The sequence below is a fragment of the Phoxinus phoxinus genome, assembly GCF_949152265.1.
Source record: "Phoxinus phoxinus genome assembly, chromosome: 6".
Lineage (NCBI taxonomy): Eukaryota > Metazoa > Chordata > Actinopteri > Cypriniformes > Leuciscidae > Phoxinus > Phoxinus phoxinus.
In genome coordinates this window covers 10606965-10668036 of record NC_136881.1, presented here as the reverse complement: position 1 = coordinate 10668036, position 61072 = coordinate 10606965, and the positions used below count along the sequence as shown (strand labels likewise).

Below are 61072 nucleotides of genomic sequence, written 5' to 3'. Positions count from 1 at the left end.
TTTTATTTCAGCTAGTTGCCAAGGCAACATTTCTTATTTAATTTAACTTGATGTTCTAAAATAACTAAAAACTATATAACCACATTTAAACAACAGCAAAATAACATCAAAACACAACAAAATTGCTTAAACTTTAAAATGTAAAATAGAAAAAAGGCATTCAAAATATTACTAAAAATAGTCTAAACTAAAATAACATTTGGTTTTCTGCAGTGCCCTTTAAAGGTGTAATAATGCTTGACTCTATAAAATGTGATAGTTTAACTGTCTGCAATTGATCATGTAGAGTAGAGTAGACTGGTGAATTAATTTTGAGGATGTTGCATAAAGGAAATAATTTATTAATAAGGCTTCCCTCACTTATACATGAGTGTGAATGATACACAATGTTTTTACTAAAGCGAGTTTATGCAGCATTTGACAGCTTCCCAAACATACTTTATTAACCGTTTTTGAAGAAAACCCCCCACCACAATGCAATAGTCATGTTATTACCAATAATAAGACCCAAAAAATGTTGCAGGATGATTTGAGTCACATATTCAGAAAAAAAACAAAAAAACATTTAGCTTTTAAACCTACACCCTGAAGTTAAAAGCATACAAATCTAAAAGAATAAAGGTATGTTTACACGACACCAATGTACTAAAACGGAAAAGTTTTTTCTTTGCGTTTTTCGCGTACAGACGCGAACATTATCAAAATGATCCCCGTTCACACGAATCCGTGAAAACGCAAAAAAAAAAGCTGTATTCCAGGCCAGTAGTTGGCGATGCTCATAAACTACACGCATATAGACTGAATAGACACAGTTTTCGCAAATTCACGGTTTTGTAGTTTAAGCGGTATCGTTTTCAAAAACATGCACTTTGAAACCTGTTTTCAAAAGTTTGCGTTTTTAGTCCCCCAAAATGCCGTTGTTGTGTTAAAAAATGGGCCAAAACACATAAAAAGTTTTCCGTTTTAAGTTGAAAACGCTGTCGTGTAAACAGCCTCTAAATCATACAAAAATGAAAATTCTGTCATAATTTGCAGAATCCCCCCCCCCATGTGGAATACAAAAGGAGATATTTCACTTAATGTCCAGCTGCTCTTGTCCATACAATAAAACGGATGCCAATTTACAGCACCATAAAAATAGTAATATTCAAGCCTTCTGAAGCCATACTATAGCTTTGTGTGAGGAACAATGATATTAAGTTCATTCTTGAACCCCTTTCCCCATTATAGCTCTTAAATCTCATAAAAACATTACATTTCACCAATAACATTTGCAGTCACTAATGTCTAACCGGCGCACCACTTTAGAATGCATGTTTGATTTAAAAAAAGCAACATTGGAAGATTTCACACAAAGCTATTGTATTGTATGGACAAAATGACTACTTTTACGATGAAGTTTTTTGCTTTAAGAATTTATTGTGCTGTATTGTCTCAGCAAATGAAAACAAATCTCCTTTAATGTTCCACACCACAGTACAAGAAAATCATACATTGAACGAAATTAAATTTTTTTTTTTGTTGTTGTTGTATGAACTATCCCTTTAAGGATGTACTGGCTGAAGTGTTAATTATTCATGAACAGCAATCAAAATATGTAGGAATACTGTGCCAGCACAAGTCTCGACTTGTGTAATATCTTGCGAAATAAGTCTGTAATTACTGGGAAACAAGCGTGGGATCCTTGAAGCTGAAGTCACAGACGAGGGAGAGGTGATCTGAAGGGTAATTATAGGAAGGAAGCCTATTGGGTCCAATTTGTTCGGCTGTAGGAAAGTCCAGAACCGCATTAACATCAAACGCTCTGTGCGAATACCACACGTAATCCAGCGTGTGGCAGCACTCGCCACTGGGCCGGATCTTCCACGTTGTGTAAGGTGGCTCGGTTTTCCCGTCCGTACTCAAATGCTTATACGCACTGTCCAGTCCCAGACTAGATGTTGCGAAATTCCTATAGACGTCTTCTGACGGCTCGGCATTAAAATCGCCGCATACTATCAGAGGAACGTCTGCATCTGCTTTTTCTTTGGTCTCGATTCTCTGTGCAACGTTCCCCAGGTTGCGCAGTAGATCCGAACCCTGTGTGCTGCGTAGGACCTCCCAACCGCTCCGTGCCTTCAGATGGGTCACCGCCACACAGAACACCCGACCTGTGTCTCGGCAGCGTAGAGCGGCGATGATGGCCACCTGATTGGTCTTCAACATCATGGCGGACAGCCGCAGGTGTGTTGTGTTTAGTGACTGGAAGCGTTTGTGATTGAAGAACAGAGCACAGCCATCAGGGCCGTTGTTGTTCTCCACATTCAGACATGGAGACCATGGTTTGGGGCAGAAACTGCTCTGGTAGCCCAAACTTGCCAGGACGGGCTGAAACATGTCAAAGTAGTGATCCACTTCCTGTAGGCATAGGATGTCGGGTCTGTAGGTTAGGATCTCCTCCAGGATCAAATACTTCCTTTCAGCCCAGTTCAGAGCATCCACGGGGCACTGCACAAAACTGTCCATGCCTTCACCTAATGCTGCAATGGGACAGAGAGAAGTTGGATGGATTGTTTTGATAACCCTGGAAGTAATCTCTGTAAATCATCCTAGCTACAACTTTATAAAGTTATAAGATTCCTTTTCATCTTCATCTTCATCAAATGTCATCTTGCGGCAGTGTAATTTCAGTATCATTGAGATCCTTTTATTAATATTTTGAATTGGTTTTTACTTTTTGGTCATTTTAAGATAAAGTTTAGTCATTTTGTCATTATTCTTTTTCTTATTTTTAAATATGTCTATGTTTTTATTAACCCTTAAACGCATACTTCGGGTCTTTATCGACACAGAACATCATTTACTATCCTCCCCCTCATTCGTTTTTTAAAGTTACGGTACTGATCCACTTGTCTGACACGACTGTCGCGTGGTGTCGCGACGCCTCCCCACATTTGTACTTTGATGGGCGTTCCTCTAGTTTACCGCTATGGGAGTGGTTTTGAGCCAGCGGCCAGTCTAGAACAAAGGACCCGCGAGAGACTTCCCCCCGTCTCCATGTGCTTGCTTCTATTGGATAGCCGCATCGCGTTCAACATAATTAATTTGCATAAAGATGGGCATCAGCCAGCTTTTTGACGCACTGCATTTTTTCAAATGAAGCGCCGCCTTCCCGCATTGCTTTGCAGGCGCGTCAAAGTCGCTTGACGTCACCCATAGGAATAAAGTGGAGTGCGGCGCGACAAAAGTGTTGCACGGACAAGTGGATCAGCGCCGTTAGACATCAACCTTCTTAGTATTACTCAATTCATTCATTATACACTGCCACTTTAAAGAATAAATGTGAATTGCACTTATTAAGTCATCAGATATTCAGTAATTTTTGAAAAAAAAAAAAAAACCATTTACTTTTTACAAAAAAAATAATTATTAGAAAATACGCATTCTTTATTATTTTACTTTTTTATATTGTGTTAATTACCACAGGCATAAAACAAAATAATATTATGGAAGCTTGTTTCGGCCACTAAATATAAAATAAAAATGGTATTTTTATCTCGCAATTTTTTCTCAGCATTGTGTGTTTTAAACTCACAATTACAAGTTATAAAGTCACAATTGTGAGATATAAACTTTAGTTTTATACTAATGTGGCAGTTAGAGAGCCATCCGTGTTACATATAAATCTGGGTCACTAAAGACCCCAATATGTAATAATGATTAGCGAAACAATCATTATTAATACAATTTAACTAGTTTAGTACATCAAGTTAAAATAAACAAAAAGAAATCTTGCCTTGGCATAGCTGAAAAAAAAGGTTAAATTTTTTAATATTTTATTTTAGTCAATATTTAATAAAATACTTAAAAAAAAAAAGGTTTTAGTTAACTATAATAACCACCATAAACCTCACCACTCTAGTGTCACCACCATGACACTAGAGTGTTGTTATGCATTGCTAAGATTTCCTAAGGGGTTTTTAGCGAGTTGCTACGTGGTTGCTAGTGTGTTCTTGGTGGTTAGTATTATTACTAGTTAGATTTCATTATTACTACTTGCCTATTTTATTCCTGATCCTGAAACTTTTGTGTCAGTAAGATTTTGTTTTAAACAAAATTACATTTATTCAGCAAGGACACAATATATGAATCAAATGACAGTAAAGACTTTTACATTATTACAAAACAAATAAATTTGAAATAAATTAGATTAATCAAATAATCCTGAATAAAGTATCAGAATTTCCACAAAACTATTAAGCAGAACAACAGTTGTCAACATTGATATTAATATTTTTTTCTTCTATTTTTCTTGAACAGCAAATCAGCATATGAGAATGATTTCTGAAGTATCATGTGACAATGAAGACTGCTGAAAAGTCAGCTTTGTCATCACAGGAACAAATTAGGGCTACATTTTATATTCAAATAGAAAACTTTTTTTTTATTGTAATAGTTCACGAAACATGATTCATGATTTATTTTTGATCAAATAAATGCAGTCTTGGTGGCCATAAGAGGCTCTTACATATATCCCCAACATGTTTTAGTGTATATAATGTTAAACACAAGTAAAATGTCGTTCAGTGTCCCCTCTTAAAGGTAGGGTAGGTCAGAATTGTCTAAAAAAAACTTTTATTCAAATTTGTTTAAACTGTCTTTATATACCAATGCATAATTAAAATGTAAGTACTCTGATAAAAAGAGTATACAAATCGAGTGACTCTAGACCGTTTAATCTTCATTAAACACAGCTCATTAATTCCATTCACTCCCACCTAAAAACGGGTGCGCGACTGCGCGCACGTGGGCAGAGCCAGTAATAACGGCGGTAGTCATGGCGACGGAGAGTGACAGTCGCGCAAGCCAATCCTGTGATTCGTCCCGAATGGAAATAATGAGCTGTGTTTAATGAAGATTAAACGGTCTAGAGTCACTCGATTTTTATACTCTTTTTATCAGAGTACTTACATTTTAATTATGCATTGATATATATAGAAAGTTTAATCAAATTTGGTAAAAAGTTTTTATATAAATCCTACCTACCCTACCTTTAATGCTGATGAATAGGGTTTAGGTTTGTACCTTGTGCTAGTACATTCCACTGCATAACTCTGATCGTCTGCCTGGAGTCCCCATGCCCCGTCTGAATGAGAGCTCTCTGCAGTTGGGCAGGCCGGTTTCTCAAAACCTCTCTACATTCCTGCAACAGCTCCAAAGGGTCCGCCAGGTTTTGATCCAGATTGTATGTGGAGTCCCGAGGGTGAGGGAGAGGAGGTCTGCTGACAGTCTTAGCCAGGGCACTGTAGAGACTAGAACTGCTGCCCATGGAACATGCTAAGAGAAACAAAACAGACATCACATGATGATCTTTCCTGGAATTTCATCACCTGCTCCCTTTTTAAAGGAATAAAAAAAGACCTACACCTGGTCGCGGTGTTGCTGCAAATAGCTGTCAGTGTGAACACACCTTTACACCGAGCAGTTGTGCTGAACTAAACCAGGCTTTGCCATCTATTTCCACTTTAATTCATTCTATCCTGTATCTTCTTCAAATAGGACAAGCAAACACATGGTTAATCCATTTATACTGAGAGCAGCAAGTAGCACCAGTTGTTAAGACACGTCGCACACACCCAGAGCTTAGAGGCGTTCATGCATGTAATGGCTCCATTGATCTCCAAGTTTCAGCAACACGCAAGTTCACAGGTGTTCAATCCAAAGGAATGTCCTGGTTGGCTACACTAGAGCTTTATGTTGGTTATAGGTCCCTGGTAATCCATCTTGGCCTTAATCAACTAAACATGCCTTGATTAACGCCTGGTTAGCTTTTAACTCAATTGCCTCTGAGCTCTCAGTGAGGCTTTATGAAGCTCACTGTTGCGAGCTGAGTTAAAGCAGAGTTCATTTAACAATATCATATCATCATATATTAATCTTCAGCAATAAAAACGGCAAATTCAATAACTGCAATTACAATGCGTGACTAAATGAAATGACTCAAATAAATTAAAATAATTGATTTAAAATTAAATAAATTGAAACAAAAATAAATACATCTTAATTATAAAATATTATAATGATTCATGGTTTTCTCCCCATTAAAGTCAATCAGTAATTATTTTGTACTGACACCTAGCAAGCAATTGTGCCATCTGTTACTGATGCCATTGCATAAATGAGCTATCATGTGATATCAACATGATAGCCCTGCCCTCATAATGCAACCGGCTCCAAGTAAAATAAAACTGCTTTTATTAGGCTAATAATATGACTGGTCTTGTTAGTTTGCACAACATACACTTCCAGTCAAAAGCTTGGAGTCTGTAAGATATGAAAAAATAAAAATAAACAAGTAAAACTTTTTTTCAGCCAGCATTGCATAAATTGATCAAAAGTGACAGTGACACTTTTAAATTGTTACCAAAAATAAATGCTGTTATTTTGAACTTTGTATTAATTAAAGAATCCACAAGAAATGTTCCACAAACATATTAAGCAGCACAACGACTTCCTTCATAAACATTTATAAATATTTTGAACAGTGACCAGATGAGATTTTGAGCGAGCCATGGTAGTGTTATCTGATTCTGACACCATCACTGTACACCATTGCATTTTTTGCTACACACAGAACACCACATAAATAGACTCTGTTGTGTTAATTTTCTAATCAACTAAAACAACATTCACTTTTTGTCTCAGAACGGTCCACTTATGGACCTCACTTATAAAAAGTCAAATACAAAATAATTAGTGCTAAAAAAGTGGCATAAAAATCAAACAACCATTAAAATTGCATTTTTCATTAGAATTAAAGGAGTTAACTGAATTTGTTTATCTTACCAACAACCTCCATGATATCAGGACTGGATTTTGAGTTTGTCCTACAGCGGAGTGTGTGTGTTGTGATGTTGTGTGAGCGATGTTCGGCATAAATGCACCACTGGCTGTGTGTGTTAAACTGCTTCTGACAGAATGAGATTACAGACTTGAGACGTCAGGAGACCATATGGACGCACACACGCAATCTGAGTGCACAGGTCAGTAGGCTGTTCTAGGGAACATAATGCAACCATGAAACCACATGATTTTATGGATGTTACATTATATCCGTTTCGTCACAAGGAAAAATACTAATTTTTACAAAATACACTCTTGTACTGGACGAAAGACAGAGCTCAACACGCTGCAACTGAAGAAAACGCATGCGAAAAGAAAAAAACATCATCAGTTTGACAACACATTTGCGGCAAATACTCACAACGCAACCAAATACAGAAACTCGCTGCAAATACTCACAACACAACCAAATACAGAAACTTGCTGCAAATACTCACAACACAACCAAATACAGAAACTCGCTGCAAATACTCACAACACAACCAAATATAGAAACTCGCTGCAAATACTCACAACACAACCAAATATAGAAACTCGCTGCAAATACACACAACACAACCAAATATAGAAACGAGCTGCAAATACACACAACCAAATACAGAAACGAGCTGCAAATACACACAATACAACCAAATACAGAAATGCGCTGCAAATACTCATAACACAACCAAATACAGAAACTCACCGCAAATACTCACAACACAACCAAATATAGAAACTCGCTGCAAATATTCACTACACAACCAAATAGCCTCCAGAAACTTGCTGCAAATACTCACAACACAACCAAATATAGAAACTCACTGCAAATACACACAACACAACCAAATACAGAAACTCACTGCAAATACTCACAACACAACCAAATACAGAAACTCACTGCAAATACTCACAACACAACCAAATAGCCTCCAGAAACTTGCTGCAAATACTCACAACACAACCAAATATAGAAACTCACTGCAAATACACACAACACAACCAAATACAGAAACTCACTGCAAATACTCACAACACAACCAAATACAGAAACTCGCTGCAAATACTCACAACACAACCAAATACAGAAACTCGCTGCAAATACTCACAACACAACCAAATACAGAAACTTGCTGCAAATACTCACAACACAACCAAATACAGAAATGCGCTGCAAATACTCACAACACAACCAAATACAGAAACTCACTGCAAATACACACAATACAACCAAATACAGAAACTCACTGCAAATACACACAACACAACCAAATACAGAAACTCACTGCAAATACTCACAACACAACCAAATATAGAAACTCACTGCAAATACACACAACACAACCAAATACAGAAACTCACTGCAAATACTCACAACACAACCAAATACAGAAACTCACTGCAAATACACACAACACAACCAAATACAGAAACTCACTGCAAATACTCACAACACAACCAAATACAGAAACTCGCTGCAAATACTCACAACACAACCAAATACAGAAACTTGCTGCAAATACTCACAACACAACCAAATACAGAAACTTGCTGCAAATACTCACAACACACCCAAATACAGAAACTTGCTGCAAATACTCACAACACAACCAAATACAGAAACTTGCTGCAAATACTCACAACACAACCAAATACAGAAACTCGCTGCAAATACTCACAACACAACCAAATACAGAAACTCGCTGCAAATACTCACAACACAACCAAATACAGAAACTTGCTGCAAATACTCACAACACAACCAAATACAGAAACTTGCTGCAAATACTCACAACACAACCAAATACAGAAACTCGCTGCAAATACTCACAACACAACCAAATACAGAAACTCGCTGCAAATACTCACAACACAACCAAATACAGAAACTCGCTGCAAATACTCACAACACAACCAAATACAGAAACTTGCTGCAAATACTCACAACACAACCAAATACAGAAACTTGCTGCAAATACTCACAACACAACCAAATACAGAAACTCGCTGCAAATACTCACAACACAACCAAATACAGAAACTCGCTGCAAATACTCACAACACAACCAAATACAGAAACTTGCTGCAAATACTCACAACACGACCAAATACAGAAACTTGCTGCAAATACTCACAATACAACCAAATACAAAAAATCGCTGCAAATACTCACAACACAACCAAATACAGAGACTCACTGCAAATACTCACAACACAAACAAATACAGAAACTCGCTGCAAATACTCACAACACAACCAAGTACAGAAACTCGCTGCAAATACTCACAACACAACCAAATACAGAAACTTGCTGCAAATACTCACAACACAACCAAATACAGAAACTCGCTGCAAATACTCACAACACAACCAAGTACAGAAACTCGCTGCAAATACTCACAACACAACCAAATACAGAAACTTGCTGCAAATACTCACAACACAACCAAATACAGAAACTCGCTGCAAATACTCACAACACAACCAAATACAGAAACGAGCTGCAAATACTCACAACCAGTGGCGTAAGTTTGATTTTAAAATTGGTGGGGACGGAGACATATATTTTAAGGTTTGATCGAAATTATTGCTAGGGATATATCAGTGTCACTGGATATTGGTAGGGACACGTCCCTAGCATCCCTACTAAATTCTACGCCCCTGCAACACAACCAGATATAGAAACTCGCTGCAAATATTCACTACACAACCAAATACAGAAACTCACTGCAAATATTCACTACACAACTAAATACAGAAACTCACTGCAAATACACACAACACAACCAAATACAGAAACTCACTGCAAATACACACAATACAACCAAATACAGAAACTCACTGCAAATACACGCGATATTACGATTTTTGATCGTGGACGATTAAAATGTCTCCACGATCTGCTTTTGAAGAAATATCGTAGGATCGTGCATTTTATCAGTTTGCATTTCTGGTGCCTCCGTCTCAACATACTGTACAGCGCGACGTATATCCACATGAAATGCAGAGGAACGGGACACTGTAGTTCATAAAAATGTATTATTTGCATGTGCTTTAAAGCCTTGCCGGTTAAACATGTCATTCGCTGCTGGTGCGCTGTTCTAACGGGCGCTTTTCTGAGCGCTATACACCCGACACGCGCATGCACTAAAAGCCTGTCTAACTGACAGCGTCTGATTACTGGACTAAGTTATCTTTCGAGTCTTATTGTGCTAATACTGTCAAATAAACACAAGGTTTACATAAACAAAGTTGGTTATGTCTAAAGTGAAAGAACAATAGAAAAAATGAAGAAAAAATCTGCTTGTCAAATGCGTGTATATTAGACTCGTTGCGCGCAGATCTTAAAGTGACAGTAGCCCTAATAGTAAACATGCTGCCGCTTGTCCTTAAAGGGACAGTTACCCCCCCAAAAAAATTCTGTCATTATTTACTCACTCTCTAATGTTGTTCCAAACCTGTATTCATTTATTTCTTGTGCTGAACACAAAAGAAGATATTTTGAGGAGTGTGGCTAACCGGGCGGTTGCTGGTCCCCATTGACTACCATAGTGGGAAAAAAACTATTATGGAAGTCTCTGGGGTACATCAACTGTTTGTGTACCCACATTCCTCCAAATAACTTTTATTTTCAACAGAAGAGGGAGACTTATTCGGGTTTAAAGCGGCTGGAGAGAATTTAAATTTTTGGGAGAACTATCCCTGTTAATAAAACAACAAAATACAAAGAGCATCTCACTCACTCTTGACTGAGAACTTTAATAGTAGCTTTAATAAGAATCAATGTAAAATTTATACAGTAAAGTCTATGTTGTGTTTTATTTTCATATTTGTTAATTTAATTACTTTCTTCAATGCTGTTAAATACACCTGTAGCTGAAAAAATAAAGCACTGTTTATTTGATTTGTATATAAAGTTGTGTATGTGTATCTTTGTTCTTAATTTTTAATAACAAAGACAATGACAAATATTTTTTATCTTCGCCATTTTGGCCTAAATGTCTGCCATTCTTTTTTATTTTATATTTTGTTACCTAAGGCTTTGTTTTTAAAATAGGGACATTAGTTTGGCTGTGATGCTCAGTCACTTGCAAAATAGTAAAACCAACATGAAAAGGAATCGTGATAAAATCGTGAATCGTGATTTTCCTGAAAAAAATCGTGATATGATATTATTGCCATATCGCCCACCCCTACCAACACAACCAAATACAGAAACTCACTGCAAATACACACAATACAACCAAATACAGAAACACACTGCAAATACACACAATACAACCAAATACAGAAACTCACTGCAAATACTCACAACACAACCAAATACAGAAACTTGCTGCAAATACTCAAAACACAACCAAATACAGAAACTTGCTGCAAATACTCACAACACAACCAGATAGCCTATAGAAACTCACTGCAAATACTCACAACACAACCAAATACAGAAACTTGCTGCAAATACTCACAACACAACCAAATACAGAAACTCGCTGCAAATACTCCCAACACAACCAAATACAGAAACTTGCTGCAAATACTCACAACACAACCAAATACAGAAACTTGCTGCAAATACTCACAACACAACCAGATATAGAAACTCACTGCAAATACTCACAACACAACCAAATACAGAAACTCGCTCCAAATACTCACAACACAACCAGATATAGAAACTCACTGCAAATACTCAACACAATCAAATAGCCTACAGAAACTTGCTGCAAATATTTACAACACAACCAAATACAGAAACTCACTGCAAATACACACAACACAACCAAATACAGAAACTCACTGCAAATACTCACAACACAACCAAATACAGAAACTCGCTGCAAATACTCACAACACAACCAAATACAGAAACTTGCTGCAAATACTCACAACACAACCAAATACAGAAACTCGCTGCAAATACTCACAACACAACCATATACAGAAACTTGCTGCAAATACTCACAACACAACCAGATATAGAAACTCACTGCAAATACTCACAACACAATCAAATAGCCTACAGAAACTTGCTGCAAATATTTACAACACAACCAAATACAGAAACTCACTGCAAATACACACAACACAACCAAATACAGAAACTCACTGCAAATACACACAATACAACCGAATACAGAAACTCACTGCAAATGCACACAATACAACCAAATACAGAAACTCACTGCAAATACACACAACACAACCAAATACAGAAACGAGCTGCAAATACACACAATACAACCAAATACAGAAACTCACTGCAAATACACACAACACAACCAAATACAGAAACGAGCTGCAAATGCACACAATACAACCAAATACAGAAATGCGCTGCAAATACTTACAACACAACCAAATACAGAAACTCACTGCAAATACTCACAACACAACCAAATACAGAAACGAGCTGCAAATACACACAATACAACCAAATACAGAAATGCGCTGCAAATACTCACAACACAACCAAATACAGAAATGCGCTGCAAATACTCACAACACAACCAAATACAGAAATGCGCTGCAAAAACTTGCAACGCACATACGAATAGGATGTTACAATTAACAAAAAAACTCACCTTTCAGATCATCGACAACACTGACGCGTAGACACTGAACAATAAGCGGTCCCAGACAGGCTCGTCACTTTTTGGGGTCCCCTTGAAACCTTTCCGAGTTATTTGCAGCGTGTTTCTGCGTTGTGAGTATTTGCAGCACATGTTGTCAAACGGATGGAGATGTTTTCTTAGGTGTTTTTTCATGTTTTCTTCAGTTGCATATTTGCAGCACGTTTCTTTATTTAGTTGTGTTGTGAGAGTATTTGCAGTGCGTTTCTGTATTTAGTTGTGTTGTGAGAGTATTTGCAGTGTGTTTCTGTATTTGACTGAATTGTGAGTTTTTGCAGAGCGCCTCTGTATTTGGTTGCATTGTGAGTATTTGCAGCATGTTTCTGTATATGGTTGTGTTGTGAGTATGTGCAGAGTTTCTATATTTGACTGCATTGTGAGTATTTGCAGAGCATTTCTGTATTTGGTTGCGTTGTGAGTATTTACAGTGTGTTTCTGTATTTGGTTGCGTTGTGCAGTGCGTTTCTGTATTTGGTTGTGTTGTGAGTATTTGCAGAGTATTTCTGTATTTGGTTGCGTTGTGAGTATTTGCAGAGCATTTCTGTATTTGTGATGCGATCTGGGAAAACCCACCACATGGTACAATTTGACATATTACAGGTTTTGATCCCATATTAAAGCTGTTTTCAAGCCCTTTCCAAATCTGTTTTATTTATTTTATCGTTTGTCTGTAACAAAAGTTATGGTCATCTGAAGTCGGCTGATCGCTATGATTTTCAGAAACGGAATTTTGAGAAAAACAGATTTAATTAACGGTCACGTCCTGCTAGCGGGACGACTGGCGCTCTTTTTTTATTGCCTTTTTTCATATTACATATTTTAGTAATGAACATAGATTAGGTATCATTCGAAAACGTATAAACTCAAAATTCATCCTGTGAAAACCGTTTTGAAATTGGACGATTGAGAGGCGAGCAAGATCTTTTAAACAAGCAGCTACTTCAGACTCCGTTGTTCTCTTGTGCTCTGCTCCGCATCACACAATGACGTTGGATAAAAATAAATAAATAAAAACTTGCTTGCCCTTGTAGTTTACACAGGACTGGCCGGACCTTTCTGGTATGTGGTTTATTTTGATAGGTGAACTGTCTTTGTAGTGTTAAGAGAAGGAGAGCTGTGCGCGATTAAGTTTTTTTTTGCACCTCCGCTCTGCCGTGCGTGCAGTTCTTAAAGAGAAAGACACAGTCTTTTCAGCTTGCCACTATAAATCGCCATTTTTCTGCACTAAACTAGCAAATTTTCCTAAGATATATTCAGAGATGATAGACAAGATGTTATAGAATAATAATTTAATGAAAACCCAATTTTGACAAAAAACTGACATTCGATCTATTTTTAGACCTTACTGAAAACGTGCCAGCGCGACATCGGACGGGTTTTCCCAGATCGCATCACATTTGGTTGTGTTGTGAGTATTTGCAGAGCATTTCTGTATTTGGTTGCATTGTGAGTATTTGCAGAGCATTTCTGTATTTGGTTGCATTGTGAGTATTTGCAGAGCATTTCTGTATTTGGTTGCATTGTGAGTATTTGCAGAGCATTTCTGTATTTGGTTGTGTTGTGCGTTTCTGTATTTGATTGCGTTGTGCAGTGCGTTTCTGTATTTGGTTGCATTGTGAGTATTTGCAGAGCATTTCTGTATTTGGTTGCGTTGTGTGTTTCTGTATTTGATTGCGTTGTGAGTATTTGCAGTGTGTTTCTGTATTTGGTTGCGTTGTGCAGTGCGTTTCTGTATTTAGTTGCATTGTGAGTATTTGCAGTGTGTTTCTGTATTTGGTTGCGTTGTGCAGTGCGTTTCTGTATTTGGTTGCGTTGTGCAGTGCGTTTCTGTATTTGGTTGCATTGTGAGTATTTGCAGAGCATTTCTGTATTTGGTTGCGTTGTGCGATTCTATATTTGACTGCATTGTGAGTTTTTGCAGAACGTTTCTGTATTTGGTTGCGCTGTAAGTTTCTGCGTTGTGAGGTTTTTTTTAATTCACATGTCCTCATAATAACTTCCCCTCCCTCTTGCAACGACATCTCTTCTCTGATGACTTACAAGACAGATTACCAATTACAGGACAACCTGTCTCTCATATGAGGTCACAGCAATAGAAAAAGATAACAATTCAACAATCCAATCAATTCAGAATACACAAAATCAAGTCCCACCCTACATTTCTTGTTTGAGAACCTGTTTCTCTCAAATATACGTCAATAGGAAAGAAAAGACTATTGCAACTTCCGTTTCGTGCGACTTTAATAGTAAATCTCTAACGGTTGGACTTGTCATTCAGGAAGCTAGGCAAGGTTACAACATAAGTGGTTTGTACATTCACAGTACAGTAGCAACAGTCACTTTTTGGCACACATTTGATATTACAAAATCAGCATGTGATCACGATATGCTCCAAAACAACCTCTGTTCAACAATCCTAACATATATTTTTTCAACTATGTCTTACATTATGAATTACTAAAAAGGATAGGCCTAATATTACAATCTCAAACAAACCATGTACCATGGTTTTGGGGTCAGAAAGATTGAAAAGAAATACATTTTTAAAGAGATTAATACTTTTATTTAGAAAGGACACATTAAATTGATAAAAAGTGACAGTATAGACTTTTACAATCTACCATGGTAATGCCATAGTGCATTTAGGAAGGAAATGTAAGCGAGTAATATCATATCTTTCAGGATAATATTGTGCTAATATACCTCAGTGCCACTCATTTTGAATTTTAAGGTCATGATTAAAAGTCACAGATCAAAATAGCATCATTAACACAAACAGAATGAGGGAAAGTACAGCAACATCATTATTAGAGGTGCAGATCAAAATGACTCTACTAAGGGGTCAACATGGGAAGCTACTGTATGAATGGGATCCTTCATATTGGCTGTTAGGCGTGTTTTAACAAATTAAGATATTGGCTCTTATCTCGTTCTTGCTTTATTCATCATAACAAGACAATCAGATCTCCTACAGTTTGCCTCCTAGTTAGCCAGCTTATCTGTGCCATAAAGGAAGCTGTTACTTGTGAGTGACAAATTAAAATGTCATGGAAATTTCTAGAAGATATAATGAGTTTTGTGTGTCAGTACATGAAAGTCATGTTTACACTTGGCCACATAATGCATTTTCAGTCATTTGATAGCAATTTAATCATATAAACACCATGCCTGCATCCAAATATGCATCTTAGTGAAGACTTCAGATGCAAAACCCTCCAAGTAAGTGCCATCTGAATTTTTCATCTAGAATGATCATAATTATCAAGCTTGTATGTTTATGTTTAGTTATTTCACTTTAATGGCAATGACAATTACCTATTAATTGTCATTTAAGTGAAATTACTGAACTTTCATATACGAGCTTGATAAAGATGCTCAGTTTAGAAGAAAATTTCAGATGGCACTTAGAGGCTTTTGCATCTAAAGTCTTCATATATTGTCTATATATTAGTCATAAAATAGTATGTGAAAAGAGTTGAGTCCAAATTTATAATATTCATAAAACAGTGGGCAAAAAGTACTTGGAACTAGGCTACTTCAAAGGCAGTATTCCAAAATGCGCTTTACTATCCAATGAGGCCATGGGAGAGGAGTTTGGAATGACAGTGAAGCAACACAACTAGGCCACATGACAATGACAACACAACTAATCTAGTATGTCTGAATTACATTTATACTACACACATTCATACTATAAAAGAACATAGTGTGGAATGTGATATAATGGAATGTGTCAACTCAATTGACAAGCAATCCAATCACTCAAGATGAATAAGGTAACTAATTTTAAATACTTTCAAAAGTTGTTATGATCTAAATCAGTGTCCTTTACTTAAGCAATAACACATTTTCAAGTGTATTACTGCTTTCATAAAGCAGTTATTATCAAGTAGACTGAACTTATGTTTCAGATAAATATTGGACTGTTTGTATATTTCGTTTCTATGAAAGGAACTAGCTCTAAAAGAAGAAAAGCATGTGTGTGTCACCATGCAAATGTGCAGAGCAAACAGCAATCTGGAACAGAGCATGAGAGGAGTAAAGCGTAAAGTGTTTTATTAAACACTCCGCTCCAGGTTTTCCATTTTACACTCCACCTCACTACTAGTGAATTAAACCTACTCTAAAGGATTTAAAGATCAGCACCCCTTGAACAAACAACACTTTCCAATCAAATTTGAAGAGAACCGCAATATTTATTAATAAAATGTACAGATATCAGATAAGGCCCATTCACAGTGACACCAAGGACTATTAACTATAAAGAAAACTATTCTAGGCTACTATAATAAAGTTCTAATTCTATGAGAATAGGGAGGTCCCCACCACAGCTGTGATGAATGAGAATCACTTTCAGAACTATTTTTTTCCAGCTGATGAACTTTAAAAACTTTGACAGACAATCAAAACTAAAAATGTAAAGTGCTTGAGAATTTAAAGTGGCAGACAACATAGTTATCATTGCAAATTGACACCAAGAATGATAACTATAAAGATGACTATAACGATAACTACATTAGCGGCCGGCCACACTAGCAGGATGTTAGCGTTCTGTTTATTCTAAATTATATCTTAATTGTTAGTTATTGTTCTTGGTGTGAACTGGCCTTTAGTCCCAGGCTCAATTCTTCAATATGTTTCTTAGAAAAAAGTAAATCATGCAGGGGAACAACGTTCATCGCGTTGGGTGAAAGTTTTTGAGCGGGGTTACATCCCTACGCCAGTAGGTGGCGAAATCTGAGCGAGTCATTGAATCATTAATGCGGTTCGTTGATTTTTTTATTTATAATTTGGGACGAAATCACACTGTTGTCCGTTGCTCGGACACTCTTAACTATATCCTGCTTTGACATCGTATCGAACTGGCAGTATTGTGACTAAATGTAAGTTACTCAATATTATATTCATTGTGTTATATCATTCACTCTCACAGTAGTGATGTAACCTAAACCTGCAGCCTCGTGCTTACGAGTGATCATCCATTCATGTAATTCTTGCTCGTGTGATATGGTGTAATTGTCCACGAATGATTACGCATAGTTATATAATAATAATAATATCTTAGCATCACTGATGGTAATCGATTGATTATTTGTAGTAGGCTCAAATTTAAATGGATGTGTTTCTTGAATAACTTTACCCTTATGATTTTGCCCTTTGTGAATTATATGTTTATCAACAAGTGGACTGAGTTGAACGCATTCGAGTACCTTGAGACCATCATCACACGAGCTAGCTAGTGGAGGACACGCAACACTGATTTGTTCTGAACTTCTCCTAGGTTACGATTCATTACATGGAGGTATAGTTGGAGAACAGTCTGATTCTATAACATGCGCCGCACCGATGAAACTGAAACACAAATGCATAGAAGACATAAAGGACGACAGCGCATACATTAAAGGTAAAGTGTTTATGCCTTGTCGATTTTGTTACTCACCAGATTGGCTTCAAATACTGAATATTCCTCTTGCAGATCGTTTATTGCGTGTGTCGATGCTATCTGCGTCCGTTTAGAAACATAAGTGACCTCCTCAAGCATACACACGCCACAAAAACAGCTGTAAACCAAAGCAAGGTCATAGGACTGGTGGTGATTCCTGATCCACGGAGTTGCACTGCCATCTGCTGGGTATAGGCTGTATTGCTACAAATAAAGGATCCCCTCCTCAAGGGGGCGCCTGCATTCATAACTGGAGTTTGTGTGTGTCTGTACAGCCGTGGCCAAAAGTATGGGCAGATACATGTGTTTTGCAAAGTTTGCTGCTTCAATATTTTCTTTTTTTGTATGTTTCTATGGTATACTGGAAAACAATGATAAGCATTTCATAAGGTTTAAAGGCTTTTATTGGCAAAAACTTTCAATTTATGCAAAGAGTCAATATTTACAGTGTCTATCCTTCTTATGACTGACCATTCTTGGCTTATTAGTGCTTGGAGTTTATTACAATTTGTGGGCTTCTGCTTGTCCTTTTGAGGACTGACCACAATTTTTCCGGGATTAAGATCCAGGGAGTTGCCTGGCCACGGATCAAAAATTTCAATGTAATGATCTACGAGCCACTTTATTATCAGATTTGTGACATGGTGGTCCATCAATAATGCTAGAAAATGCACGGATCATCACCAAATTGCTCCTGGATAGTTAGGAGAAGATGCTCTTGCAGGACGTTTTGATACCATTCTTTATTCATGGGAGGTTTGGGAGCAGAATTGTGAGAGATGGATGAAATCTCGCTCCCATGGATGAAAAGTAACCCTACACATGGATGGTCTCAGGATGTTTCACTGCTGGCACGACACAGGACTCATGGTCGCGTTAACCTTTAGTTCTCCACACAACCGATTTTCAAAATGATTCAAACTGTCAGAAAGGGGCTTCAACTTTAACTTTGCACCAGTCTTTTGCTGGGCCTTTCCGTGTCAACTTAACCAGAGAGATAACACAGGATCCCATTTACCCAGGGTTTAGAATTACAAGATACATTTAGTTTCAACATAATTTGTTCTTCAGACATTCCTCTTAAAAAAAAAAAAAAAAAATCAGTTGTATGTAAAGTGACCGACATTTGGTTTTTGACCATTGAAAATGTGTAATTTAACTATTTATTCTTGGAGCCACATTGAAATGCCCATATCTGGAATTAAATGAAGACACTAATTTTTTTTTAAAAAGGATAAGATGACTTTAATACTTCTTGAGTTGCAGGAAGGCACATTTTGGGGGAAAAAACCTTGAAAACGGCCTTTGAACTGTCACCATTGGCATAAAATTCAACAAACACTGCTAACATGAACAGATTTTACTAACAGACCTACCAATCTCTGTGCAAAATTAAAATAATGATTACTTTTTGAAAGTAATTTTCTCCACCCTTTAGTGTGGCTCCAAATAACAATTGTCATTTTGACCCCCATCTACAAAATAGTGGATAACTCAATAAATATTCATCCATGACATTTAATATTTTGGCTTTCATCACTTTTTATGTTTGTCTTTCACCAGAAAAAAATATGAACAAAATCAAACATGTGAGCTGGGGAAGTTTCTGAAATTTGGTTGATTTGATTTGGTACCACATGTTCCTGGATCAACATCTTTGTTGATCCTGGAACAACTTTCCAATCAACCAATCAGATTTGAGGGACACATTTACAGTTTATGTCAGTGTTATTCACCTATCATTTCCCTCTGATTTTAGGGAAAAGTTATGGGTAGGGAACTAGGGATAGGTTTAGGGGTAGGGATAGGGTAAGGACTAAATTTTGGGACAGGAATGTTATTATAGGATCAACAAAATATGTTGATCCAGGAACATATCTTACTTGGCAAAATCACGGTGACCTGATTTGACACGGACAGCTGTCCAATCCTGGTTCTTCATGCAGAATTTCAGTATGTTCTTCATGTTTTTCTTGGAGAGAAGTGGCTTCCTTGCTGCCCTTTTTGACACCAGGCCACCATTATCCCAAAGCTTGGCCTTGCTGTGTGTGCAGAATAGCCGACTTCTCAGGAGGAGACTGTCCTATAGCGCTGGCTGGACACTCTGGGGCGTCCTGAAGCCTTCCTCACTGCAGTTGAACCTCTCTCCTTGAAGTTCTTGATGCTCCGGTCGTTCAGGTGCAATATTCTTCGTAGCAATTTCCTTCCATGTGAGGCCATTCTGATGCAAAGCGATGATGTCTGCACGTCTTTCTTTGGAGGTCACCATTGCTAACACAAGAACACAATGATTGGAAGCACGTCTTCCCTCCTTTTATAGCAATCAGTCTGCTCTTAAAATCCAATCAGAATCAGCAATCTCTTATTAAATAACCTTTATTAAACCTGTTCAACTGAACAAAATTACATTATCATTGTTAAACACAAACTAAAAGCATCCAAGCACGTACAAAGATAGATAAATATAAAACGAAACCATATTAAATTAACTTTTTGGTAACACTTTACTTGAAGGGTGTGTGCATAAGACTGACATGACACCTTCATAATCATGACATGACATATGTCATGAATATGAAGGAGGTTTTAATGCATGTTTATGACAACTGTCATTAAGTGTCATTCGCTCAATTATGACATTTTTAATGCAAATATGACATTGTTTGAGATGTCTTTGTTATGGCAACTTGACATAAACCAATACATCATAACCTGTCAGTGTCATAACAACTTGACAATACCAAGACAACATAAATTGTCATTAATATGTCATAAACATGACATAGCAGATTCATTATCAAACTTAAGAAACCACTTAGCTTTATGGGTTAACATTACATTAAACTGTCATGTGGTTGGGTTTGACATTGGCAGTCATGAGGCCATTAGAACTGTGTCATGAATGTTTTTCTTGACCTCAACTAGTGTTACAAATTTAATTTGTCATTAAGTGTTAATACTCTGTCAAATTATTTTATAACTGTGTCAAGAATATTTTTCTTGACCTCAACTACAGTGGTGCAAATTGAATTTGTCATTAAAATATAATTTTAATGACAAATTCAATCCATAAAGCTAAGTAGTTTCTTAAGTTTGGTAATTAATCTGCTATGTCATATTTATGACAGGTTATGTTGTCTTGGAAATGTCAAGTTGTCATGACAAACACACTGACAGGTTATGATATATTGGTTTATGTCAAGGTGTCATAACAAAGACATCTCAAACAATGTCATATTTGCATTAAAAATGTCATAATTGTGTGAATGCCACTTAATGACAGTTGTCATAAACATGCATAAAACCTCCTTCATATTCATGACATATGTCATCTCATGATTATGAAGGTGTCATGTCAGTCTTATGCACACCCCCTCAAGTAAAGTGTTACCAAATTGGTAAATATTTTTGCTTGATTTTTTGTTTTTTTACCTTTGACAAATTCCTGGTAAACCAATGTTTCATATGATTATTGATTAAATTGCCACACTTGTCCAGTACATTTATTTTAACATTTTTGCTTATTTTAATAATTTTGAATATTAATGTATCTGCCAAAAGCTGCATCGTCCCACCATTATTTTTAAAGACCAGCTTGCGTGTAAAATTAGAGACAAAATCCAGGCTTAGTCTTGCACATATAGGATCCTGTGGCATATTTTCCACCCTCTCTAATGTGCAACTTTGTTATTCTTACTTTTGCTTTTTTATATGCAGTAACAAGTACAGGAGGCCATTAAGGAAGAAACCTTGCTGTAGTAGACGTAGTAGTGGTTTTGTAATCTATAAGACCGTAATTGTAGAGGATGTGAAATATGATCGCCATTATAATATCAAATGCCCCTGTTGCTCTTCCTAACATTCTGTGGCTTTCGGTGATGATGACACAAAATATCGACACCTACAGTTATGGGAGCAGGTGGTGCTAAATGTTGATAAAACCCAGTTTTAGGTTGATCTGATCTTCCCATAGGTCCCTTGGGCACACACATGGGGCCTTATTCATGAAACACGAGCGGAACCAATTTCTGCATGAATCGTTTATAAATCCATTTGCTGCAAAGTGTTGCATTCAGTTCAATAGGACAGAGGAAATGCATGAATTTTTTCACAGATATCCATTCTGCTCTTGTTTCGAGAACGAGGCCCATGATTATTACATATCGCAGAACAGCAGCGATCTATATGTCCCTCGGTTTTATTAGCAAACATAAGATTTACAAACCAATCTGACATGCTTGCACAGGTAGGGTCTAACTCGTATTTGGGTTCAACTGTGCCTGTAGCTTATGAGATTTAATGGAGCGTAAATGCAAGATGCAGACAGATTTGTAAGAACAGTGATGGGCATGGTCAATTATAACACATTAGTTACCTAAAGCTTACATTTATTGTTGTAAGATGATGGAATGAGAATAATAAATGTATGAATTAGGAAAGAGAATGACACTCGAAAAGAAAAGTAATTCAGGATGAACTTGGCCATGGAATTTCAATACAAATTCTGATTATAGAATTTCAAAACAAAGATACGAGTTTGGGGTCAATTAAGGTTTTCTAAATATTATGGTCACCAAGGCAGCATTTATTTGACTAAAATTACAGTGAAAATAGCATTATTGTGATATATTATAGTAGTTTTGTGATATATTATAACTGTTTTCAGCGATCCTTCAGAAATCAATCTAATATGCTGAAACATTTGTTATTATCTTTGTTGAAAAAAATTGTGCTGCTTAACATTTTGCTTTATATATTTTTTGATAAATATAAAATTCAAAAGAACTGCATTTATTTGTAATAGAAGTATTTTGTATCATTATAAATATTACTTTTGATCAAATGTGTCCTTGCTGAATAAAATTATGAATTCTTTTAAAAATAATCTTACCGACTCAAACATGTGAACTGCATTCGTTTTATATATCTTTTATTTTATATATGTTAACATAAATGTTGCCATGCATTATCCTCGTTTAGAATAATGTGGGTTCATCATCATCAATGAAAATAAAAACAAGTGCATTGTATTTGCAATATGTGCAATATGAACTAAAGGATCAAAGTTCAACTGGTTAGCATAGCATGGTCCAGTTTGCTCCTACTGGTAGATGTTGGAACTACACTGTTCAAAGGCCAAAAAGGGCATTTTTCTCTTCATTGTAGTATAGCAAATGTTTCAGCAAATGTTTTAAAATCATGACATAGACTTTCCCCCTGTCTTCTGCCTTTCATGTCACTGCTCCGGATGGTCGCTAGGGAGGTGCTTGAGATTGTGAGATGAATGGGAATGCTAACGGATGACTCCAGGTATTATAGACCTCCTCGGTATGCACCTGTTTTTTGTGTGAATCTTCTCTGCGTGCATAAGAACACTTCAACACATTTGTCAGTGAATGCAGCCCATTGAGAGCAGTACATGTTCACGCTGTTCTAAAAAGCCATGAAGGCAGAGTGAAATTAAAAGGGATTTAATTGGTGCCAAAAAGGGGATATTACACAACTTAATTCAGTCATCATATGATCTCTTGATTACTTGAGATCGACTTTTACTTGCCTCCTTTAGTCTTATGAGCTTAGTACTTCATCTTTGAGATATGCAATTTATGTGGCATGTTGGAGGTTGAGATTTTGTCTTGTTTTTTAAAGGTTTCCACTTCGTTGACCTGGATCATGCTGACTCATTTTAAACTCAGGACGGCCAGAGGTTGTCATTATTCATGGCTAACTTAAGACTCTCCGCTGTAATTCAGTAGAAGATCATGGTGAAATTCGGAGCTGTGGTGAATCTGCTCTCTGATTTGATCCCCCCTCGGGTCATCACTGTCACTGGACTTAGCTTGGTGCTATAGGCTAATGAGTAATGCCTGAGGCAGGTTGGTCGCTGGGACATTCGCCCCTCCGTTCTCTCCGCTCTTTCACACTTCCTCTATTCCTGTTCTTTTTCATCCATAATCCTTTTCCACAGACACGGATGACAGGAAAACTTTCAGATTTATCAGAGGAAACATTATTTTTAACTGAATGACAGAAAGGTGTACATGCAGGATGCTCAAAAACGTGTTCTCTCTCTTCTTTAATACACAAATATATTATCCTCATGTCGATTGCTAGGTTGTCTGGACTGAAATGACTAAAGACTGACTCAGCAATTTTTAGCGTTTTTTTTTTTTTGGTACAGTCAACGAATTAGGGCAAACATCTGTGCAAAAGTAATGTAGTGCATTTCAGCCCGTGTACAGTCTCAATAGTGTTTTTGGACTGGAATGTTTTGAGCTCTGAAAGTTGCTGTAAAATATGTTTTCACAGTACATTCAACACTTTTATCTCTGAAGATCAAGGAAATTCTGATTCTTTAAGATCTGACTGCTTTAACTATTTATTTAAATATCCAGTTGAAGAAAGCAACATAGAGAGAGACAAGATGAGTGTAGTAGAGAAACAGAGAACTATTGATTCTAGAATCCCTGCGGCAAAAACCACAACAGGTCACTGGAAAATGATGTTATCCTTTGCATCCTAGTGTGCTAGACTGCTAGTGTCCACTTGATCAACCAGCTATTACCATCACCAAAATTGCAAAAGCAGCTTGAACGAGGGTTTTGAATCACATGATCCACCACAGCCACACTAGACGGATCGGTTTCACTTTATTTTGATGGTCCCTTTAACACATTCTGTTGACTATAAGTAACGTTGCATCTACATGTCTACTAACTCTCATTACAGTGTTAGTAGAGTATTAGTCGCCTGGTAGGGTTAGGGTTTGGATGAGTTGACATGTAGTTGCAAATTGACTTATAGTCAGTAAAATGTCTATTATAGGACCATCAAAATAAAGTGTCAGTACATATAAAGCAGACAGTCTACTATTACTCTAATGAGAGTTAGTTAACATGTAGCTGCAAAGTTACTTATAAATGTTCAAAAGGGACCATCAATATAAAGTGTTACCGGCGGATCTACTCTCAATTAGAGGTACAAAATCCGCAGTGTCTACAGACAACCCGTTTTGATCTTGTCAGAAGCAATTCCCAAACCTGAAACATTTAATAACACTTTAAATGCATTAATTATTAAACATACTAACATGTAGTTAAGGCTGCTGTTATTCCTGTAATCCATATGACTCCTGTCGTAGTTAAGGATAGCTCTTCATTGGTTCATGATTAGTTTATATCTTCACCAATCATGAGTTCATGTTAAAGTAACTAGATATTAGAACATGATTATTCATGTGTTATCGTAAAGTGTTTACCAAACATTCCATATAATTTTTTTTTAATCGTATCGACCATTTCCGAGTAAAGGCGGAGTGAAGTCATCACTGGAAAGTGAGAAGGCTGTGCAGACAGAGTCAGTTCATCCTCAGTTCGATATTCTTTTCTTTCTTGCTGTTTTGCTAAAAAGTATCTCTGCTCACTTAGCAGTTTCTCTCTCTGTCCTCAAATAAAAGAAGTCTTTCATCACTGCCCCCCTCCTTTCTAGCCTCAGCACTGCTCTCTCTCCTTGTCGCTCACACGTTCGGATGAAAGAGAGCGCTGGGGCCATCTGGTCATCCGGATTTAGCGATGGTAGATCAGGGAGGGCGGAAACGAAAGATCACAGATTACCTCCACCTCAGACGAACAACCCTTACAGAGCACTCGTAGCGCTCAATCCCTCTCTTTTTTTTTACTGTCTACGCTGGTTAAGTCAAGTTCCTCTTGTCTACTGGCACTGCATTATAAGTAGTTCACTTTATCCATTGCATACCAATCAAAAGTTTCTCTCTCTCTCTCGCATTTCTTTTTCTACCCGTATCGCCGTCGCAATTCCTCTGGGTGGAAATCAATATATGATGCAGTTGCCACTGGCAATAACAGCTGAGCTTCTAAATAAGACTGCTGTGAATGTGTTTATGTGTGTGTGTGTGTGTGTGTGTGTGTGTGTGTGTGTGCAACTCTGGTTTGACTTCCTCGTGTCACTAGTTAAGCCCTTGTCCTTCTCTCAAGGATGCAGTAATTGACTGGGGTACAAGCACACGCACATACGCACACTTCATTTCTCTTTCTCGCTGTTGAATGACAAGCCTTTTATTTTCAAATTCAGCCACTCATGTTTTGGCATTTTCTTGCCCGAGGCCAGCCGCCATTCCGAACCGATGCACATACGCGCGCCGACAGGCCCTCAGGCCGGATTAGAGATTTTGATAAACTCCGTGTTTAATTTGTCCGACATTTAAAAGACAAACTGAGTGGAGTGATCTAGAGCTTAACTAAGTTGTATACCAGCCGATACATCTTTTTTTTCCTTCACTCCTTTCATCTGCTAAACGAGCTGATATAAGCTGCACAAAAATACATGCGTTCAAATAAACGCTCTTTTCCATTATTGCACGTTGTGTAATTAGTTTTGCATTGTTCGGTCTTGATTCCAAAAAGCCTTTTGTGTGAAAGCCCAAAAGCTTTTATTTCAAAATCAGTCGCTGCTCACGTCGCTTTGGAATCTGTGTGAAATGAAACCGCAGGGTGGTGAAATCTATCGGGGATTGTTTTCCTTTTAACTCTTCATTAAAAACAGCCGTCCTGTAAAGAAAAAAAGGCTTAGATCTTTTTGCTCTTTTGTCATTTTATTATTTATTTATTTAATTATTATTTTCTTTTGACAGAGATGCACCCAACTGCTTTCCGTAATGAATGTGTCTTTTTTTCCTATAGAGGGCACTGCAGGCTTACAAAGACTCTCAAGCTCGTGTCCTACCTGTGCAATCTCCTGCTTTTTTTCCCCTCCTCTTCTTCCTTTCTCATTAACTACTCTTTCACTGTAATTTATTCAGCTCAGTAAGCCTTATTGCGGTGTCTCAATGACCCTTATATCTTTCATCTCTCTCTTTCTCTTATACCCGGCCTCTCCTTCTCTTCCACCCGTTTCTCTGTCATTAAAACTTTACACCGTCTCTTCTGCCCCGTGTCATCTCGACTTCCACCTTCAAAGCATTTGGCTGTGTCATTCTTTTTCTGCTCCATTTTCCCCTATTCTTCTTCCGTCTCCCTATCTAACCCCCATGACCTCTCTCCAGACAGCCTTTTTGATGTACACCTCTATCAGTCTGTTTTCTCTCACGTGTTTATCAGGCTTTTATGTCGCTTTTCCTTCATATGGGTCTGTCATGTTTGGAACATTTGGACTGATAACTCAAATAAATTAGTGATATGAAGGGATTACGAATTTCTGAAGAAAACGGTGCAAAAGTTGCTACCTTGAAGGTGTTGCTATGTGGTTGCTATGGCACTTCTAGATGATTGAAAGATTTTGTGATTCTCTACAAATGGTTTTGGTCTCTCCTTCAATGCAAATATGATTTTTACTTACTGGCTTAATAGCAATCCGACTGGTTGTTCATATGATATTCCCTTAATCTTAAAGGACAAGTTCGGTATTTTACACTTAAAGCCCTATTTACAGATCGTATCTGATGAAATAGAACGGTTAAGTTTAAAATTTGGACACATGTTCCAGTCCCGAGAATTTTGGGTTTATTTCGCTTCCCCCCCACCCCCACACAATGGTTGTCTATGGCCACTGGAAGATTCCTTCCTAAAACACATTAAACTTTCGTTTACAAAGACGTGAAACTCACCGAGTGGTCAGGGGTGTTCACTGATACGGGCCCAAAAAAAAAACGCTGAAAAAGATGCATTCCAACAGGTTTTATCGTAGTGTTTGTCCACCTCCATTGATTGTATTGAATGTGCTGTGTGAGGTACGATATTCCTCCGCCGCTTCTTCTTCTGCTTCTTCTGTGTATTAAACAACCCAGTCTCACGGCAGTTCGTGAAATAGTCACGAAATTTAATCTATTGATTCGTGTTCATGGACACGAATTGCCCCATTTTTTCGTGTCACTCGGCACGACTTTCAATCTAATGTATTTCAATGGGACGTATTTTTCGTGCCTACACCACGTTTTTCTTTCGAGAGCACAGTATTGTTTTTTCTCAATTGTTATTCATTTTGCAAACTTTAAGAGCTACATTACTCTAATCAAGAGATTTTAATCCTCGTTTTTATTGCTTTATATTCGTTAGGCTACTCAACATTAATCTATTTATTCGTGTCCAAGGGCACAAATATCCTTCTTTTTTTTCGTGTCACTCCGCACGACTTTCAATGTATTTCAATGGGACACGTATTTTTCGTGCCTGCACCATGTCTTTCTTCCGAGAGCACACTATTTTTTTTTACAATTGTTATTCATTTTGTAAACTTTAAGGGCTACATTACTCACTCAACATTTAATCAGGAGATTTGAATCCTTGTTGTATTGCTTTCTAATCGGTAGGCGACTCAACACGAATTGATTCGTGTCCTAGGCACGAATTTCCTTCTTTTTTTTTTCGTGCCACACAACACGACTTTCAATATAATGTATTTCAATGGGACGTATTTTCCGTGCCTGCACCACGTTTTTCTTTGCAACATAGGCTATGCCGTTTGGTCATTTCCCCCCTCACGTCCAAAGCCGACGTTGAGGGTACCCCCATTCGTCACTTGACAACGGAGAGGGTCGTCCGATAGATTTGAGAAATCCCTCATCTTTGAATTTTGAACTTTAATTATTTAACACTAACTCTTTTTCCTTTCTTTTTTATATAATTTAATACATTAAAATTACACAATTACAGGACGGTATATTTTCTATATGCTTAAAACATTCATTAATTTAGGTGGGATATTTGATAATTTTCGATCACATATTGTAATTTCCCCCTCACGTCCATAACGTCCTTTTCTAATTCGGTAATATCACGATTTTTCCTCTCTTTTTAATATAATTTTGGACTACATTAAAACGACATAATTGCAGGACTGCATATTTGCTGTAGGCTTAAAACATGCCTTAATTTATTGTGGGATATTTTATAATTGTCGATGGTATTTCAATTTGCAATGGCTTAATTATAGTGAGCCTACTTTGTTGTTTTTTTGTTTTTTTGCGCCAAAAAAAGGAAAAAAAAGAATAGCCTACTTTTATAGAACTTTCATCTCAATACTGATTATGAAGTTGTAATAAATTAATTATATAGCCTACTGCAGAAATGTTTATATTACTTTATATGGACATATCCTTTGGCAAAGAGATGGATGCATTCTGGGAAGTGATATGTGTTTAAATGTAATGGCTACATACTCGTGTTTCCTTCACTTGGACATTTGCTGACCTCTTTAAAATTTTGAGCACGGATATAAAATATTAAGACTGTACTTTTTAATTATGATTGATATTTTGGCGCAATATTGTGCAACACGTCACTGTGTGTGCGACCATCGCAGAAACCATTGCCCAGCGCGATTCCACCACGGTAAGTCGCTTACAACAGTCTAATAAGCAAGATGAATTCATAAGCATTATTTACACATCCAAAATTAATAAAATTACGATGTTATTATAAAAAAACATGTTCTAGTCCTAGATATAGGTTCTATATATATATATATATATATATATATATATATATATATATATATATATATATTAATAAAAATGAATTAAAAAAAAAATGTTACGCGACTTTTAACAGTAGCACAGGAAATAGGAACAACGTGATATGTATTTATTTATCCTAAGCATTTATAAGAAAATGGGAATCACTCACTATTAGGGTACACTTTTTAAATCTTATATCAACATAACACTACATAATTAACATTTTCTGTTGTTCTCCCTGCAGATCCTGTAAAACATATCACCTGTCTAACCTATCCGAACCTCATTGTCAAAAACCCAAAGGCACTTTTAAGAGCCAACCTCTATCTCTTCATTTTCTATATCTTACATCCTCTCTGTTCTCACTGTATCTATATTTCTGTCCATCTCTTCAATCTTTATCTATCTCACGGTCTGTATCTATTGCTCTTCCTTTCCTCCCTGTCTGTCTTTGTCTACTTGTCTGTCTTACCCATCTTTGTCAGCCTGTCTGTTTGTATCTGACTGTCTGTCTGTCTGTATTTGACTGTTTGCTATAATGCCAGGGGGGTCTACAAAAAAGATCTGCCCCTTTTGTCAGGGAATAATATTTTGTGCTCAAAGAATCTGCTCACACTGTAAGAAGGAGCAGCCTCTCAAGCAGCGCCTCAAGAAGAAGCTTCAGAGGTTTGATGAGAAGCGAGAGGAATGGGTGGTTGGTCGTAAGAAAAACCACAACACTGCATCCATCAAGGATGAAGCCACTATCATGGTACGTACAATTTCATACATGACAGTAAACGATCATCTAGGAAGTACATTCAGTGGTACCATTTGTTATTGAGCATGCCAGCGCAAGATCAGAAAGGCATTATTTTTTGCCAATATAGATAAATTTGAATATTTTTTTCCCCAATGATACTTTGTCCTCCCTGTGTCATCAGAATCAATTTAAAAGTATAATTTAACTATCAACTTTGAAGGCACACGTAATTGTGATTTGTAGTTTTTATTTTAGTGGTGGTAATACAACCATAAAGTTATCACATCTTCACCGTAATACATCACATACCTAAATTATCTACCAGAGCAAAATTTTAACACACAGCAAATATAATTGAAACTCAGGAATTCTTGAGTTCATAACATATACAGGCATGCATTATGAAGGAATTACAGGTGCAATTTAATAATCAAACTTTCTTATCGAGTGGATGAGAAATAACACATGAACTGCATTCATACTGTAATTTAAATTAATATTCTTAGTTATTTTTTATGTTGTTTTTCTATTACTTTAAACAGCAAACACACAATTTTGTCATTGCAGCTTGAGAAACTCCATGCCATTGGCTACAAACCTGTTCTGCTACTCGGAAAGGAGAACAAAAAAAAAGAAATTAAGTGCGAAATATTAACGCCTCGCTGCACACTCTCCACCTTTGCCCAGGACTACCTACAGAAGATAGGTTCATTTTATGAATACCTTTGTGAAGGTGAGATGCATGCACTGTATCTTAAAGTCACAGTTCACAACTTGTGTTGAGAACGCAAAACATTTTATTAATGTTTAAATCTTAAAGGAATGGCTCACCTCTAAAATTCACCTCTGCTGCTGAATGCTTGTATGATCATAGTCTACTCTATGTGACGTCTCTACCAACACATTTAATGTAGACGCAAATGGGTAGAAAAACATAAAAATTCACACCTGGCAATTGATTATGGGAATTGAAGTAAACTGTTTTAAAACAGTAGTTTCCTGCAACTGCAGATGTAGACATGTAGATTCTAAGTGTATTGAGCCCTGTTTGTATTAATAGCATGCAGCACACTGGTCTACAATGGGATTTGGCACCCAGAGTTAAGTGCATTCAAGCATATACTGTCAACTTTAGAATTATGTTTGGTATGTTTTTGTAGGAGCCATATTTCATATCGGTTTTCAGCCCACATACAACCATATTTTTTAATGTTTAGGCACACTGACCACAGCATTTTTTGTAGTGACATACTAATTGAACACATTACATTAGCAAAGACCCGTTTTGGTCACTGGGTCAATTAATTAAATGACGATGAATCTATACTCATTGAAACAGTATCGAGGACAGTGCTAAAATGTAGATCATTAACGGAAATAACACAGAGAAAAAGAAAACCATCAAATTTTTGCTGGATACACCACAAACTTACACTGCTACTAACTTTGAGGCATAAAGCCCAAAGTTTTTTAGCGCACACAGTCTAGTCTTAACTGAATTGTTTGACCCAGACTGTAAACAAACATTATACTTGTCATTTTTTTCAATAGATATTATGAGCACTCTGGGTTTTATTTTCCTGACTTAAAGATATATTGGTTATCGTCATAGAAAATCAATCAAATATATTACAGATATCTAATACATCCAGTAGACTCTCAATAGTTCTCCTGCAATCAAAAGTGCCTTCAAATCTGGTTGGGGAAAATTTGGTACACATTTACCTAACAGTTAAAACAGGTACAGATCAAGCTTATGGTTAACCTCTATGTTTTAAATAAGCAAAACACAATACTTGTTAACTTGCACAGGATGGACCCAGGATTCCAGTGGCAATGAGGATCAGCTGATTACTCTGCAGCTCACACCCTGCGAGGCGAGCCCCACAGGGGGGCAAGTGGAGCAGCCAGAATGCACGGAGGGGCAAGTGGAGCAGCCGGAATTCACGGAGGGGCAAGTGGAGCAGCCGGAATTCACGGAGGGGCAAGTGGAGCAGCCGGAATTCACGGAGGGGCAAGTGGAGCAGCCGGAATTCACGGAGGGGCAAGTGGAGCAGCCGGAATCCACGGAGGGGCAAGTGGAGCAGCCGGAATCCACGGAGGGGCAAGTGGAGCAGCCGGAATCCACGGAGGGGCAAGTGGAGCAGCCGGAATCCACGGAGGGGCAAGTGGAGCAGCCGGAATCCACGGAGGGGCAAGTGGAGCAGCCAGAATCCACGGAGGGGCAAGTGGAGCAGCCGGAATCCACGGAGGGGCAAGTGGAGCAGCCAGAATCCACGGAGGGGCAAGTGGAGCAGCCGGAATCCACGGAGGGGCAAGTGGAGCAGCCAGAATCCACGGAGGGGCAAGTGGAGCAGCCAGAATCCACGGAGGGGCAAGTGGAGCAGCCGGAATCCACGGAGGGGCAAGTGGAGCAGCCAGAATCCACGGAGGGGCAAGTGGAGCAGCCGGAATCCACGGAGGGGCAAGTGGAGCAGCCAGAATCCACGGAGGGGCAAGTGGAGCAGCCAGAATCCACGGAGGGGCAAGGTAATTAGAACAAATTTAAAGAGTTACAGTTTATATTTGTAAAGGCCAAAAGTGTTTGACCCATGGGTTACCTTAACTTTACTTGACTTCCTGTGTTTTTCCCCCATAGAGCTTGATGCAGGTCAGGGCTCTTTTCAACGAAATGAACTCAAACACACCATGCTATAACTTTTTTGCTGCTTGAAAAAGTAAAACTCACTAGGTGATGATACACAGGGCAACTTTTTGAGCAATGTTGCTGGGCAATCTTGCCGAGTGATTGTTCCTTGGGCACTTTCACATTGAAAATGGGCAACACATTTCTATCTGGATAATTTAGATGGGTTGTGGGCCCTGTGTCTCATCACCTACAGGGTTCTCATTTTCAATGGATAATCTTCTAGAAAAGTTGATCTGATATTACATAATTAGATAGATGATAGGTCTATCTGTTTCTGTACTAGGGCTGTTGGAAGTAATTTTGTGAGTCCATTATAAATCTAAAAGTAAAATAAGTACTACTAATCAAATCCTGAAATTACTAGGCCAAATTTTATTATTAAAGATATTAGGATAATTCAAATATTCAAAATAATTGGGAATGTCAGTCTCCCATGAACAGGATCAGCGCTTGTTAAAAACAAATTTGGATTATCACAAACAGGATGGACATAAATGAGAAAATGAAACACGTGGAGTTAATGGAGCAACCTTAATTAAATCGCAATAAGAATGCATGTACTTTACACCTATTAATACATGTACTGCCACACTTGTGCGATGTTGTGATCTTCAAGAATTTTAAATAATAAGTTAAATATTGATTTGGTATACGAGTAATTTTCTTTCTCCAAACCCACAGCTGTCTTCACAGGTTCAGCCAGGGGCACAGTCGCAAGTCGAAAAAAAAAAAAGTCAGGTATGTAAATAATGTTTGTCCGTCCTTCGGATGAGACGTTAAACTGAGGTCCTGACTCTCTGTGGTCATTAAAAATGGGTGTCCTTCGAAAAAGTAGGGTGCGGTGGGGTGTAGGGTTGTAACCCCAGCATCCTGGCCAAATTTGCCCATTGGCCCCTGTCCATCATGGCCCCCTAATCATCCCCATACACTGATTGGCTTCATCACTGTCTCCTCTCCACCAGTAAGCTGGTGTGTGGTGGATGCTGCACATTGTTGGTGGTTGAGGAGATCCCCCCTTCAATGTAAAGCTCTTTGAGTACCCAGAAAAGCGCTATATAAATGTAATGAATTATTATTATTATTAGGGTAATTATTGGTGGTTCTGATAACTGTTACCATAGCTTGGTAACTATGAAACTCATTAGTCAAGCAGATTCTCTAATAAGTAAATTAATTACTTAAATAGAATTTAAAGGGGACCTATTATACTAATTTCCAGTTCTATATTTGTATTCTGATACTCCACTAGAGTAGCTTTGCATGATCCTAAAAAAGTCCTTATTTATCTTAAACTGGTCCTTTATGCAGACCCTATCTGAAACAGGTCATTTTAGATGGAGTATTCTAAAAGCCTACTATGATTACTATTTTCCAATGAGCCTGCATGTGATGTAAAATCTGGAGCCAAATTAAACAGCGTGTTTGCACACACATTAACTGAGAGGATGGTCTTTTCTCATATTTCAGGGGTGTCTAGACATACCAGGGACACATATTTATGTTGAAAAGACATTAAAAAGTGCATTCTGTCTAATTATTGTAAATGTGTTTTGTTTTTTTTCTGAGTGGATATATGACTGGACTGTAATCTTATATCCCACAGGGGGACCAAGGCATATGCCTGAAAGGAAAAGGCCACAAAAGAGTAAGTGCATGTAAATGCAATGATTCATACTTTGCTAAACATTGCAACTTAACCCCTGTTAATTCGCTTTAGTTCAATTGCTTATTTTTTTAAACTACTACAACAGACAATTTCCGGTAGTCACAATTTTATTTATTTAATTAATTATTTAGCAAACGCTTTTATCCAAAGTGACTTACAAATAAATACAATATTTACAATACAAACAGTCAAATCAACAACAGGGCAACAATACTGTATGTAAATGTCATGACCAGTCCAGCTAGTCCAGCGTAGCACACATAACCATGATTATTCATAATAGATATAGAATAGGAATTAGTATTATTGAGATTATTACAATTGACAAGCTATAAAATCCAACAGGCTTAATTAGTCAAATTTGACCAAAATGCATTGCCAAGTAGTAGAAGTAGCAGCAGTGTTCTTAGTTGTGAGCTGTGGCTTAGCAGTAGTATGGTTATTCAAGCAAGCATACCACATTGGAACCGAGAGTAATTTGGTTCCATGATACATGTTTTGATTAGTGATAAACATCACTTGTCATCCTTGCAAGTCTGGTCACTACTTAAGTATTCATAGTTGTTTTATTTTGTTTCTAATCTAACTATCTAAAAAATATTTGAAATGTGTTTTTGATGTTCACAGATTGCTCCTACCATACTCGCCTAGAGGCTTTCCCCATCAGGAGTGTATTAAGAGAAAGAGTGAGAAAGGTTAGACAGTCATAAAGGAACTGCAGAGTGTAGGCAGTATGCAGTGTAATATAGGATTTAGAAACTTCCGTGTGTTTTGGCAAATACATATTATACATACCATAATTGTTAGGTTGATACTTTTTATGTGTTCAGTCTTTTTGAATTACAGTTAATGAAGGAGTGTCTTCTGAAAATCAGTGAAACTCAATGCCTATAATCAGACATAATAGCCTTATGCTAAGAATGGATTTTATTTTTTGTCTTTTCTTACATTAGGGCAAAGCAGAAATGCTGGTTGACTGGGAGCCCTGTCCAGTATGGTATGTCTTATTCTGTTCTTCTGCTTTATGAATTAATGCATTCATTATTTATTTACTTAAACTTTATTTTTTTGCTACAATTTTTTTATTAATCTGTTCTGTTTCAGATTAAACAAGCCTTTTAAACAAGTGTAAAGCACACATCATTACCGAACATATAAGTATAACAGTTTCATTTTCCATCTATGAAGGACCACCACCATTAATGCATGCATGAAGGTGGTGGTCCTTCATAGACGGAAAATGAAGCTTATACTTATAAAAGACATTTCGGTAATGTTTTAAGTTTATTGGAAACCCCAACCAGTAACAGAAAAAAAATCCCTTCTGTTTTTAGTGGTGAGCAGTGGGCCCATTCCTGGCAGCCAAAGGATTCACTCCAAAATAATGAAAATAAATAAAATGTATGTTTTGAACTCCATTTTGGTTTCAGCCTATTTATTAAATTGTTTCTGTGCTGCATTTGAAGTTATATCTCATCTTTCTGTAGTAATGAAAAGGGGAACATCTCCAAGAATATGACCTGGAGTTTAATTTTGAAAGGGAATGTACTAGAAATGTACTCAATCCAACTGAATTTTCTTTTTCAGATGTTATTCAAAAGCATGTTTCATATTTCATGATTATAAATTGCACTGTTATTTTATTACAGTTGACGTGTAATTTGATTTCATGTTCTGTTTTCTGTGCTTTAAAAAAAATAAGACTGTCCTTCTTTATACTCGCACATTATCTCATATCTTTTACATTGTCTCTCTCACTCTCTTCTACTCCAAACTCATCAGCTAACTGGGTGTTTTATGTCTTAAACCAAATGTAATTTCATCTTAACCCTCTTGAACCAATCGTGTCATACAGTAGGTCCCTCCACTGTGGTCATCAGGAGAAGAGCTCCACATTCATCTAGATCTCAGCATTGCTACTCACCCCTTCACCACCACCAGTGTCGGCTCCATGTAGGGGATATCCCTTTTCATATCATGCATTTCTCTTAAAAGAATGTCTTGGTGTGGTCCAATTGCCAAAGACTATAGTTTCAATTTGTTATGCACCTTGTCAATAAATTTGTTTGATCATTCTTTAAGTCTCTAGTGAGTAATTAAGCAATAAATAAGCATTTGGAATATTTTCACTTATATTTTTGTGAAAGAACACAAATACACTACAATAACACTTGCAAAAGATGATCATTTTTGTTTTTACTTTTCCATACATAAATTTAATTCAAAACAATATGAGGATGAAGTGGTTGAGACAAAAGGAACAGACTACATTGAGCATATTTATATGTGAAATTTGTTTAACTTTACAAGTGGATTCTTTTTTAATTAAAATGTAGGTAAAATTTAGATATTCGAATTATCCATATATAATTTAATCAGGGCTCTCACGTTTTTATAAAAAAAATTGGAGTGAGGTTACATTTGTTAGGAGAGGAGCCACTCACATATTTGAAACAGTGGCCCCAAGTTTTTGCTTGCAGTTCAATTGTATCTATTGTTCTTGACCAGCACAAACTATAGCAATTGGTCAATCTGATTAACAGACTAATTGATCCAAATAAAATATATGATTTTATCTTCTAGAACTGAACAGTTTTTGTCACTAGTTAAAAAGCCAAATATTGATTTATTGAGAAGGTCTTGATCTGGAGAGTAGCCTATTTCACACATTTTGTAATTCTTTAATATTATGATATTGTTTGTATACTTATTGCATCTAATGCTGACATATTTATAAGTGGCAGTTTATTACATTCATCAGTTGGTAAAACAAACATTTGCAGGCCATAATTAAATAAATAAACATAATGTTAAATAAAACTTTTTTTTTTTAAGTCGCTCTTTGAAGGGTAACATAACTCCCGCCGACAATCTTGAATTCATGTCTATTGTAGCCTACCAGCTAAAACCACAGATTTGAAGTCTTGGCGATTTATTTTTTCATCCTACTCATATATAAGTATAGCATAATGTATGTTTCGGCTGTATAATGTATGTTTTTTAATATAGAATAGTAAAGACATATAACATTTATAACATTATTCCTGGTCGGGAAACCAGAAGAACTACAAGTATGGTGACTGATTTGTACACTTTGTAAGAAGTTCAATGGCGCGTCTCTCGTGGGAATTGTAGTTTATACAGTTTTTTCCCCCAACTGCTTACACACAAAATCTTTTTTATGTCACACGATTTTTTTAAACCTCTCACTCAAAGTGCAAAACTGCACACCACATCTACAAAAACAATAAACTATTTCTCAGCCTTTGACTCAGTTTTCAATTGCATAAAACACTTTTTTTCAAAACACTAGGCTACACACAATTTTGTGTGTGCAGTTTTGGGAAAGTTTTGAAAAAAGGTGACATAGTTTTGAAAATGTGTGCAAGCAGTTGGAAAAAAACTGTAAATAGTGTACATTGGAGACGGCCCTGATGGTTGTTCTACAACTACAATAACAGTCAAATATACTTAATGACCTGATAGCCTCGCGATTTTTTTTCATCTTGATCATTTAAATATAGTATAATGTATGTTTCAACTGTAGGAGATTGTTGATATAATACACTCACCTAAAGGATTATTAGGAACACCATAATACTGTGTTTGACCCCCTTTTGCCTTCAGAACTGCCTTGATTCTACGTGGCATTGATTCAACAAGGTGCTAAAGGAATTTTTTTGAAATGTTGGCCAATATTGATAGGATAGCATATTGCAGTTGCTGCAGATTTGTCGGCTGCACATCCATGATGCAAATCTCCCGTTCCACCACATCCCAAAGGTGATCTGGATTGAGATCTGGTGACTGTGGAGGCTATTTGAGTACAGTGAACTCATTGTCATGTTCAAGAAACCAGTCTCAGATGATTCACACTTTATGACATGGTGCATTATCCTGCTGGAAGTAGCCATCAGAAGATTGGTACACTGTGGTCATAAAGGGATGGACATGGTCAGCAACAATACTCAGGTTGGCTGTGGCGTTGACACAATGCTCAATTGGTACTAATGGGCCCAAAGTGTGCCAAGAAAACATCCCCCACACCATTACACCACCACCACTACCACCAGCCTGCACAGTGGTAACAATGCATGATGGATCCATGTTCTCATTCTGTTTACGCCAAATTCTGACTCTACCATCTGAATGTCTCAACAGAAATCGAGACTCATCAGACCAGGCAACATTTTTCCAGTATTCAACTGTCCAATTTTGGTGAGCTCGTGCAAATTGTAGCCTCTTTTTCCTATTTGTAGTGGAGATGAGTGGGGCCCGGTGGGGTCTTCTGCTGTTGTAGTCCATCCGCCTCAAGGTTGTGCGTGTTGTGGCTTCACAAATGCTTTGCTGCATACCTCGGTTGTAAGCTAAAATTGTATAACCCTAAAACTAACCCTACTCTGGAAACTGGAAGAACTTCAAGTATGGAAGCTGATTTGTACGCTTAGTAACAAGTTCAATGGCACGTCTCTACAGGGGGGAGCGTGCCTATGTTCCCACAGCCCTATGTTCCCGCAGCCCTAAGTGCCCACAGCTCTTTGTTCCCACAGAGGGTTAGGGTTACCCTAACCCTAAACCTAACCCTAACTAGCTGTAGCATAACATAGCTGTAACATAGAGCTGTGGGAACAGAGGGATAACCCCAACTAGGGAGCTGGCACAAATCTCATCTGAGACTGCTGGTCTCTTTGCCCTTTCCCTTTCTCCTCCCCCTCTCATCTTATCCGTTTCATCGATCTGTTGAAGGTTCTGATTGCTGTGTGATCAGTTTTGACTCTTTGTGTAGTGCTTTCTAAATTACAACATTGTGTAGGCAATGATAAATGGATAATGTGTAAAGTTTTGCAGTGAAAGTTTAACAAATCTGACTCATGTGTCAACACTGGGGAGTAGTGTTTATAGTTTGGGGGAAAGGGTGTGCTTTTTGATAAACGGTGTTGTGTTTTTGAAATTTGAGTTCAAATCCATAGTTATAGTGTTTCAGCAATCGAGAAAAACTGTAACATATACACCTAACAGATAAACATTACTTATTATGATAGATCTTGTTTAATTACAAACAAGGTTGATTGTTTGAAAATAAGTAAAAAGACATGCATTAAAGTAATTAATTAATAATGCAGTTTGATGTTAAACAGTTTATCTGTAAACAAGATTCCATAGTGTGATGTTTTTATCAACTATAAAAATTTTAAATATTGTTTTTCAATAAAGTATGAAAAAGTAAAAACAAAATATTCATCTTTGGAAATACTTTATTTCTTGTCTTTCACAACAATACCAGTGAAAATACACCAAATGCATATTTGTCAAACAAGCCATAAGGCTGTATTTAAAAACATTGGACTGTGAGGTTAAGTTCACTTGCAAAAAGCTCCAGCAGAACAAAGAATTAAGTCATCTGTCAACTGTAATAATATACAATATAAATTATAATCATAAAATAAAAAACGGTGTATTTTTCTGTTACATACTATAATGCATCTTTGCAGTAAATAATATAAAGTTACACAACAGTTATATACACTCAATCAAGTAGTGATCCATAGGCAGCCTCCTCTGGGGAAAAACAAAATGTCATAGACTGACACAGACACTGCTGCTGCACCACAGAATAAGTGAATATTAAGAAATGCAATCAAGAATGAGTTTTTACATTAAGGCCTAAATGTGATGATAGATTATAGATAAATTGTCATGAGGTCACCAAGGTCATCATGTGCTTACAAGATTTCATGGCAATCTGCCCAATTAGACAATATTCAATTTTACATTCTGGTCTAATGATTGTGCTACAGGGAATGTCATAAGGTCAACATGACATGATTCATTGCTCAGCAAATTACAGAAATCGGTTCATAACATTTGTTGTATGCAAGTCAAAAGTTTAGCCTAACGTTGGTGCAAAAGGAAAGGTCACAGGGTCACCACAATTAAGGGGAGTCTCTCTTAAAAGAGTATACACTACCCTAATATCATTTAAGCCCAGTAATTACATCTGGAAATATCATACATGCAAAGTTTACATTTTTGGATAATATTGGTGCACCTATACTGAGAGGTTTGTGCATTTTCAATGAACTGTGCAATGTGCTTACTAAATTGCTTGTAAAATCTAAAGACACAGTTTGAATTTTCAACAAGATTTTGATGTGGTTCATCAATCAGCATACTAATAATACACAGATATAGGGCAAGTCCATTTCCTTCAACATAGTCCTTCGTGCAGCTTCCATCTGGGGAAATACAGAAAAACAAGAAAGCAAGAATTAGGATAAGAGGATGAATTTCAGCTGTTTTAGAATAAGTAAGGTGTGTAAAGCATTAATAAAATACACAAATGAATTATTAAGAATAACAGTAAGAGGGGGTTATTCCAAAAAACAAACAAACAAACATACATAATAATAAATAAATTACCTAAATTGTGTTTTCCTCTTCATCCTCACTGGTGTCTGGACTACTGAGGCCACTTTGATCTTCCTCTTCAACATGTAGAAGGACAGAGGCCTCAGGACCTAAGGCAGTCTTGTACTGTTGGAGGACCACTTGGAACCTTTCTGACACCTCTGACAGTCTTCTTCTTAAGAGACAGCAAAGTCCCTCATTTCCCTGGTCTACGTCTCAAAATACAAACGAGATTACATTAAAGACAAACTATATTAAAGGTTGCATCAGTGATTTCAGGCCCAAACATAAATTATCACATTCATCTAATCTTTCCTAACGATCCGCTAGCTGACCGCCCCATAAGTAAAAAAAAAACGCCCCGTCAAAAAACGTGTCTCTGTAGGCAGCCTAGGCTCTGAGATCTGCACACAAAAACAATTGCGCTTACCACAACTCAAAACCAAAATAAATAGTGTTCCAACCAATCACCGACAGGGGTGGGTGTTGTGAGGTTTTCGCGTGCAGCCGTCATAGGCAGCCGTGCACGAGCGCAAAACCTCACAACACCCGCCATGATTGGTTGGAACACTATGTATTTTGGTTTTGAGTTGTGGTAAGCGCAATTGTTTTTGTGTGCAGATCTCAGAGGCTGCCTATAGAGACGCGTTTTTTTGACGGCTTGCTTATGGGGCGGTCAGTTAGCGGATCGTTAGGAAAGATTAGATGAATGTGATAATTTATGTTTGGACCTGAAATCACTGATACAACCTTTAAGATTGCTTCATAAGGCCAAATAACTTAAATGGAGTAAAAAAGATATCACCAATTCAAATCTTCAAATCAAAGCAGGATGATTGGCATTTTTATGTGTACCGCTGACATGGGACCAGGCTAGCTTCTGTATAAAACAACTTTTATGTATATCCCAAAGGACCACGGCAAAGAGAGCCATAACCGTACTACTCCATCCAAGTTCTGTGACTGATGTGTTTTGTTGTATGTTTTTAACACATTAGATGGACAGGGTTTTAATTAAACTTACCCTCCTCAGCCAACTTGTTCTTGAGAAGCATTGCCAGGCTCTGCAACCACGTGCAGTGTTGTGCCATCTCCAAAACCAAAACTCTTGTTTCCTCATGCAGTCGCCTTGTTAACATCACTTGGTCGTGCACTCGTTTCTTGATTGAAATGTTTGCTAAGAATCAATAACAGTTATATGTATACATGAGACAATCTTGCATAATCACTACAAACATTGACTTTTTTTATCAAATTGATACATAAGAAAACTGAAAATACACCATTAAACTAAATTAATATTACAACACTCAATATGTAACATGCATGCCTTAGTTCAGTATACTCTATAAAGCAGAACTGTAAATAAATTCCTGTGAAGCATCTAAAAACAGACATACCACTGCCATGAACCTCCCACGGCCATATTTGAGACACAGTGCTCTCTCCAGTTAGGGAATGCTCCACCACAGCTACGTCAATGGTTGTTGCAGAGTCTAGTACAAGATCATTGTATTTCTGTATCTCCTGAAGAAGGAGTTTTTTGTCTTCTGCCAGCTTCCTTCGAAGGCGATGGCGAAACTTGCTGCTGTCTAGAAAGACATGAAGTACAGAGGCAGAGGTTTTTGACAGAACTCTTCAACAAGAAAAAAATTATAGCACCAAAAAATTGAAAAGCAAAGCTTCAGTTATTGAAGTATGTGAAAATTATAATGTAGACTGACATGGGAAACAAATTGTCCAGTGTGTAGCATTTTTGGGGGAATCTATTTGCAGGAATAACTAACACACACTTTTCATGATTGCCTGAAAATAATAATTGTGCATTAATTCATTTAGAATGGGCAGTTTTTTATCTAAATACACTCCCCTTCCACGGAGGCCGCTATGTTGCACCTCCATGTTCCTACAGTAGCCCACAACGGACAAAAAAAACACTGGGTTTAAATAGTACCTCTCACATTTTCTCGTCGGCTACCGTAGCTTGGAAAGATAGAGGTGAGGGAAGCTGGTTGCAATCGTCAAACCTTACTGATAGATACCACTAAATCCTACAGACTGGTCATTTAAAGAACAGAATTCAATGATTGAGCTGAACTGTGCTACTACATTATTTGCTAATTCCATGTTGGTGGAGTAGGATGCATACAGTAGCCTGAATTGATCCACCTAATATATTATATAGTTATACCATTCTGACGGTAGAGGGTTTGCTTCCGGTGCCTCACACTAAGGTAGAGCCCCTCAATCGATTGCTGCATTCCTCTGTGTGTTGTGCCTTGACTGGCATGAGATGTATCAGGTGTCTCTGTAGAAGATATAGTGAAAGCAAATTCACTGTTAAAACAACACAGAACCGTTTCTCTGTTTGAATTTTAATCCAACTTATTTAAACTTTGTATGTGCACTTCCTGCAGGGAACTGGAATATACTAATAAACCTGACATACATGTGGAATCACATTAGATGATGATCCGCCTACTATTTTGTTTGCTGCTCTTTAATATCAAACATAAAATTTAGATTGTAGAAAGGGATGTTTGTTGTTTCTTTTATCTGGTCATGCTTACCACCAGCTGCCCATTCCTTTACATCAGATAGCCACTGTGACACCACTTCATCTGTGCAATCTAGCTCTGTTTTTTGGTCAGCTAGCCTTGCAGTCTCATCATGGAGTCTCTGACAAGTCTGATGAACAGTGTTATACAATAATCAGGATTAAAACTTTGTATGATTAACAACAGGCCAAGTAAACACAACAAAAGGACACACAAAACAATTAATATGAGACTTACCTTCACATATCTTGTGGAAAGTGCCTGATGTAAAGAGAGATTTTTTTTCTCGTTCCACCCCATTGCATGCAATGTAAGCATGTCCACCCGTGCTGTTGAAAGCAAATAATGAGGTTATGATGATCAATCTAAAAAAAAGTATACACGAATATTGCAAACTCCGATCACCTGCTTTGGACATATATTTGGTCGTCAGGGCACAACGTGAGAGGTAGCTGTTCACTTGCTCCACCTCCTCACCAGCGGTTGTCCCTGCTCCTTCCTGGTTCCTGCCACTCCAATTAATCTGTTAGTAAAGGGTGGAAGAAATTCAATTTAATTTAATTTATACAGCCCAATATCACAAACCAAAATTTGCATCAAAGGGCATTACATTCCATGCAAGAAATGGTTATGCAAAAAGACAAGATAATATAGTGTAGCTTAACTTATATTTCATATCATTAATGTGCTTGTAAATATTACAAATGTACATATGATGCCAAAATATTATACACACCTCACACTTAGTAGCATGGGCTCGAGCATGCATTACACTGAGAAAGGGTTTCATAGTGGTCAATTCCTGAAGAGCAGGAAGGACACTAGCAACTTTCTCCAGGTATGGCCAGTATTTGCATGCCACGTCCATTGCGAAGAATTGTGCCTTGGCTGGCATGAGCTCCCTTTGAAGGTACAGAGGGTAGGCAAATATCTCCCCCCTGTACATATTAAGGGCTTTCAAAAGGAACCCATGGCGACATACAGCAACCTCCATCCCCTCTTCATCCAATTTTGAAGCCCTCCTTGAAGTTTCCCTCGCTGCTGTCCACTGGGAGTCCCCACATGTGCCTCTTCCCTGTGTCTATGACACACATAACAAACACGACAAATCAAATAAAAGCAATGGCGGCATTCAATATATGGCATTTATTCTCTCAATTTGATTTTGTAATTGGTAGGCAAGAGTAATTGATGTGGGGGTTACGTTTATTATTGTAACAACTATTTTGTCAACTTGCATTTTTCACTGCTTTCTGTATGGTGTCAACAAATCTAGACACCGCACTGTCTTCAGCCACAAAGAGCCCCTCAAAAAAGCCAGGATCATCAGAGCTGAGGAAGAAAGAAAAATAGAAAATCCATTCATGAAATATATGAAGTAAAAAAATAAATCAATAAAAAGACTGGAAGAAAGATCACCTTCCGTTTCGGCGAAAGCGATATAGCTTTCTGTTTCCATCTGCTGAAACAGCCAACATTTCCGGCGTGCAGGCTGGGCAAGTGAAAGGAGCACTACAGCAGAGCTGGTCTTCCTCAAATGATGCATACGAAAGCTCTAAGAAGCTGCGCTGCAATGCATCGCCGTTGATAGGTCCAGACTGGAAAATATATAGAATGAAATAGTATTTTGATATTGTCTGCTTATGGAATTTTTTTTTATAAAATGGTAATAACATTTACACTTACTCTTCCTCCACACTTAGTGCGATGTTCCAGCAGCTTTGCGAAGGCTTGTCTGGAGAATCCCGGAGAGATGATCTTGAGTTCCTGGAGGGAGCTCAAGACGTCCAGTGTATAAAGTGTGGAATTGGTGATGGAGGCTGGCCAATATCCACTTCTTAGGAGGTCTTTAAAGTCAGGGGTCCACTGCTGCTGGCATGTTTGACATTCATACAGTGGCTGATGCAAGTCAAAACGCCCTTGGAACCAAAAAAATTATTAAAAATATAATACACATTTACCACATACTTAATTTTACAACACTTAGTTCATTATGCACATTGTGAATGGTTGAGAGACATTGCACAAGTTCCACAGCACACTAGTGTGAAAAACATAAAATCTACAATATATATATATATATATATATATATATATTTTACCATTGATGGTAATTAAAATCACTGGTTTGCCTGGTAACACAGTAAAGTTTGTGCCTCCACAGGAGCAGTCTGGCACCTTCACAGTTGGCAAAATGCAAGCTGGCAAAAAGAAGGAAAACCAATTATTTAGATTATCTATAACTGTCTGCAGACACACATTGAACAGCAAAATTAAAGCTTTCATGAGAACGTACCTTGCTCATGGGTGCAATATCCATCTTCCCCTTTAATGATGCATGTGGTCGGAGGAATGGCTTCAAAAAAACCACGAATCACGCATTCCCTGTTGTGGAGTGGCTGTTTTTTGTGATGCAATACATCACAGTCCCCACAGAACCACTCCTCAGGAAAACACTCTCTGCACCTAAGGAGAAAATAAAACAATATTATAATATAATACATTATTACAGGTGAATAACTCATATAAAGTACTGTACACTATATTTAAGCTATTTCACTTTTACTAGGTTTGATTTTATTGTATAGGATTGCATAGTGCCTCAGTGTTTAGCACTGTCACCTCACAGCAAGAAGGTCCTAGATGTACTTTTCTCATTAATGTGTTTTTCATCTGGGTATCTAAGTCTTCTCCCATCCCAAAAGACATGCATCTTAGCCTATAAAGCAGGGCACTCAGCAAACCTACCCTGGGTAATTGAAGTTTGGTATTAATGAAAACCAACCTAATAACAGCAGGCTCGTTGCAAAGGCAACACAGGGGATGACCAACAGCCTCTTTTGAAATAAGGCATTTTAGGTGGTATGGTCTTGCTTCTTTCCAGCGCTCAGAGGCTTTCTGCTGCCGAAAAGACCATGATGATGCAGAGCTACTTTGAGGCTGAGCAGCAGAAGAACATGACGCCAAAATATCAGAGAGCCTCTCCATATTTTTTTCTGTAAAGAAAATCCAAAAATAAAGCGGTAAGGGATCATTTACTGTAGATAAGGAACAATTAAAAGTCAACTGATCAGTATTAGAATGAACACTTTTTTTATACTGTACACATGCATAAATTAATTCATCACTGTGAATTACCAAATTCCTCTTGATGATTTAGTTTTGTTGAGGTTGCAGTAAGTGGAACCTCCACACTGGATGACAGGGAGCACTCAACCGTGGGGTATGTGGCTGTAAAACAGCACATAGAAGAATTAGAACAAGTTAGGCTATCACACTCTATTCTTGTTCTTCTTTTCAAACTATATACTAAACAATTTATGAAATCAGACATATTTTTGTTAGGTAGTTGGTAGTGTCTTCTACATTAGTGTCACTGAAAGGTTTATCTACTTTTTAATGTCTTTTTAGATATTTGAATATTTTAAACTCTAAATAAACAATTACATTGTTCTAATTTGAGTTGGTCCAACATTGTCATAGTAAATTCCTACAAATGTCAAATAATCCAGATATAACCTGTAGCGGAGGCTTGGCGTCGCCCTCCTCGCCTCCCCCTCGGCTTACCACGTCCTACAGAGTCTCTTTTAGAGGTGTGTGGAGGGTCTCGTACACGTTTCCTCTCATCAGCTGCTTTCTGTGTATTGGAGTGAATATTTCTTGTAAGACTGATGTTGATAAAAGTACGGTAACCAAAAGGCAGGTAACTTGTGAAAGGAAAACACAACATAGTGTGTTAGTAAGGTGTTGAACAGCTTAAATGAGCCTTGGAATAGATTCTCCAAGTCTCCGTAACTCAGAGGGATGGAACTGCATATACTATTATTATTATTATTATATTCCCTTATTAACACATGTCACAGAGCATGGTAGGATGCATCATGCAATATACCTGTATTCAATCTTCTGCACTCATCATTCTTACATATTCCTCATCACGTTTTACTTTAATTTGTTATGTTTGTTATAAAATGATTGAGGTGTACAAAAACTCTAACCTTGGCTTCAGCTAGAATGTGTTCATGTTTCAGCTCCAGAGCCATGCGTCTCCCCTCTTGGTAGTGGGGATCCTTTGAATCAAGTTTGTGCTTGGTGGCCATTGCAATGCAGTCAGACACAGACAGACAGTCAGATACAGACAGACAGACAGTCAGATACAGACAGACAGACAGATACAAACAGACAGGCTGACAAAGATGGGTAAGACAGACAAGTAGACAAAGACAGACAGGGAGGAAAGAAAGAGCAATAGATACAGACCGTGAGATAGATAAAGATTGAAGAGATGGACAGAAATATAGATACAGTGAGAACAGAGAGGATGTAAGATATAGAAAATGAAGAGATAGAGGTTGGCTCTTAAAAGTGCCTTTGGGTTTTTGACAATGAGGTTCGGATAGGTTAGACAGGTGATATGTTTTACAGGATCTGCAGGGAGAACAACAGAAAATGTTAATTATGTAGTGTTATGTTGATATAAGATTTAAAAAGTGTACCCTAATAGTGAGTGATTCCCATTTTCTTATAAATGCTTAGGATAAATAAATACATATCACGTTGTTCCTATTTCCTGTGCTACTGTTAAAAGTCGCGTAACATTTTTTTTTTAATTCATTTTTATTAATATATATATATATATATATATATATATATATATATATATATATATAGAACCTATATCTAGGACTAGAACATGTTTTTTTATAATAACATCGTAATTTTATTAATTTTGGATGTGTAAATAATGCTTATGAATTCATCTTGCTTATTAGACTGTTGTAAGCGACTTACCGTGGTGGAATCGCGCTGGGCAATGGTTTCTGCGATGGTCGCACACACAGTGACGTGTTGCACAATATTGCGCCAAAATATCAATCATAATTAAAAAGTACAGTCTTAATATTTTATATCCGTGCTCAAAATTTTAAAGGGGTCAGCAAATGTCCAAGTGAAGGAAACACGAGTATGTAGCCATTACATTTAAACACATATCACTTCCCAGAATGCATCCATCTCTTTGCCAAAGGATATGTCCATATAAAGTAATATAAACATTTCTGCAGTAGGCTATATAATTAATTTATTACAACTTCATAATCAGTATTGAGATGAAAGTTCTATAAAAGTAGGCTATTCTTTTTTTCCTTTTTTTGGCGCAAAAAAAACAAAAAAACAACAAAGTAGGCTCACTATAATTAAGCCATTGCAAATTGAAATACCATCGACAATTATAAAATATCCCACAATAAATTAAGGCATGTTTTAAGCCTACAGCAAATATGCAGTCCTGCAATTATGTCGTTTTAATGTCGTCCAAAATTATATTAAAAAGAGAGGAAAAATCGTGATATTACCGAATTAGAAAAGGGTTTCAGCTAGCTACCCTCGACGTTATGGACGTGAGGGGGAAATTACAATATGTGATCGAAAATTATCAAATATCCCACCTAAATTAATGAATGTTTTAAGCATATAGAAAATATACCGTCCTGTAATTGTGTAATTTTAATGTATTAAATTATATAAAAAAGAAAGGAAAAAGAGTTAGTGTTAAATAATTAAAGTTCAAAATTCAAAGATGAGGGATTTCTCAAATCTATCGGACGACCCTCTCCGTTGTCAAGTGACGAATGGGGGTACCCTCAACGTCGGCTTTGGACGTGAGGGGGGAAATGACCAAACGGCATAGCCTATGTTGCAAAGAAAAACGTGGTGCAGGCACGGAAAATACGTCCCATTGAAATACATTATATTGAAAGTCGTGTTGTGTGGCACGAAAAAAAAAGAAGGAAATTCGTGCCTAGGACACGAATCAATTCGTGTTGAGTCGCCTACCGATTAGAAAGCAATACAACAAGGATTCAAATCTCCTGATTAAATGTTGAGTGAGTAATGTAGCCCTTAAAGTTTACAAAATGAATAACAATTGTAAAAAAAAATAGTGTGCTCTCGGAAGAAAGACATGGTCCAGGCACGAAAAATACGTGTCCCATTGAAATACATTGAAAGTCGTGCGGAGTGACACGAAAAAAAAGAAGGATATTTGTGCCCTTGGACACGAATAAATAGATTAATGTTGAGTAGCCTAACGAATATAAAGCAATAAAAACGAGGATTAAAATCTCTTGATTAGAGTAATGTAGCTCTTAAAGTTTGCAAAATGAATAACAATTGAGAAAAAACAATACTGTGCTCTCGAAAGAAAAACGTGGTGCAGGCACGAAAAATACGTCCCATTGAAATACATTAGATTGAAAGTCGTGCCGAGTGACACGAAAAAATGGGGCAATTCGTGTCCATGAACACGAATCAATAGATTAAATTTCGTGACTATTTCACGAACTGCCGTGAGACTGGGTTGTATTAAATGAAATGCCAGCGGTTTGCTTGCAATCGGCAAAGGTGCATTATCGCCACCAACTGGTGTCTATTATTCAAGCTCTCAACGGAAGAATCTGGGTGTGACGCGTTTGGCAAAATAGGTCCACAAACGCTAAATAAACCTAAAATTCTCGGGACAGGAGCATGTGTCCAAATTTTAATCTTAACCGTTCTATTTCATCAGATACGATCTGTAAACAGGGCTTTAAGTGTAAAATACCGAACTTGTCCTTTAACTACACAATTTCAAATGAACAACCAGCCAGATTACTATATCAAATAATAAATTATACAGATATTTTTTTTTTAAATAAATAGTAATATTCAGCAAGGATGCATTAACTTGACAAGAAAAGTGACATTAAATACATAATAATGTACAAACGTTTTCTCTTTCAAATAAACACTGTCCTTTTGAACGTAATATTCATCAAATAATCCTGTTTTCAACATTGATAATAATATGAAATGTCAAGCAGCAAATCAACTGCATACTAGAATGATCTGAAGAACATTAAAGACTGGAGAAATGGTTAAAAATACATTTTAAAATGCGTTAAAATATAAATCAGTTATATTCCACAATATTGCCGTATTATTACTGTTTTTACTTGCCTTGATGCAAATAAGAGACTTCTTTCAAAAACACACATAAAATTACTGATCCTGAACTTTTGAAGGTTGTTCTTGCGTTAAGAGATTTATGTGCATGGAGGTAGAACACACACACACACACACACACACACACACACACACACACACACACACACACACACACACACACACACACACACACACACACACACACACACACACACACACACACACACACAAAAACTCAAAAGTTTATGCATGATTTGTAATGGCGGTTATTTAAGTGATTACATATTTATCCTTTCTTGAGGTATATGTGCATGTTTGGATGAAGGTTAGTTAGATGGAAATGGTGAAAGTGGAGTACAGTTGCAGTACAGATTAAGATTTTCTCTGTCTGTGATTTAATCTCTCACATTTTTGTTTGGACCAAAAGTATTTTGAGAGTGAGGGAACAGGGTTGGCCTCTGATTGGTCATTTCTTGTCTGCCAGCATGTTTATTGCTGAGGACAGTCTCTGGGTCTGATCCCAGGACTGACAGCTGGCGTACACACACACACACACACACACACACACACACACACACACACACACACACACACACACACACACACACACACACACACACACACACACACACACACACACACACACACACACACACACACACACACACACACACACACACACACACACACACACACACACACACTCACACTCTCTCTCTCTCTCTCTCTCTCTCTCTCTCTCTCTCTCTCTCTCTCTCTCTGCTCAGAGCTGGTCATTTCTGAGGTTGGCAGCTTTTCACTCTGTAACAGCTCTGAAATTGTATTGCTTAGAGGTTGCTCTTTCATAACGGTTTGTTTCATGCAAGTTTGTTTCAGATGTGTCTCCTAAAGTTCCTTAGAGATATAAAGAGATATAAAAATAGAAGAAATAAGACTGTCATACTGCAAGAATATAAAGTATGAGGATAGCATTGCTCAGATCATTTGCTCTTAGATGTATCTGATTAGAAATGCTTGAGATCTCTCTTTCAATAACAGTTTTTAGTGTCTTGTCAAATATAGGCACAATCTGAAACTCTTAAGGAGTCTAAACATATTACTGTCTAAGAGCATTGAAATACAGTTTTTCTGAATTGCTAAAACACTAAACCCCATTCTCTGAACCAAATTCTCAATAGTCTAAACCAATTTGTCGAATAAATCACTCTTTCTGTAAAACATTAAGCAAGTTCAGGTAGTTAAAACACCGTTTGCAAATCTCGCACTCTTTTTTTTCAAAACTCTAAACACATTCTCACTCACTAAAACACATTTTGCACTGTGATGCACTTATGTTTCAAATTGCTAAACGCAGGTAGGCGAAAGTTAAACACAACTGCAACACTGTTGTCATTGTTTAGTACACACAACGACTCAAAATTGGAGTGGAGAATGTTGTCAAGGCTGGATCTGCTTTAGGGTTTTGCCTGCAGAGATGACATTGTCTGTGGAGATGTGGAGAAACTCCTCTGGCCGGACCAACATGAAGACATGATTCTTAAGCAGAATAAAATATCTCTCACTGACCTTGATTTTGCAGTTGCACAACTCTTCTGAGCATACTTTACTGTTACATGCTTTTCATTTAGAGTTTTTTTTTACTGTAGCCTTTTTGGCTTTTGCAGTGTGGTCACTGTATTTTCACAGTATGTAAGTGGTGAATATACAGACATTCGATAGGCCTACTATTCAATATTCAGGACAATACTATACTTGCAATGGATACAGTATACAATTTATTCACCTTACTATACTGTAAGTTGTCTTTACTATATTTTTTACATAATTGCAAAATGTGTTTACTTTGTTACAATGTTTTTTTCTGTAACTGCATGCTTTGGATTCTGTGTTCTCCTTTTTTTAATGTAGTGTCTAATGAATGATCTTAATTTGGTTTTGTGTTTAAGGTCTTGAGAAAGTGAGTGATGGTTTCAAGAAATGTGTTTTAGCAATTTTTTCAGTTAGTTGGCAAGAATTTTATTTTACTAAAATAAATGACAAAATAACAAAAACAATTATAAAACTGAAAAAATAGAAAATGCTAATCCAAAATATTAATAAATACTATACTATAAATAATATTAAAACAATACTGTCTAGGAGAAAAAATAATAATCTGTGATTTCTCTATATGTATGTTTTTTAAAACAGGTTTTTAAAGGGGACATATTATGCCCCTTTTTACAAGATGTAATATAAGTCTCAGGTGTCCCCAGAATGTGTCTGTGAAATTTAAGCTCAAAATACCCCACAGATCATTATTGAGTGGAAGGAAAAACATGCTGTTTTCGTGTATGTATCTTAAAAAGCAAATGAGCTTTCATTTCATTTTCTCGTTTTCCAGAAGAGGATGGAGCCTTTACAGCTCGTGCCTCGGATACTATATACTTCTGATAGTTTTCTAAACGCACACATCCGGAGCACGCGCACAGAAAGCTGGATGTCAGCCGGCGCGTCCCGTGAGTATTAAACTAAGTTCTCTTTCGCGTCTTATTGTGCTTAAGATATCAAATACACACAAGGTTTTGTCATAAACACACAAAGTTCACATAAAGTCAGTTATGTCTGTGAACGTAAACCGCAAGTAAATAAATTGCATGTGTATAGATCTATGTGTATTTAAGTGAAAGCAGCGTAATATAGTACAGAATTGCTGTTAATATGAATCAAACAACAGAAAATCACTCACTGCTCTTGATTAATAACTTTAGTAGCTTTAATAGGAATACATTTCTAACCTGATTGCTGCTGTTCAATGCTCTGGGCTGGAGAGGAGATAATCATGGCGGATGTATAGATCACTCAGGGCGGGTCTATGCTAATAGGGAAGAGTCCGTCAGCAGTTGTGGGCGGGGCCTAGGCAATGTGATGTCATTGCATAGAAACTGAAAACGGCTTATTCTGAGACACTGCTTATGATTTAAAAAGGAGTGGGTGGATTTTTACCATTATAGGGTGGTTTTGTACACACTGCCGACACACATTTATGTTCAAACACCATGTAAAAGTGAATTTAGCATCACAGGTCCCCTTTAAAACTGGGGTCTAGTTACCCCTTGGGCACAGTACGGAGAGCATTTTACTAAATGTATTTTTAAGGCTGTCAAAGTTATCACGTTAACTTAAAACATGAATTAAATGTGCTTATTTATGCTGGCAGTAATTTAACACATTTACTGAATTTGATACCTTTACTGTCAAATCAACAGCCCTAGTTTGCCACAGTAAGGCATAAAAAGTAAATCTACATTCTTGTCTTCATATCACGATTCAATTAAAGATATATATATATTTTGTTAAATAAGTTTTTCCCACACAATTTAAATGCATCTTCTTTATACATGAAAATGTATAGCTGCCTTTATTTTTAACAAATGGAAAATCGTCATGTTTGGTGGCCCCTGCCATTAAAGCCTTCTTTTAAAATATCCTCTTCACCGAAAACTCAGCCTCTTCACACAATCTTTTATGATTAAAAGAGTCTCAATGCTGAAGCATCACAGGTGCGAATTAAACAAGATTTATCAGCAGCCAGCTACAGGTTTGCGATATGATTCGCAGCCAGCCGATCATGGATCAGTTGGCTTTGTAAAAAAAACACACATACGAGGCACTAAAAGCGTGTTTCATACCAGCAGTCCGGAGTCATATCTGTCAACGCTTTGTTGCTGTGCTGTCAGCAAACAAGAACTTCTCCTGAGAGTCTACTTGAAGAACCATCACTCTGCCAACAAATTAGCAAATGCCTGGGCCGCTTGGCGAGCATGTGTCTGTGTGTGTGTCTTGACAGAATTCATTTATGGAAGTGTTTTGTGACGCTGCATCTGTGCCAACATCTCAGCGAGGCTTTTGGCAGTCTAAAAATGTGTGTGTGAAAGAGACAGAGTGGAAGGATTTTTTGCTTGGCTCTCAGGGGAATATACTCATGGCCGTTCGTATCTAGAAGTGTGTGTGAGAACCGGATTGCCTTTATGTGTGTGTTTATTCTCCGTGGAGGAAGGTGGAGGTGGCTGGGGTGTTGGCGGATGGTGGAGGTTGGTGTTGTTAGGTAGAGGTATACAAACAAACACACAGTGACCCAACCATCTGCTTTTGAGCTCCTCAAATAAGACCAAGGCTTTTCTCTGTGTATGTGTGTGTGTGTGCCACCACGAGCGGTTCGGTGGGAATCTGTGGCTCCAACTTCTCCTCCTTTGGCTACAGATCCTTCCCTCTCTGATTTTTCTTTTCTCTATCACCTCATCATTTTTTCACTTGGTTGGGACGCACACACCACACGCTATCACGTGAGCGTTTGTCATTATTGTTGTTTTGTCTGTAGTAGCTGTTGCTTTTCTTTGTAATTGGTCTCTAGGTGAGATGTTATTGGTATTTACATTTATGCTTTTGGCTGATGCTTTTATCCAAAGTGACTTAAAGGTACACATTCACATTTATCAGTTCTTGCTTTCCCTGGAAATCAAATCCATGACTTTGGTGTTTGAGCTTCAGGAAAACATTGATGCAGATGGTTATTTACCTTTAGTGTTTTTTCACACTATTACCTTTCTCATTATAACCTTTCTTATAATGGCACACTTTAAATGTCTTTGAAGATTTCATAAAGCAGGTTCTACATTTTCCCCTGTTTTTATTACCATCCTTGTTCAGTACCATTATCAGTTTTTGTTGTTGTTTATAATTTCACTACATTCCCTTTTACATTCCCTTTTTTCACAACATTGCACACTACATTTTTCCTGCATCATTTTTGCCCGATTACCAAAAAAGTTATCGATGTTTCCAGACTTCACAAAAGAAAATTTGGTAGAAATGAACAGGTAGACAAGAATCTAGATTCATCCACTTCACTGCGCTGAACAACAACAAAAAAGTATTTTTCAACCAATCCAACCCCCCAACAAACAATAAAGTGCTGGGATTACTTTTGAAGGCCAACCCGGAGTTTAACATCACCCATGTTTCCCTCCACACAAAAAAAAAAAACAATCGTATTTTTCCTTTTATGAACTTTGAAACCTAAATACAATCGGCAGAAGTAAAAAGATAATCACATGTCAAATAGCATGAATTCAATGTCACTACAACTAAGCTCTTTCAATCTTTATGTAATATCTACAAATTGGAAAGTTTGAGTTAGAATAGTTTATAGAATAGCAAGAGTGTAAGGCATCACTGTATTTTTATGTTGTAGAATAACATGTCAAAATATCTTAAGCTTGTGTTTACCACAGACTATATTTCATGCATTTAACAAAAAAATGCATTCAAAAAAATCCATTGACTTCAGATAATGGAACCAGAAGTGGAAAAATTAAACTTGTTTCTGGGTTTTAGGGCTCATTCCTGTGACACTCTATAGGCATGTTGGTTCCTTCTACTATCTGTCACATCTACTGTAAATGGAGAAATGCTGTTGCTGAGCTAAACATGATCACTGCATAAGTACACGCTCACAGATCATAATTTACATGAAAGAGAGTGCCAGAATTTCTAGATTTTTACATTTAGTGTTGCTTGTCTGTGCACACCTCGTCAGCATAATTAAAAGGACATTGCAATGCAGTTTTGGGCAGTTTTTAGTATGCTGCACATATAGATGGAGTTTGGGGGGCAGAGCTATGAATAAAAAATAATAGAATTGTATTTGTCTTATCACATCATTTTAGTGTAGAATGAGTAAAGCTGTTTGTTGTTTGGATGACAAAAAGTTTTAAAAGTAAAATTTTTAGGCTGATAATTTTTTTTAATTGCTCTACCTCATAAATGTCAAAATGATCGAGATGGCCAATAAAATCAAATAATGCGTGTCTTACTATCACTGTCATAATGCAACAAGAGTTTGTGGAAAGATGTACTGTAAGTAGACAACTGTTTTACAATAGAAATGCTCAGCAACCGACAGTATATAGACTGTCTAGTGATGCAAACTACTTAAGTTATGAAATGTTTCTGCTTTTGAAATATGCGATCATGATTCATGTAATTCATAAATGAATGACGAGACAAGAAATGTTTGCTTTTCTTGACATTAAAAATCAGAATAAGAGTAAATGTGTGCACATTTTAAAATAAAAAAATATTAGTAGTTTAAATTCATTACTTCATAGCTACAATTAGACCTAGAACTTCTTTTAGCCCTCTTATTTAGTTATTCCCTTAAATCCATTTTAATCCTTTAATTATTGAATTCCTTTTTTACTATTGTTATTTATTAAATAATAAAAAAACTAAACACAAAAATGAACACAAGTCTACGTAAAAAAACTAAAAGAAAAGTAACAGTCAGTGATAAAATAAGAACAAAGAAACTAATAACAAGCAATAGGACAACAAACTACAATAGAACAAGGAAATAGACCTACCTGAAAACCTTTAAGCACTAGAAATAATAAATACTAGCCTAAATAAATTGTATAAAATAATCAAATGTATAAAAACACATTTATGTAATGTAAAACATTACATCCAACATTCAGTCATGACAAGAGCATTAAGAAGATTTTCTCTTTTTTGTTGTTTGATTAACATTAATGACACAGATGGCAGCAGGTTTATTAAGCTGCTGTCACTTTAGACCGAATGCAAAGATCCAAGATACTGTTACACATGCGTTTTCTTTCTCAACTATGTTCACTTAAGACATAAATGACTGTGTTTCTGAGGATACGTGCAAAGACGGGCATTTTGACACATAAGTATGTGTATTTAACCATTGAAACCCAAATAGCCTGCAAACAGTTCAGTACTAGCGCTCTCTACGAGCGCTCTTTCGCAGCTTACTGTGCTTTTATGTTTAAAATAACTTTTTTTTAAACCGCAATGCTTAAAAAGCATGCAGACGATAGACTTTCGTGGCCACACAGCACAGCAGCATCACATGATTGTAACCGCGATAGAGAAAATTGTCCAAAATCTCTACCCGTTGACAAATTTCTACCGGTTAATTGTGTCTCGCGGTATATCGCCCATAGTTGCAACTTGCAACTGTAGAGTGTCCTGGGTGGTTGCTTGCTGTCCCAATCAAAAGTCTAGGTCATTCCTTTAATGTACATTTATGAAATATTTTCACCCATTGTATTGTCTTCCAGGTAAAAAGCACTGATCACATAGAGAAAAAAAAATTGCACACCTCTCTTCAACAGGGCTTCATGGTTTGAGGCATTATACATTTATGTAGCCCAAATTAATTTTAATTCACAAAACATTTTTATGAAACATAAAAGAAGATATTTTGAGAAATATCTTAGTGTTTAATGTATTATTTTTTGTCCATACAATGGAAGTCAGTGATAACCACTTGATTGATAACTGTTTGGTTACATTCGTCAAAAATATCTCTCTTTCTTCCCTTCAAATCCTTAGTCTGTGCAGTAGTAATTGTGATTCTCGCCTTGGGGAGCGCATGTATCTCTGTCCCTGCAGTGTCTGTCAAGCATGGCATTTTCCACGCTCCTGTGAAATGGAACAAGCCGATCTCAGTCTGTAGCTGATGTAAATTTATGTGAGCAGTTGCACAGATGTGGATATACATAGAGCTGATGGAGAAGTACCCGCTTGTTAGAGATTTGAGAGCACTTTTGGAACAGTAGTAGGGTGAGGATTAAAACATTTTTGCAAGTAAAAACTTGAATTACTGTATAATTTACAGTGACAAACTGTAAAAGGACATTCACAGAAGTCCCCGAATGACACATCATTTGACTGTTTTATGTACAATTTTGCTTTTTAAACCTTTGAAGAAATTTACTGGCCCCAATACATTAAAAGTTAATTGCGACTTATCTCATAGTGGGACTCTATGCCCTGGTTTCACAGACAAGGCTTAAGCCTAGTATCAGACTAAAATTCATGGTTGAGCTGTTAACTGAAAGAAATTTGCACTGACTTTAAATATGTCAGTGCCATTGCTTTGTCTAAGGATTGCACCAGTAATGTGTTTTTCTAAGGAATTTTTTTTATAAAAGACACTTAAACGTCCTAAATGAACTATGGTCTAATCCTGGCTTAAGACCGATCCTGTATCTTGCATTTGTGACTGTATATATCAGAATTATGGCTTTAAAATAAAAGAAATACATTTTATCTCACAATTATCCTTTTCTGTTTTTTATTCTGAGTTGAAACTGGGCTTCCATGTTGTAAACACTGCGCTACAACACAATTGAAATAACTATCCGGTAACTCCAGGCTTCCAGCCTTAAGGTGGGAGGTTCAACTCTACGGTTTTGAGGGATGAATGTGTCGGCATCCTACTAAATTGCAGTTGCCCTTGAGAAAGACAGTTGCTTAACTATTCATTTAGTCCGTATATAGCCAGGAATAAAAGTGTCTGCTAAATTGGAAATGAGACAATATTAGGACATTTGCCAACCTAACACGATGGATGTGGAAAGCAAAAACTTACGAGGTTGTGCTTTGTGTGCGTGAAAGCAAAACACATCCTAGTGTGTTGGTACTTAATCCATCCTCAATCCATTCGCAGTGGCGTCTTTCGTTCACTCACTCTTTCTAATCTCTGTTATCCATCTCTTAATTAGCCCCTACATCCCGACTGCTCTGACAAACACGAAGACTTGATCTCATTTCATGCTTTTCTTTCTTGTTTTTTTTTTCATCCCTTCTCTCCGTTTGCCATTTTCATCTCGAAGCCGACTCTCCAAAGTGCCGCCCATCCGGAGCTCTGCCAGCTCTGTCGGGGCTGGCTGATGGGGAACGTGGCGTCGTTCCCAAGGACAGTTTAGCCCAAGCGCGGATCATCCCGCTCACACGGTCTCGGAGCGCCACAGTCACCTGGACGGAGACCAGAGAAACAGATTTGTCCCTCACTTCCCTTTCTCTCCCGCTTACCGGCCCTTTTCTCTTTTAGTGTGCATGCTTCCCGTGAGCCTTCTATGTTCGGTAGAAAGCACATGCCAGAGACTGATGGGAACTCGGACTATAGACGATGCGTTTTCCTGTCAAGGTGCTTTAGCAGACACACATGATCACTCTGCGGCGTGAAACTCCAGAAGAGAAGTGCGTATTATTGCTCTGCGGATGCTTTCGCACAGATAGAGCGCGGGCTCAGTAGAGGGAGCGGTAATTAAGTGTTGGTCTGATGGCTGAGATACAGTAATGAGGTAGTGTACGGGGAATATAGAAATGAAGAGGTGTTGTCTCAAATGATCACACACACTCCGAGCGCAGACACAGAGTCGTTAACTAAGGCCCTATGAGACCACATTTGAGCCTTATGATAACATTATATCCCACTCTCTAGCTGACGCTCTCACTCTTTTCTTCTTAGCCCCTCTCCGTCATATTATAATATTCTTTTTTCAACTGCTATTTTTGCGCCACCCCCATCTCCAACAGCCTAAAGGGCAAGGAACGTCTACAAACACATACCCTGAAGAAGTGCAAACAAGTCGCTCACTGTTATTTATCGATGGATGTGGTGTTTTTGTTTGTATTTGTGTGATATTCTGGTCTCTGTTCTCTCGGGTGTCAGCGAGTTTTGCTGTTTTCTTCGGTGCTCCTGCTCTCTATTAGAGGTTCCACACTTCAATCATGTCTACTTCACAAGGAAAAGGCTCGCCCTCGAATGCCGACCCCCTCGGCTTTGCTGCTTATACCACTCAAAAATGCCTCTATACTGCCAGAGAGAAAAACAGACTTGTTTCCATCTTTCAGTGGATAGTTCGCACAAATTTAAATGTTCTGCTCATGTACTCGCCCTCAAGCTGCTCAAACTCTTTATGAATTTTTCTATAAAGCAGAGAAAGGGATATTTAGCAGAACGTCCACTTTTTCTTGCAATTAAAGTAGAGGGTGACCAAGGGCTAAGTTTCAAAAAAGGACAAAAAGCACCATGGATGTACTCTAAATGACTTCGATAAGACTTTTTTAAAGCCACACGATCACTTCGTGTGAAGAATAGACTGAAAGTTTCCCGAAAGTCCTGTTATTATTTATTATTAATAACAATTCATGCTCATGTTATTCCACTTCATAGTTATCGTATTTGTCATCAAAAGCCCATTTATTTTAAGATGTTATTAATTGATAATCTTCACCAAAGATCTGAAATGGACTACAAAAAGTTTGGATTGCCGATGCCGTTTTATGCCATTGGGATTATTTCATTTAAAAACTTTGGCGAGATTTAAGATGATCAGTTACTTAATTTTCAAGAAGACATTTATGGTGTTATCCTTTTTAAGCTTGGCAGATTCCTTGCCATGCTTTTCATAGAAAATCTGTGTGTCAAGATTCTTCAAAATTTGTAATTTATGTTCTACAAAAAATGATATGAGGGTGAGTAAATATATATATTTTTTATTTTGTTCTATTCCTAAACTACAGTTAGAAAGCTTGGGCTTTGATATTTTAATGTTTTTGAAATAAGTATATTATGTTTAACAAGGCTGCATTTATTTGATCAAAAATACAGTAAAAAAGTAATATTGTGAAATACTGTGATGGCAAAGCTGAATTTTCAGCATCATTAATTCATTTTTTCCCTGTCAGATGATTCTGAAATAATTATAATATGCTGATATGTTGAAAAAAATCGCACGCACGCACGCACGCACGC

General features: G+C 37.2%; 3 protein-coding genes across 12 annotated transcripts; 1 reads left to right on the top strand and 2 right to left on the bottom strand.

The window, feature by feature from the left end:
* Nucleotides 1–325: 325 nt before the first annotated feature.
* Nucleotides 326–18114, bottom strand: LOC306999858 (nocturnin-like). Of its 4 annotated transcripts, none has more exons than XM_079614931.1 (3): nt 17935–18114; nt 5065–5316; nt 326–2519 (listed from the first exon to the last, which is right to left on the bottom strand). In XM_079614931.1, exons 2-3 carry the CDS (start codon nt 5306–5308, stop codon nt 1660–1662), a joined length of 1104 nt encoding a protein of 367 aa, XP_079471057.1. In that variant the 5' UTR covers nt 5309–5316; nt 17935–18114; the 3' UTR covers nt 326–1659. The 4 variants fall into 4 exon arrangements, with proteins under 4 accessions (XP_079471057.1, XP_079471056.1, XP_079471058.1 ...); XM_079614930.1 differs by lacking the exon at nt 17935–18114 and adding an exon at nt 6826–6954; XM_079614932.1 differs by lacking the exon at nt 17935–18114 and adding an exon at nt 5407–5571.
* Nucleotides 18115–26994: 8880 nt separating this feature from the next.
* Nucleotides 26995–36630, top strand: LOC307000023 (uncharacterized protein). 5 transcript variants are annotated; one of them, XM_079615230.1, is made up of 9 exons: nt 26995–30158; nt 30717–30882; nt 31962–32678; nt 33520–33576; nt 34442–34483; nt 35132–35199; nt 35458–35501; nt 35839–35905; nt 36360–36623. In XM_079615230.1, exons 1-8 carry the CDS (start codon nt 29946–29948, stop codon nt 35900–35902), a joined length of 1371 nt encoding a protein of 456 aa, XP_079471356.1. In that variant the 5' UTR covers nt 26995–29945; the 3' UTR covers nt 35903–35905; nt 36360–36623. The 5 variants fall into 5 exon arrangements, with proteins under 5 accessions (XP_079471356.1, XP_079471358.1, XP_079471357.1 ...); XM_079615229.1 differs by having other exon boundaries at nt 26996–29282; nt 29652–30158; nt 35839–36630; XM_079615232.1 differs by lacking the exon at nt 35839–35905 and having other exon boundaries at nt 36363–36585.
* Nucleotides 36631–39741: 3111 nt separating this feature from the next.
* On the bottom strand, nt 39742–47935 carry LOC307000022 (uncharacterized protein). Of its 3 annotated transcripts, none has more exons than XM_079615227.1 (18): nt 47469–47935; nt 46990–47107; nt 46609–46701; nt 46256–46466; nt 45767–45936; nt 45573–45671; nt 45157–45389; nt 44890–45068; nt 44709–44802; nt 44207–44551; nt 43876–43993; nt 43708–43799; nt 43483–43600; nt 43104–43220; nt 42313–42504; nt 41937–42089; nt 40925–41127; nt 39742–40740 (listed from the first exon to the last, which is right to left on the bottom strand). In XM_079615227.1, exons 1-17 carry the CDS (start codon nt 47568–47570, stop codon nt 40925–40927), a joined length of 2637 nt encoding a protein of 878 aa, XP_079471353.1. In that variant the 5' UTR covers nt 47571–47935; the 3' UTR covers nt 39742–40740. The 3 variants fall into 3 exon arrangements, with proteins under 3 accessions (XP_079471353.1, XP_079471351.1, XP_079471352.1); XM_079615225.1 differs by having other exon boundaries at nt 40925–41121; nt 47469–47894; XM_079615226.1 differs by having other exon boundaries at nt 47038–47107; nt 47469–47712.
* Between the last annotated feature and the right edge of the window lie 13137 nt (nt 47936–61072).

Excerpts from the sequence above, each read along its gene's own strand:
- LOC307000023 (XM_079615229.1), top strand. The coding sequence starts at position 29,946 with ATGCCAGGGGGGTCTACAAAAAAGATCTGCCCCTTTTGTCAGGGAATA. Across the intron at positions 33,577-34,441 it reads TCGAAAAAAAAAAAAGTCAG|GGGGACCAAGGCATATGCCT; the intron begins GTATGTAAATAA and ends TATATCCCACAG. Across the intron at positions 35,200-35,457 it reads TAAGAGAAAGAGTGAGAAAG|GGCAAAGCAGAAATGCTGGT; the intron begins GTTAGACAGTCA and ends TTCTTACATTAG.
- LOC307000022 (XM_079615227.1), bottom strand. The coding sequence starts at position 47,570 with ATGGCCACCAAGCACAAACTTGATTCAAAGGATCCCCACTACCAAGAG. Across the intron at positions 45,672-45,766 it reads ATATTGCACCCATGAGCAAG|CTTGCATTTTGCCAACTGTG; the intron begins GTACGTTCTCAT and ends TCTTTTTGCCAG. Across the intron at positions 45,069-45,156 it reads GCACTAAGTGTGGAGGAAGA|TCTGGACCTATCAACGGCGA; the intron begins GTAAGTGTAAAT and ends TATATTTTCCAG.
- LOC306999858 (XM_079614930.1), bottom strand. Across the intron at positions 2,520-5,064 it reads GTGGAATGTACTAGCACAAG|CATTAGGTGAAGGCATGGAC; the intron begins GTACAAACCTAA and ends GTCCCATTGCAG.